General features: G+C 42.0%; 4 protein-coding genes across 4 annotated transcripts in view; 3 read left to right on the plus strand and 1 right to left on the minus strand.

The window, feature by feature from the left end:
• The first annotated feature begins 4107 nt into the window (after positions 1–4107).
• On the plus strand, positions 4108–12080 carry LOC134448620 (desmin-like). Its single transcript, XM_063198292.1, has 11 exons — positions 4108–4410; positions 5058–5214; positions 5929–6078; positions 8832–8951; positions 9161–9256; positions 9386–9520; positions 9625–9735; positions 9864–9974; positions 10412–10536; positions 10728–11411; positions 11844–12080. The coding sequence occupies exons 1-11, from the start codon at positions 4169–4171 to the stop codon at positions 11920–11922; spliced, it is 2010 nt and encodes a 669-aa protein (XP_063054362.1). The 5' UTR covers positions 4108–4168; the 3' UTR covers positions 11923–12080.
• Positions 12081–17869: 5789 nt separating this feature from the next.
• On the plus strand, positions 17870–23109 carry LOC134448621 (desmin-like). Its single transcript, XM_063198293.1, has 11 exons — positions 17870–18120; positions 18400–18556; positions 18974–19123; positions 20417–20536; positions 20735–20830; positions 20970–21104; positions 21209–21319; positions 21448–21558; positions 21689–21813; positions 21993–22703; positions 22985–23109. Exons 1-11 carry the CDS (start codon positions 17870–17872, stop codon positions 23061–23063), a joined length of 2046 nt encoding a protein of 681 aa, XP_063054363.1. The 3' UTR covers positions 23064–23109.
• A 12610-nt stretch (positions 23110–35719) lies between these two features.
• On the plus strand, positions 35720–44301 carry LOC134449823 (desmin-like). The gene is made up of 11 exons (XM_063199931.1): positions 35720–36250; positions 36544–36700; positions 37122–37271; positions 38523–38642; positions 38848–38943; positions 39682–39816; positions 42145–42255; positions 42394–42504; positions 42609–42733; positions 42903–43847; positions 44039–44301. The coding sequence occupies exons 1-11, from the start codon at positions 35994–35996 to the stop codon at positions 44121–44123; spliced, it is 2292 nt and encodes a 763-aa protein (XP_063056001.1). The 5' UTR covers positions 35720–35993; the 3' UTR covers positions 44124–44301.
• Positions 44302–63900: 19599 nt separating this feature from the next.
• Positions 63901–72089, minus strand: part of LOC134448622 (desmin-like) — a 9691-nt gene continuing 1502 nt past the window's right edge. Inside the window, exons 3-11 of the mRNA XM_063198294.1 lie at positions 70477–70626; positions 69397–69516; positions 68612–68707; positions 66117–66251; positions 65896–66006; positions 65647–65757; positions 65397–65521; positions 64424–65224; positions 63901–64144 (exon numbers count right to left, since the gene is read on the minus strand). Coding sequence (XP_063054364.1) covers positions 64060–64144; positions 64424–65224; positions 65397–65521; positions 65647–65757; positions 65896–66006; positions 66117–66251; positions 68612–68707; positions 69397–69516; positions 70477–70626 — 1734 coding nt within the window. The 3' untranslated portion in view covers positions 63901–64059. The remainder of the gene's footprint in view (positions 64145–64423; positions 65225–65396; positions 65522–65646; positions 65758–65895; positions 66007–66116; positions 66252–68611; positions 68708–69396; positions 69517–70476; positions 70627–72089) is intronic.

The following is a 72089-nucleotide window of genomic DNA, read 5'->3' on the forward strand; positions in this document are numbered from 1 at the left end:
ACGCTTTTGAAAAGTTGCCGCCATCGTCGTTTTCTCCAGAAACACTCTCATGGAACTGTGCAGTCTTTCTTACGATCCTACAGAATTTTAACAGTAGATTATTATCCATGATATTGGATAATGTCAGCATTATGAGATGGTGTCACTGCATAGGACAATGTTTGATAAATCCCTACACTTTTCAAACAATATTTAGAGTTAATTATGCCAGGGATGCTCAAACAAATGGCTGAGGTTTGATTGATATGGAGAAATGGAAGCTAATATAATATAATAAGGCGTTAAGTTCTACCAGGAAGATGAGACGGTATCTAGATCAATTACTCACTTGCATTAACCAACAATCACTGCTCTAGTTCTCGATTATACCAGCTTTCTCATATTATCATTCATTTACCTACAGCCAATAGGATTCCTGCACGCTCATTTAAAAACCTCTGTCTATCTCTGCTCTTCTGCTGACTAGAGTAGGCCGGTGTCAACAACCCCACCTCGTCCCCTTCAGCCTCCATTCCCTGTTGATCCCTGCCCTGTGAGGAGGCGATGCGATTGGTCTCTTCCTCGGACGCAGTTAGGTATCTTCTCTTCAGCATTGACACCACAAGTAATGCTGAGCTTGTCTGCTCCAGTCATCGAGATCCTGGGTCAACGGTTCACTCTGTAGCCTGCTCTGGATGCTGCCACCTCTAGCCACCGTCACCAGTTGGTCCCTGTCCTGTGAAAGCGGGGTAGGCCCTCCCCCCCTGCCTCATCCATCGGCAGGATATGTTTCTGCTTCATCAGATTTATTAGAAGCAGGCTGGGGCCTGCATCAAAGAGAATCACTGCTGCATACTTCGGTGTTGTCAATAAATACCTTACATTTCATTTGGTCTATCGAGTCTTTCATGGTAGAACTAGATTTGGGACAGTCTCACCATAAGATAATTTTGTCATTTTAGCTCAAAACTGAGTCTATTTCTCTCTCTCTCACTCAATTTCATTTTCCATTTTGAAAACAGTCCTTCTGATGATGAAAAAAATAATGGAATGAGTTGAGGTTCTGTGGGGGTAAAATAAACTGAATAATCGAACAAAAAACAATAGAGCCACAGTAAAAGACGTAGTAAAAGACACTTGAGTCTCCCAGCTTCACAGATCCCCCCTGACCCAGAAGAGGTGCAGAGGATGAGCCCTGACCGTATGTGTGTATGTGTGTGTGTGTGTCTGTGTCTGTGTGTGTGTGTGTGTGTGTGTGTGTGTGTGTGTGTGTGTGTGTGTGTGTGTGTGTGTGTGTGTGTGTGTGTGGTTATGAACTTGTTATAACACTGTTGTGAGGACCACAACCTGAACTTTCACCTTTGCTGTGAGGACATTTGTAGTTGTGAGGACATTTTGGTCAGTCCTCAAAGCCATTAAATATGTTGTTTTGTCGTTGACGGAAAAACCAAAAGTGAAAATGTTTTTTTTTATTTTTTAATGACAGGTTAAGGTTAGGGATTGTTTTTGTCAGGGCAGTTTAGCATTCACTATTGCTAAAATGCTCTGGAGTCAATGGAAGGTCCTCACAAAGATAGTGATACAAGTGTGTGTGTGTGTGTTTGTGCGTGCGTGCGTGCGTGCGTGCGCGCGTGCGCGCGTGCGCGCGTGCGTGCGTGGTTTAGAATGAAATAAGAAGGCTTGGCAGGCTGTGGGTCTGTGGCAGAAGTGTACATATGGGACTGTGTGTACTTTATTCTCACCAAGCATTCCCTCCTTCTTTATTGTGACAACGGTCAGATCGCATCCCATGTTGTCCTCCTGCAAGGGCAGACAGAGCAGGAGAGGATTCCACTCCAGACGAGCCTCGGGCCTGTCTTGGCCCAAATACGGCCCAGGTACCACTAAGCCAAGCCGTACCAGGGTCATCTGTTATGAATAAACAACAGGATGAGACAGAAGAGAAGAAAGCAAATAGAGAAGAACAAAAGGAGAAGATAGAGTATAAAAGATAATTATGAATCTGTTTGAAAAGGGGCATAGCTCTCAGTGGCAGGAGGGAGACCATGGAAATACAACCCTTCCCTGATTTCTGTATGTAGAGATGTTCACTAGTTTCATCAGTTAATTATTTTGGAACTGGGACATTTTTCACCCTAGAGCCATAAAAGTTTTAACCTAGCCTGATTATCATCGATTTTCAAATCTCTTTGAGATTTGGTCTGACCAAGAGCATGAAAAATAACGTTTCCCAAACGGCCTCCCTTTATTTGCTAATGGTTGTTTGCTTCCCAACAAAGCGGGAGGAGTTCCTGATTTTCCGGGAGCTCAGAAAGTACTTGCATTGCTCTTGACCTGACTAGTAGCAAGGCTGAAGGTGTTGTATCACTAGGAGGGCACAGCCTGGCTAGTTTTAACTCCCTTTCGATGTGCTTCAGACCCATCCATCACTTGCCGGGCCTCTGGTTGGCAGAAGGAACAACATGTGGCTCTGTATGGGGCGGAGGCTCGACATTCCAAAGCTGCTGGAAGCAGACCACCACCTGACCTTTTTGATTGCTCCCATATCACTTCATGTGACGTGCTAATTTCATTTAATGGTGCCTTGTCATCGCATTACGTCAGCAGCACTAATATACATGCGTTCACCGTGTTTATAAACACGGGGATGTGAGGAGGGGCAAGACACTGGCAACCAACCACGTGAGCACATTTTTTGAGCGACAGCGGTTTCCAACAATCAGAGGTTGAGTTGTGCGCAGCTACAGTCGCGCAGCCAGGAGAAGACAAAAATGTAGAATCCATGTATATGGTACAAATCACACTGATTTAAACTGCTTTAACGTGATCTCAAATCACTGGCCCATTGTTTGGGTGCAGATTATATGATATTGTGCCACTTGACTTGAAAACCTGACCCAAAGATAAAATAAACTCAAGATTGGTTTCCTCTAACTCGGTTATTTTTAATGAAATGCCTTAATTTCATAGTTTGATAAAAATACATCCTCTTTGCAACACATGCATGCAAAAGCACATCCAGACAGGCATGGATTAACCCCTTAACACATGCCGTACCTCCAGTGGCAGGCTGTAATAGACGAATTGAAAAGTGAACTACCATAGTACTACAATACAATGACAGAAGGCATTTAGTGATGCACAATTTCTTGGTCATCGCTATTCTGGTAACTGCCAATGTATAACGCCGTGTCTTAACACAATAATGTCCAGCCGGTCACCAGTGACCGGATTTGATACTTCTCCAAAAACACATCTATAACTCTGTGAGTTTTGGTCATTCAAACATAGAAGTGACACCATTAAAAACCTTGAAACTTTTAGTTTCCAAATATATACTGACAATTATCACATGGAAAGTGACAGGAGGGTTGGGGCCATCAGAGTTGTCACAGGTCCATCTAATTAGTATTTAATTTGCATAGAAACTGGCTTGACTTACAATTACTCTTTCACACTTTGTAAGGAAACAACACAACATTTCTAAAGGCTGGTTAATGGAAGAACATTCCCATATGGGGCCTCACCAACGCAGTGGTATAGTGTAACCTCGTCAGGTATACAACAAATTACAGATAAATAAAATGAAACATAATATGCTATGGTCCAGGACAACTTCTCAGCCCAACTACCTTCATCTTTTGATGGGTGGCGGCAGGGAGAGCACTTTATTCCTTAATTTCTTAACCCATCCCTGTTTGCAGGAACTAGGTTGGGGCGTGGGGGCACTTGATACCACAATGTCTAAATCTATTTCTTGTTTTGAGAGGTGGGATTGAGGGAGGAGGCGGTAATTTATTCCTTTTTTCCGTAATCTTTTCCTGCTCCCAGGAGCCAGCACTGTACAGTATGGTGACGTGGAAAACTGAGATTGAACTCTGTGTTTATGTATAACTCTATGTTATGTATTTCATCTCCAGACTAATCCATCACCCTTCTGGCCCCTGGCAGAACGCTGACTGTGGCACTGTCTGGTGCGGAAGGTTTCACATTCCAAAGGCACTGGCTAATGTTTGGGGCTGGACTTGGGAGGTAGCAGCTCAGGGAGGTATAAGAAGGGACTTGAGACCACAGAGGAGCAGCACTTCTCAGCCCAGCGATCCAAACCATCGGCACCAGCTCCAACTCCAGACACCTTACGGAGATAGACCCACCCCAAGAAAGCACGAGCGAGTCCCTGACCGCCAGGATGAATCACAGCCCAGAGAGGATTTCCTCGTACCGCCGGTATTTTGAAGAATGCACCACTGCCGCCGCAGCCACCTCCAACTCTCTGCAGATGAGGGTGTCCAGCCCCTCTCCTGTCCGCAGGGCGGTCCAAAGCCAGCGTGGGGCCAGCTACTCTCGCTCCTCCGCTGCAGCTGCCGGAGTCATGGCCGTGGGACGCAGGGCTGCCTCTGCCTCCCGCTCCTCCGTTGCCCTGATGGTGAGGTAAGACTTGCTCTGCCTGCAGCCCTCTGCTCTCGACCTGGGGGAGAGAATACATCGATAGGCCCCTGAGGTCCTGTGGAAGTCATAGGTCTACCATGTTTACAGGGTGTGGTGTGTGTGTTTGTGTATGTGAGGGATATCCCCATGGCATTCACCCATAACAGAATGGCAGGCTTTGTAAAAACTGTTTTCATGCAATCAGGTAATTGTTTTGTTTTTAAACAGTGATGACCAAATAGACCTACGCACATGTAGCATTGAAGCGGCACAAGGTAGGATGACGTCGTGTGTCCGTGGCATGCCTGTCTCATAATCTACACGTTAATGAAACAATATTGTTCAAATAAATTAGCTGTGAGAATGTTTTTCATCACGGAATGCCAGCAGTTGATAAGAATCTGAAAACGGTATATAAAGCAATTTTTTATATGAAAAGTCCCACAACACTTCCTCAAACCGCTCTGTCAAAAAGTTGCATTTGGGGTTTTGTGACAGCCGACCGTGGAAGTGGCCGCGAGAGTCATCATTCACTTACGAACGATTCACATAACCATCGACTGACTCGGGACAGTGATTAATTAAACGTTTAATCCTACCTGGAGCCCTGTTAAGCATAAAATGTCCTGCTGTCATTTATCATTTCACAGTGGTGGAGCTGGTGCCATGGGTATGGCGATGGGCGGTGGACAGTCCGTGGATCTGGATGCCGTGGCCGCAGAGAACCAGGAGTTCCGGGGCACTCGTACTAGCCAGCGCAAGGAGATGATCGTGCTGAATGACAGGCTGGCTGCATACATCGAAAAGGCATGTGGATTACACATTTCCTCCTTCATATAACATGCTTTTTGCACATACTGTAGGCAAAAATACCTGTCCTCCCAAGCTTTCATGATGGGGGAATTTTGCCATTTTCTCTCTTTGCACTAGAGCCCTAGCCTGAATATCAGCGACGTTCAAATCTCTTCGAGACTTGATCTGACCAAGAGCATAACAATTAACATTTCCCAAACGACATGGTTGACCCGCCTCCCTTGGTTTGCTTATGGTTGTTTGCTTACCGACAAAGTGGGAAGAGTTCCCATATTTTCGGGAACTCAAAAAGTACTTGCATTGCTCTTGACCTGATAGTTGCAACGCTGAAAGTGTTGCGTCACTAGGAGGGCACGGCCTGGCTACTAGAACCCCACCAAACAAAGGGATGCATGTACACACACACACACACTTTACAGTAATGCGGTGACTAATTCATAATCTATTTGATCCCATATAATGTTGCTGTGTTCTGAAAGTTTTCCAGTTTCTGCCAGAAGTTGCCTGACTTATTGACATTGGAGTGTCACATCAGACTGCACAGACTGCCTGCCTAAATTTGTCTTCAGGCCGCAGAGATGGAGTGGAAAAGTACCTCCATATTCAAGCATTGCTGCACACAAAGACACACACAAACACACACACACACACACACACACACACACACACACACATACTTATTTGTGTGTCTCCTTCCTGTTTTAAAAGGTTCGGTCACTGGAGTCACAGAATAAGGTTCTGGAGACAGAAATCGAGGGCCTGTCAAACCGCTTCCTGAAGCCCACTGGCCTGCGCATGCTCTATGAAGAACAGCTGAGAGAACTGAGGAGCCTTGCAGAACAGATGAGGAGAGAACGGGTATGAAGCACGCTGAAATCATAACTATGTTATTAGGTTGGAAAGTGATCACCAAAATGCCCATAAAGACAGCAGTTAATACATACAGTGCAGTACATCTATGCTTACTAATAGGGTTTTCACACCAGGTCCCTTTCAGCCATTTAAAGAGGTATGCCACTATTTTGGGGCTTAATACAGTTAAAATCGTTGGCTGAGGTTTATAAAGGTGGTAAAGTGTCTTATTTTTCATGTTAAGCATTGTCTTGCTTTAAGACAAGTTAAAAGAGGGAGTATGTCGCTAAGCTAGTGAAAGTCAATGGATCCGTGTAGCATGTAGCAATGCTACACGGATCCATTGACTTTCACTAGCTTAGCGGCATGCTCCCTCTTTTAACTTGTCTTAAAGCAAGACAACCGCTTACATGAAAAATAAGACACTTTACCACCTTTATAAACCCCCAGCCAACGATTTTAACTGTATTAAGCCCCAAAATAGTGGCATACCCATTTAAGTGAACTCAGACCTTTGACTCAGCGTGAACCGTATTGAGAACCGTAGTAAGACCGTTATTGACATGGTCTCAACAGTTCGCTTATGAGTTCTGTCAAGTTACATTTGTGACTAGGTGTCATTACTTAAGGAGGGCTCTTGAGGACCGGGTGTGATCAAAAAGAGGACTGCCACACCATAAAAGCCTAAATAGAACCAGAAAGATCACTCACAATATGAACAAAAAAACAGAACTGAGTCCTTTTGCTATCGGTTCACTTTTTGGTCCACTTATAAAGGACCAGGTTTGGTTCACTTTGGTTCACTCACAAAGAGGACTAGGTGTGGAAAAACCCTAAGAAACCTTGCAGAGCTGTGATGAGCAGGGAATACCCTGTGAATCTCACAGTTACATACTGTAAACCACAACTATGCTATAGCTAACCTGTGGCCAGGGCCGCTGACACCTGCTGACTTTTCTGGGCTCAGGACAGGGTGATTTGAAAGGGCCTCCTAAACCCCCAAACAATGTAATGAGGACCCAATTGTGGTCCCGGCCCCCTCTTTCTCTGGGCCTGGGACGGCTGACACCTTTGAAGACCCCCCCCCTTGTCGGCTTCCCTGCTTGTGATATTCATAACGGTCATAAAGACAGCAGTCAAGCCATGCAGCACATTCATGATAATTCATCCTTCATACAAACTCACATACCAATTTGGTGACTACTAGCTGTGGTTTTAACACATACAAACCCCAACTCCGATGAAGTTGGGACGTTTGGTAAACAGTGAATAAAATCAAAATGCTATCATTTTCAAAACATTCAATCTATTCATTACATGGAGAATAGTGAAAAGATAACATATTAAGTGTTAATACCGAGAAAAAATATTGTTTTGGGGGACATATGTACTCATTTCTAATTTGATAAATCCAAGACGTCTCAAAAGAGTTGGGACGGGGACAATAAATGGCAGCAAATGTCGAGAAAGACTAAAAACAAAACAAAAGACAACACTTAACAGTTAAATACATTAACCGATGAGATGATTTTATATAAAAAACAGTGTTAATTCCTATCTTGGACATGATTTCGCCAGCGTATATGGTGGGTGTATTCCTTGTCATGTTTTGCAATGTTTTCCTTTCTGTAGTGCTTACAGTGTGACAGGTCTTGACCAAAAACCCACCATTTTATCACCTGCTGGTCCTTATGATGGAGCCAAACTGTTAAAACATAGTAGAGAATGCAATTTGACCTTACTATGTGGCAGTAATCGAAGATCTCCCTTCAAAATATAATGCATGAGTGGCTTTTCATGCTGTTTAAAACCCATTTATACCATTCAGCACTGTATTTAAGTCTACAGATGAGTGAGAACATCTTAACCAATGCACTACTGCATCCGCATGCCATCATGGAGGCTGACTTTTGAAGCTAGCACTAACACAAGTTGGATGGTCCATTTTCCCTGTAGCACAGGATGTGCAATGCTCTATTATTGTCAAAAAGAATGGACTTCTACAACTTCTGCTGACTTCTGTAAGCAAAGGACAGTTTCCCATGTCTTCTGGGTCTATTTCAAGTGAGCTCAGGTGCTTAGGAGAATCTCAAACCCCTGTATCATTTTCATGCATTAAGCATTCTTAATATGGTCAATTTTCAATAGCTCTAGCACTCCAGGAATTAGAGTGAGACTACAGCCAATATATATTTCATGATGTCATGAACCTATACAATGATTTTATTAACAAAAATATATCTTATATACACTCAATCGTGGTAAATCAAAGGGAATTCAAAAATGTATGTAATAACTATGGTAATTATTCCCTTTGCATCTTTAATTCTGAGTGACTCAGCCTCTCTGTGATGATCTTGTACCTGGACACCTATATTGTCCGTCAGTACAATTCATTTTGAAATGTTCTTCTTTGTTGTTTTATCTTATTTGGATGTTTACTAAATGTCACTGATCCCCGTCCCAACTCTTTTGAGACGTGTTGGATTTATCAAATTAGAAATGAGTACATATGTACCCCAAAACAATATTTTTCTCGGTTTTAACACTTAATATGTTGTCTTTTCACTATTCTCCATCTAATGAATAGATTGAATGTTTTGAAAATGATAGCATTTTGATTTCATTCACTGTTTACCAAACGTCCCAACTTCATCGGAGTTGGGGTTTGTACATGCATGAAATCGGTTAGTGTCAAAGATATGCGGTACAGAAAAATATTGTTCTTCAACGATTGCTTGTTTTTCTGCACTTTTAAGGACCTGGCTATTGCCGCCAAGGATGCCACCGCTAGCCAGCTTGAGCTGATGAAGGTGAAATATGAAGAAGCCATCGCACTGAGGAAGAAGGCTGAGATGGACATCGAGAATCTCCGCCCGGTCAGACATTTTGTATTTAGTTGATGGAAACAGACATGAGTAGCCTACTACTAAAGCCTACTGGAAAATTAGTCTAAACGAAGGAGTACTGTGCGTTGTCTGCCTCAGACCATTTAAAGTATGTGAGGTTTGTCAGTCAGTGCTGTTGGGCAATGTATTGGGTGGTTGTTTGAGGTGACAGTGACTGCATTTCAATTGTGTGTCTACAGGATGTTGATGCCGCCACTTCCTCCCGTATCGCCCTGGAGAAACAGCTGGAGAATCTCCAATTTGAACTTGAGTTCCTCAAGAGGATTCAAAGACAGGTCAGAGTCATGGCTTGGTCATTAGTGACCAGCCTGTATGGACCTATCTAGTGCTTGTGCATAACATTAAGATATTACCTACATGTGTTTTGTGTGTGTTTCTCAATATTACTACTAACATTTCTACAGGAAATTGAAGAACTGATGAAGCAGATCTATGCTGCCACTGCTCTCTCTAAAGATGCCTTTGGCCTCCCCGACCTCTCCAGTGCTCTGCAACAGATTCAGAGTGAATACGACACCATCGCCGCCAAAAATCTCCAGGTACCATAAAAAGCCACAAAACACAGCATCAATGATTCAGTAGATGGCATGTCTATTTGTTTAACATTCATTTACACTTGTTTATTAATTATTCTTCGCCTTAGGAAATGGATTCATGGTACAATGCTAAATTTGATGACTTGAACAGCAAATCCACAAGCAGCTTGGACAAGATGCGCGGTGCCAGGGAGCAACTTGCAACGGCCAAAATGGAGGTGCACTACCTTTTGGTTTCACTTTTCTATATTTCATATAAGCAGTGGAACTATTCCCAATATCGAATAATTAGAGGCAGAAGCCTCTTTCTGGAACACAGCAGTGAAGAGCATGTCTCTGTCCACAGATTCAAGGCAAGGAGAGGGACAGGGGACAACTGCAGACCAAACTCGATGGCCTGGAGGCTAGAATTGCTGAAGCACAAGCCAGGCATAAGAAAGAACTCCAAGCACTGCAGGTACATTTCTGTCTCATCATTAGATGCACACATGTAATACAATTGTTTTTTTCATAAACAATTAATAAACTGTAAACAAAATGTTATTAATGAAAAAACAAATGTGAACACTATGAATCTCAAAAGAAAGTGAATAAAGAAGCACTCATCAGATTTCTTATTTCATTTTTAATCGCCTCACATCATAGACGTTTCGGGCTTACACCCTTCTTCAGTGTGAAATGGCGAACTGAAGAACGGTGTAAGCCCGAAACGTCTGTGATGTGAGGCGATTAAAAATTAAAAAAGAAATCTGATGAGTGCTTCTTTATTCACTTTCTTTTGAGATTTGAGTTCATTCATTGACGAAGTTAAGCACCCAGTGTAAAGTATAAGGAGACAAGGTGTTGAGCGTGCTTCCTGATCTTTCTAACACTATGAATCTGCAAACCCCCTAGGCCAGGATTGAAGCACTCCAGCTGGAAATCAAATCCACCAAGGGCAAAATGGCAAAGATCCTCTTGGAGTATCAGGAACTGCTCAATGTCAAGATGAGCCTGGAGATTGAGATCACAACATACAGGTATGTGAGGAATTACGCACATTCATAATGGAATAAACTGGCATGAAATAAAATGCTAATAATTACATCCCAACCACAGTTAAACCTCATGTATAGACTGAGCACAAACCTTTTTCCTGATGTAGTTTTGTCCTTCAATATTTGACTGTATCCTCAAATGATGTTGTGTCTTTCTCCTACCTACTGTACAGGAAACTGATTGAGGGTGAGGACATTCGCATCGCTGGTATGGTGCAAAAAGGCATGAGCGCCATTGCTGGATCAAGCAGCATGATGTCCTCAACCACGTCAGTTGGAATGGCTAGTGGATTCGCAATGAGTTCTGGAATGTCTGTCAGTGCTGGAATGGCAGCAGGAATGGCAGGTGCTGCTTTTGGAATGGCATCTGGAATTGGTTGCGCTGGAGCTGGAATTAATGGATCTGTTGACGCTGAAGCTGGAGATGTTGCTGCTGCTGCCGGAACGGGAGGAAATGGGGAAGACCTGGCAGCTAGAGTAGCTGATGGAACTGGATCTGAAGCTGGAGTGGCTGATGGAACTGGATCTGAAGCTGGAGTAGCTGACGGAACTGAATCTGAAGCTGGAGCTGAAGCTGGTTCAGAAGCATGTGAAGGAATTGTTGAGGAAGCTGGATCAGTGGGAGAAGCAGCTGCGTATTCGTATGCTGAAAGTGAAGCCGGATCCCAAGTAGCAGCTGATGCTGACGCTGATGCCGCATCTGTAGCATCTTCAATGGCAATGGGAGTTGATGCTGCTGCTGTGGCTGCTTCAGCAGCTACATCTAGTGCTGTCAGTCGAGTGTCAGCCGCGCACGCACACACCACCACCATGGAGCAGGCTGTGGAGGTGACCGAGAGGAAGACCTTGCTCATCAGGTGAGGGCATCAAACATACACATACACTTACACTTACACTTACACTTACACACACACACACACACACACACACACACACACACACACACACACACACACACACACACACACACATACACAAACACACACACACACACACACACACATACACACACACACACACACACACACACACATACACACACACACACCAAGGTCAATTTAAAGTGAAACTGTGAATCAGTTTCAGTTACACACACTCTCTGTCACAAACACACACCTCAAGCCCAATTTAAATGTTATCCAAAAATGCAATTACTAATAATATTCAAAGAACACAAAGATGACAAGTAGTATTAAAACTGTATATAGAATTGGTTTAAAAAAACTATTGCATAAATGCAATCCATTTCTTGATTGACTTCTAATATTTGGATGTCTGGCTGCTTTCAGGACAGTGATGAACAACGATGAGGTCCTGGAGCATGACACACAGGAGCATAACTACATCATTGAGGGAGCCGCCGATTAGGAGTAATGATCCAGTCCACGAACGACCCCTGACCTTGACCCTTGGCTCTTGACCTTGGAACGATACCATGACGATGACAACATTTGAAATACACTTCTCCCTCTGAGTGTGTTTGTGTGTGTTCAAAACTGGCTGTGAGATTTTTACTGTTGGAAAACAACTGCATCCAAGCAAGGATTAAATAAAAGCTATGAACATTCATTTCTCTGGTCATTGGTTTCATTTTGGGGAATATGACAAATAGGCAGCAAAACATAAAATATGCACATGTACAGTATATGTACAGTACAGGCCAAAAGTTTGGACTCGGCTTCTCATTTTGGCATTCTCTTTATTTTCATGGAGTTTCATTGTGTTTTTTCATGGAGGGCATCAAAACTCTGCAGGAACACATGTCGAATTATGTGCCTACCAAAAATATCATTCTAACTGTTGTCCAACAGCAATGTCAGCTGTCTATCCACCTGACGTCAACACGGCCCAGCTGCACAATTCAACAAGCTTATTTTTGTCTATTTTCAAGTATCAATGCCCAGTCAGTCATGTATTCATGAATACATACAGTTGTGAATGGACAGCATGAATTCTGGAAATCACCTACTAAAAATATTACACAGTGCACCTTTCAGACAGACTGCTTAACTGTGCAATTCTCCTACCAAACTCTTTCACTCATCTGTCCCTGAAATCCCAAAGGGTAACTTCTGCCAATTTCAACATGCAGTTGTAATGCTCACACTACCCTGGACTTGTCAGTACCTGAGTGTTTTTTCCCTTCAGCCTTTTCTGAGATCCTGGTCATTGTAAATGGGGCAGGTTTTTGTTTATATTAAAAAAAAACATCTTGATTTATTCCCGATAACATCCGAAAGGTTATGCAACATCAGCAGACAACTACTAGCAAACAGCGATACCGTTTGGGATAATATTTGGAGTAAGCCTATGTTAAGAAAGTTTTTCATGTAAACAAAGTCTGCTCCCATTAGAATAGCTCAGATGTCGGAAAGGGCTGAGTCGAAAAATACAGCAGCACTGGGTACTGACATGTCAAGGGTAGCGGGAGCAATACAACAGCATATTGTTATTGGCAGAAGTTATCCTTTAATGTTGTATTTTTGTGACTTTAGAGTTCCCATTTGCAGCGTTCACTTTCGACGTTTCAGTCTATTGTCCTTCTTCAAGCAATTCAACCTATTTATCCTATTCATTAAGTATAGCTTCAAATGGTCAATAGACAAATAAGTAATTTGAATAAACTATATTTGAAGAGCTCTTTTCCAAAATGAGATATATCCATTTTATAGAATGTTGGGAAATTGACATTTTTGTATTGGTCATTCCATTAAAATGCTTTGCAAAATGCATTTTTTATAGAGGTTTTGAATTATGTTCTCAAAATATTTGAATGGCAAGAATTCACACATAGATGATAGGACATCTTAACAGTCAATTCCAATATTAAAATGCAAAAAGTCAAAAATGGTGGATATAGCGTTTTGGAAAAGAGCTCTTCATTTATCCAATCGAACAATATTAAAATGATCTATGACTACATGTTTTAAAAAAGGCAGTTCTTAAAGATGTAGTTCTTTGGCCTGTTTGTCCTCTGGTGTGCCACTCGACAGTGCCATACCAGTGGACATTTTACCATAACATCAAGTGACATTTCAGCCCTTGGAACGCTTGCTGCGCGCCAACTGCACATGCTTGCTTTAAAAGCAGTAGACCAACACACAAAATACTGCCGGTGTCATCCAGGGGGCAGAGAGAACAGCATTGTGATCCGGAAATTGGGAACACAGACTGTAAACAAAACATTAAGAAGGACTACCAGGCAAGTAGACGATACTGCTACTACTTCTACATTTGCACGCTCCTTCGCCAAAGTGTAACAGGGAGGGATGATCACAAATCGAATGTTTATAATTTCGGAAAAGCTTGAGACGCTCTTGAAAAGTTGTCGCCATCTGCGTTTTCTCCAGAAACACTCTCATGGAACTGTGCAGTCTTTCTTACGATCCTACAGAATTTTAACAGTAGATTATTATCCATGATATTGGATAATGTCAGCATTAGGACATGGTGTCACTGCATAGGACATTGTTTTTATAGACAATGTTTGATAAATCCCTACACTTTTCAAACAATATTTAGAGTTAATTATGCCAGAGATGTTCAAACAAATGGCTGAGGTTTGATTGATATGGAGAAATGAAAGCTAATATAAGGCGTTAAGTTCTACCAGGAAGATGAGACGGTATCTAGCTCAATTGCTCACTTGCATTAACCAACAATCACTGCTCTAGTTCTCGATTATACCAGCTTTCTCATATTATCATTCATTTACCTACAGCCAATAGGATTCCTGCACGCTCATTTAAAAACCTCTGTCTATCTCTGCTCTTCTAGAGTATGCCGGTGTCAACAACCCCACCTCCTCCCCTTCAGCCTCCATTCCCTGTTGATCCCTGCCCTGTGAGGAGGCGATGCGATTGGCCTCTTCCTCGGACGCAGTTAGTTAGCCACCGTCACCAGTTGGTCCCTGTCCTGTGAAAGCGGGGTAGGCCCTCCCCCCCTGCCTCATCCATCGGCAGGATATGTTCCTGCTTCATCAGATTTATTTGAAGCAGGCGGGGGCCTGCATCAAAGAGAATCACTACTGCATACTTCGGTGTTGTCAATAAATACCTTACATTTCATTTGGTCTATCGAGTCTTTCATGGTAGAACTAGATTTGGGATAGTCTCACCATAAGATAATTTTGTCATTTTAGCTCAAAACTGAGTCTATTTCTCTCTCTCTCACTCAATTTCATTTTCCATTTTGAAAACAGTCCTTCTGATGATGAAAAAAATAATGGAATGAGTTGAGGTTCTGTGGGGGTAAAATAAACTGAATAATCGAACAAAAAACAATAGAGCCACAGTAAAAGACGTAGTAAAAGACACTTGAGTCTCCCAGCTTCACAGATCCCCCCTGACCCAGAAGAGGTGCAGAGGATGAGCCCTGACCGTATGTGTGTATGTGTGTGTGTGTGTGTGTGTCTGTGTCTGTGTGTGTGTGTGTGTGTGTGTGTGTGTGTGTGTGGGTGTGTGTGTGTGTGTGTGTGTGTGTGTGTGTGTGTGGTTATGAACTTGTTATAACACTGTTGTGAGGACCACAACCTGAACTTTCACCTTTGCTGTGAGGACATTTGTAGTTGTGAGGACATTTTGGTCAGTCCTCAAAGCCATTAAATATGTTGTTTTGTCGTTGACGGAAAAACCAAAAGTGAAAATGTTTTTTTTTATTTTTTAATGACAGGTTAAGGTTAGGGATTGTTTTTGTCAGGGCAGTTTAGCATTCACTATTGCTAAAATGCTCTGGAGTCAATGGAAGGTCCTCACAAAGATAGTGATACAAGTGTGTGTGTGTGTGTGTGTGTGTGTGTGTGTGTGTGTGTGTGTGCGTGCGTGCGTGCGTGCGTGCGTGGTTTAGAACGAAATAAGAAGGCTTGGCAGGCTGTGGGTCTGTGGCAGAAGTGTACATATGGGACTGTGTGTATTTTTTTCTCACCAAGCATTCCCGCCATCTTTATTGTGACACCGGTCATGCCATGTTGTCCTCCTGCAAGGGCAGACAGAGCAGGAGAGGATTCCACTCCAGACGAGTCTCGGGCCTGTCTTGGCCCAAATACGGCCCAGGTACCACTAAGCCCAGCCGTACCAGGGTCATCTGTTATGAATAAACAACAGGATGAGACAGAAGAGAAGAAAGCAAATAGAGAAGAACAAAAGGAGAAGATAGAGTATAAAAGATAATTATGAATCTGTTTGAAAAGGGGCATAGCTCTCAGTGGCAGGAGGGAGACCATGGAAATACAACCCTTCCCTGATTTCTGTATGTAGAGATGTTCACTAGTTTCATCAGTTAATTATTTTGGAACTGGGACATTTTTCACCCTAGAGCCATAAAAGTTTTAACCTAGCCTGATTATCATCGATTTTCAAATCTCTTTGAGATTTGGTCTGACCAAGAGCATAAAAAATAACGTTTCCCAAACGGCCTCCCTTTATTTGCTAATGGTTGTTCGCTTCCCAACAAAGCTGGAGGAGTTCCTGATTTTTCGGGAGCTCAGAAAGTACTTGCATTGCTCTTGACCTGACTAGTAGCAAGGCTGAAGGTGTTGCATCACTAGGAGGGCACAGCCTGGCTAGTTTTAACCCCCCTTTCGATGTGCTTCAGACCCATCAATCACTTGCCGGGCCTCTGGTTGGCAGAAGGCAGCATGTGGCTCTGTATGGGGCGGAGGCTCGACATTCCAAAGCTGTTGGAAGCAGACCACCACCCGACCTTTTTTATTGCTCCCGTATCACTTCATGTGACGTGCTAATTTCATTTAATGGTGCCTTGTCATCGCATTAAGTCAGCAGCACTAATATACATGCGTTCACCGTGTTTATAAACATGGGGATGTGAGGAGGGGCAAGACACTGGCAACCAACCACGTGAGCACATTTTTTGAGCGACAGCGGTTTCCAACAATCAGAGGTTGAGTTGTGCGCAGCTACAGTCGCGCAGCCAGGAGAAGACAAAAATGTAGAACCCATGTATATGGTACAAATCACACTGATTTAAACTGCTTTAACGTGATCTCAAATCACTGGGCCATTGTTTGGGTGCAGATTATATGATATTGTGCCACTTGACTTGAAAACCTGACCCAAAGATAAAATAAACTCTAGATTGGTTTCCTCTAACTCGGTTATTTTCAATGAAATGCCTTAATTTCACAGTTCCATAAAAAGACATCCACTTTGCAACACATGCATGCAAAAGCACCTCCAGACAGGCATGGATTAACCCCTTAACACATGCCGTACCTCCAGTGGCAGGCTGTAATAGACGAATTGAAAAGTGAACTACCATAGTATTACAATACAATGACATAACAGAAGGCATTTAGTGATGCACAATGTCTTGGTCATTGCTATACTGGTAACTGCAAATGTATAACGCCGTGTCTTAACACCCTGAGGTCCAGTCGGTCACCAGTGACCGGATTTGATACTTCTCCAAAAACACATCTATAACTCTGTGAGTTTTGGTCATTCAAACATAGAAGTGACACCATTAAAAACCTTGAAACTTTTAGTTTCCAAATATATACTGACAATTATCACATGGAAAGTGACAGGGGGGTTGGGGCCATCAGATATGCATAGAAACTGGCTTGACTTACATTTACTCTTTCACACAACATTTCTAAAGGCTGGTTAATGGAAGAAATAATAGTGTAACCTTGTCAGGTATACAAAAAATTACAGTTAAATAAAATTAAACATAATATGCTATGGTCCAGGGCAAATTATCAGCCCAACTCCCTTCATCTTTTGATGGGTGGGGGCAGGGAGAGAACTTTATTCCTAAACACTTTATTCCTTAATTTCTTAATCAATCCCTGTTTGCAGGAACTAGGTTGGGGCGTGGGGGCACTTTATACCACAATGTCTAAATCTATTTCCCGTTTTGAGAGGTGGGATTGAGGGAGGAGGCGGCACTTTATTCCTTTATTCCGTAATCTTTTCCTGCTCCCAGGAGCCAGCACTGTACAGTATGGTGACATGGACAACTGAGATTGAACTCTGTGTTTATGTATAACTCTATGTTATGTATTTCATCTCCAGACTCATCCATCACCTGTCTAGCCACTGGCAGAATGCTGACTGTGGCACTGTGTTGTGTGGAAGGTTTCACATTCCAAAGGCAATGGCTAATGTCTGGGGCTGGGCTTGGGTGCCAGCAGCTCAGGGAGGTATAAGAAGGGAGTTGAGACCACAGAGGAGCAGCACTTCTCAGCCCAGCAATCCAAACCATCGCCACCATCACCAGCTCCAACTCCAACTCCGGAGGCCTTACGGAGATAGACCCACCCAGAGAGAGCACGAGCGAGACCCTGACTGTCAGGATGACTCACAGCCCAGAGAGGATTTCCTCGTACCGCCGGTATTTTGAAGAATGCAGCACCGGCGCCGCTGCTGCAGCCACCTCCCTGCAGATGAGGGTGTCCAGCCCCTCTCCTGTCCGCATGGCGGTCCGAAGCCAGCGTGGGGCCAGCTACACCCGTTCCTCCGCTGCAGCTGCCGGAGTCATGGCCGTGGGACGCAGGGCTGCCTCTGCCTCTCGCTCCTCCACTGCCTCCAAGTCCCTGATGGTGAGGTAAGACTTGCTCTGCCTGCAGCCCTCTGCTCTCGCCCTGAGGGAGAGAATACATGGATATGCCCCTGAGGTCCTGTGGAAGTCATAGGTCTGCCATGCTTACAGGGTGTGGTGTGTGCGTGCCTGTAAGTGCATGTGAGGGTTGTCCCGATGGGATTCACTCAAAACAGCACGTTTTGTGAGTCTTTTTTTGTTGTAATAATTTTTCAACAATGTAATGTCTTAAGCAGTTATGACCAAATAGATCTACTCACTCAATTAGTCATGGTTTTTGGACAGTGGTGGAGCTGGTGCCATGGGTATGGCGATGGGTGGTGGACAAGCCGTGGATCTGGATGCCGTGGCAGCAGAGAACCAGGAGTTCCGGGGCACTCGTACAAGCCAGCGCAAGGAGATGATCGTGCTGAATGACAGGCTGGCTGCATACATCGAAAAGGCATGTGGATTTCGTCCTTAATATAACATGCTTTCTATTAACATATACAGTAGGCAACAATACCTGTCCTGCCAAGCTGTCATGATGGTGGAATATTGAGATTTTCTGTCTTTGAATTTGAACCCCAGCAAGGCACACATTCACAGACACACACGTTTTATAGTATTTCGTTGACTAATTCGCAATCTACTGTATTTGACTGTAATGTTGCCGTGTTCTGAAAGTTTGCCATTTTTGACAGAATTTGTCGATATGTTTATGTTTATGTTTAGAGTGAGCTGCACAGACTACACAGACTGCCTGCCTATAAATGCTCCCTGTGATGACAGAAACGTAGTGGAACTGTTCTTCCATATTCAAGCACTGCTGCAAATACACACACATATTTATTTGTGAATCTCCTCCCTGTCTGAAAAGGTTCGGTCACTGGAGTCACAGAATAAGGTTCTGGAGACAGAAATCGAGGGCCTGACAAACCGCTTCCTGAAGCCCACTGGCCTGCGCATGCTCTATGAAGAACAGCTGAGAGACCTGAGGAGCCTTGCAGAACAGATGAGGAGAGAACGGGTATGAAGCACGCTGAAATCATAACTATGCCATTAGGTTGGAAAGTGATCACCAAAATGCCCATAAAGACAGCAGTCAATACATACAGTGCAGTACGTCTATGCTTACTAATAGGGTTTTCACACATGGTCCCTTTCAGCCATTTAAGTGAACACAGACCTGTGACTCAGCATGAACCGTACTGAGACCTTTATTGACGTGGTTTCAGTACAGTGCGCTTATGAGTTCTGACAACTTACATTTGTGACTAGGTATAATGACTTAAGGAGGGCTAGAGCAGTGTTTCTCAACAGGGGTGCCGGGGCACCCTGGGGTGCCGTGGGGCCCCCTCTGGGGTGCCGCGGAAACGTGGCTGATGAATAAATTAAGTAATATAATACATATTTGTCTGAATTGATAAGTTAATGCTAGTCAGTGGAATCTTTCATCTGGCATTTACGCGCAATAAAGTATATATAGGTCGCCTCAGTCAACTGCAACTTCGAACATAGGTTGTGTGACGTCTCCAATATGTTACTTTTCTAAGCTTGTGTGGTATCGGATGCGGTGCCATGTTACGGCTTGTTGGTTTGGGGTGCCTTGACATTTTTGATGAATTGAAAGGGTGCCTCGCCTAAAAAAAGGTTGAGAAACACTGGGCTAGAGGACCGGGTGTGATTAAAATGAAGACTGACACACCATAACAGCCTAAACAGGACCAGAAAGATCAGCCTGTTCTTTTTGTAATACACTCACAATATGAACAAAAACAGAACTGAGTCCTTTTGCTGTCGGTTCACTTTTTGGTCAGCTTAAAGAGGACCAGGTTTGGTTCACTTAAAGAGGACTAGGTGTGAAAAAGCCCTGAGAAACCTTGCAGAGCTGAGATGAGCAGGGAGCTGTGAATCTCACAGTTACATACTGTAAACCACAACTATGCTATAGCTTACCTGTGACCAGGGCCGCTGACAGCTTTTACCGGGCCCAGGACAGGGTGATTTGAAAGGGCAGCCTAACCCCCCAACAATGTAATGAGGACCCAATTGTGGGCCCGGCCCCCTCTTTCTCTGGGCCTGGGACAACTGACCCCTTTGCCCCCCACCCCCCACCCCCTGCCGACTTCCCTGCATGTCAGCAGTCAAGCCATGCAGCACATTCATGATAATTCATCCTTCATACAAACTCACATACCAATTTTGTGACTACTAGCTGTGGTTTTTAACACATGCATGCATGAAATCGGTTAGTGTCAAAGATATGTGGTACAGAAAAATATTGTTCTTCAACGATTGCTTGTTTTTCTGCACTTTAAAGGACCTGGCTATTGCCGCCAAGGATGCCACCGCTAGCCAGCTTGAGCTGATGAAGGTGAAATATGAAGAAGCCATCGCACTGAGGAAGAAGGCTGAGATGGACATCGAGAATCTCCGCCCGGTCAGACATTTTGTATTTAGTTGATAGAACAGACATGAGTAGACTACTACTGGAAAATTAGCCTAAACGAAGGAGTACTGTACATTGTCTGCCACAGACCATTTGAAAGTATGTGAGGTTTGTCTGTCTTTGCTTTTGGGCAATGTATTGGTGGCTGTTTGAGGTGACAGTGACTACATTTCAATTGTGTGTCTACAGGATGTTGACACAGCCACTTCCTCCCGTATCGCCCTGGAGAAACAGCTGGAGAATCTCCAATTTGAACTTGAGTTCCTCAAGAGGATTCAAAGACAGGTCAGAGTCATGCAGAGTCATGGCTTGGTCATCAGTGACCAGCCTGTATGGACCTGTCTAGTGCTTGTGCATAACCTAGATATTACGTACATGTATTTTGTGTGTGTGTTTTTTAATATTACTACTAACATTTCTACAGGAAATTGAAGAACTGATGAAGCAGATCTATGCTGCCACTGCTCTCTCTAAAGATGCCTTTGGCCTCCCCGACCTCTCCAGTGCTCTGCAACAGATTCAGAGTGAATACGACACCATCGCCGCCAAAAATCTCCAGGTACCATAAAAAAACACAAAACACAGCATCAATGATTCAGTAGATGGCATGTATATTTGTTTAACATTTATTTACACTTGTTTATGAATTATTCTTTGTCTTAGGAAATGGATTCATGGTACAATGCTAAATTTGATGACTTGAACAGCAAATCCACAAGCAGCTTGGACAAGATGCGCGGTGCCAGGGAGCAACTTGCAACGGCCAAAATGGAGGTGCACTACCTTTTGGTTTGACTTTTCTGTACTTCATATAAGCAGTGGAACTATTCACAATATCAAATAATTAGAGGCAGAAGCCTCTTTCTGGAACACAGCAGTGAAGAGCATGTCTCTGTCCACAGATTCAAGGCAAGGAGAGGGACAGGGGACAACTGCAGACCAAACTCGATGGCCTGGAGGCTAGAATTGCTGAAGCCCAAGCCAGGCATAAGAAAGAACTCCAGGCACTGCAGGTACATTTTTGTCTGATCATTAGATGCACACATTTAATACAATTGTTTTTTCATAAACAATTAATAAACTGTAAATAACATGTAATTAATAATAACAAATGTGAACACTATGAATCTAACAACCCTCTAGGCCAGGATTGAAGCACTCCAGCTGGAAATCAAATCCACCAAAGGAAAAATGGCAAAGATCCTCTTGGAGTATCAGGAACTGCTCAATGTCAAGATGAGCCTGGAGATTGAGATCACAACATACAGGTATGTGAGGAACTACGCACATTCATAATGGAATAAACTGGCATGAAATAAAATGCTAATAATAACATCCCAACCACAGTTAAACCACATGAATAGAATGAGCAAAATCCTTTTTTCCTGATGTCCTTAAATGTTTGACTATATCACCAAATGATGTTGTGTCATTCTCCTACCTACAGGAAGCTGATTGAGGGTGAGGACATTCGCATCGCTGGTATGGTGCAAAAAGGCATGAGCGCCATTGCTGGATCAAGCAGCATGATGTCCTCAACCATGGCAGTTGGAATGGCTAGTGGATTCGCAATGAGTTCTGGAATGTCGGTCAGTGCTGGAATGTCTGTCAGTTCTGGAATGGCAGCAGGAATGGCAGGTGCTGCTTCTGGAATGGCATCTGGAATCGGTTGCGCTGGAGCCGGAATTAATGGATCTGTTGCCGCTGAATCTGGAGATGTTGCTGCCGCCGGAGAGGGAGGAAATGGGGAAGACCTGGCAGCTGGAGTGGCTGATGGAGCTGGATCTGAAGCTGGAGTGGTTGATGGAACTGGATCTGAAGCTGGAGCTGAAGTTGGAGTAGCCGATGGAACTGGATCTGAAGCTGGAGCTGAAGTTGGTTCAGAAGCATATGAAGGAATTGTTGAGGAAGCTGAATCAGTGGGAGAAGCAGCTGCTTATTCTTATGCTGGAAGTGAAGCCGGATCCCAAGTAGCAGCTGATGCCAATGCTGATGCCGCATCTGTAGCATCTTCAATGGCAATGGGAGCTGATGCTGCTGCTGTGGCCACCGCAGCAGCTACATCTAGTGCTGTCAGCCGAGTGTCAGCTGCGCACGCACACACCACCACCATGGAGCAGGCTGTGGAGGTGACCGAGAGGAAGACCTTGCTCATCAGGTGAGGGCATCAAACACACACACACACACACACACAGCAAGGTGAATTTAAAGTGAAACTGTGAATCAGTTTCAGTTACACACACACTCTCCGTCACAAACACACACCTCAAGCTCAATTTAAATGTTATCCAAAAATGCAATTACGAATAATATTCAAAGGACAGAAAGATGACAAGTAGCATTAAAACTGTTAATAGAATTGGTTTAAAAAAAGCTATTGCATAAATGCAATCCATTTCTTGATTGACTTCTAATATTTGGATGTCTGGCTGCTTTCAGGACAGTGATGAACAACGATGAGGTCCTGGAGCATGACACACAGGAGCATAACTACATCATTGAGGGAGCCGCCGATTAGGAGTAATGATCCAATTCACTAACCACCCTGACCTTGACCCTTGGCTCTTGACCTTGGAACAATACCATGACGATGACAACATTTGAAAGACTCTTCTCCCCCTGTGCATGTTTGTGTGTGTGTGTGTGTGTGTGTGTGTGTGTGTGTGTGTGTGTGTGTGTGTGTGTGTGTGTGTGTGTGTGTGTGTGTGTGTGTGTGTGTGTGTGTGTGTGTGTGTGTGTGTTCAAAGCTGGCTGTGAGATTTTTACTGTTGGAAAACAACTGCTTCCCAGCAAGGATTAAATAAAAGCTATGAACATCTATTTCTCTGGTCATTGGTTTCATGTATATGACAAATAGGCAGCAAAACATAATTTATGATGCAAATATGCACATGTACAATATATGTACGTACGTAGTGTGGCAACTAATCTTTAAAGCAATCCAAGTGGTCACAATCTTGGTCTTTTTACATTTATAATACACTGGACTGTAAATATGTCCTTTGGTGTGATGGTAAAATATATATATATATACATTAAAGGTACAGTGCAGTTAGATTTTTAGTTGTTTACTTTCAGAATTCATGTTATCCATTCACTAATGTTACCTTTTTCATGAATACTTAACGCCACCATCAAATTCTAAGTACCGGTATTCATTATGACTGGGAAAATTGCACTTATCATAAATGAAAAAGGGGATCTTCTCCATGGTCCGCCATTTTGAATTTCCAGAAATAGACATTTTTAGCAGCAAAAATGACTTTACTTTGGCCATACTTATAAATATTAGTTTATTACTTTGTAAATATTCATGAAAAGATCACATTTGGGAATAAGCAGCACAGTTTCAATAAGCAGCATAGTTGCAGTCCCTACTCTGGCCACATCCTACACAGTGCACTTTTAAATAATGTAGAAATGGCTTGAGGCAGTTTTATCTACATTGTTACCCTCTTTATGTATATGGCTTTATTTTAGGGTTTTATTTCATATGGAATAACCATTAAGGGTATTTTTTTCCACTTAGAGGTGAGCTTGTTAGGAACTTTCCACGAAATGCAGGCATTATATGTTTTTTGAAGTTCGAATTTATACTGAATTTTCAGGGATGATAATTTTCTGTCCTTTAATCCAATATTCAGTGTTTACTGTATCAAACATTTAAAAAATGTCACACCATAGGACATTTATGTAACACTTAAGGACTGAAATGTAAGACTGAGCCACATGTTTATTTTGTCTTTTGAACATATCAAACGTTACAGTCAATATGACTCTATACCAGGGGTTCCCAACCTTTTTCAACTTGAGGCCCACTCGAAATTGTCAAAAATGTTCGGGGCCCACCTCTGACCCAATTAAGAATAAAACTCAAATAAATCAACAGCAACACACACCAAAATGTGATTATTATCTTTGGAAAATTATTTCAAGGCCCACTTGGAATACCTTCAGGGCCCAAAAGTGGGCCCCAGCCCATAGGTTGGGAACCACTGCTCTATACTATAGGCTTATAAGTCTACAACTCAGAGATTCTCAGCCTGTCCTAACATGATGGGTAGCCATGTGGTCAATAAGTAGAACCTGTAGAGCTTATAAGACTCATTCTCAAGCTTTTGTAAAGGTATGAGTGTGTTGCACTGCATTAATGTGGAATATTTCAGTTTGTTTTACTACATCACTCATCACACATTCCACCACTCTACAAGGATTGCCTCCCTTCTGTGTGAATTCACTCTTGTAATGGAGTCCCCATCATTAGGGTTGTGATTATCACACCAATACAGCCTGACCTTGCCATCCGTCATAAATAACAAATCAGCGAATGTGAGAGGAATGAGGGAGGGGGTGAACAGACACTTGTTACACATGAACCATCCCCACCCTCGCTACAAATGTCTGACGGAGAGTGGGCTGCTGTGAGGCCATCAGAGGTTCATCCACTGTGTGACCCACAAGGGACCAAAATTATAGTTTGACCCTGGGATGAGGGACCAAAGTGATGGGTGAAGCCTATATTTCAAGCCACTTGAAATGGTGGAAGAATGGTGGAAGTTACATGAGGTGACACCCTTAGCGTTTGAAATGTACAGAAAAGCGAGGGCTGTGCTCTGAATGTTATCCCAGCAAGGGTCAACTCAAGGAAAACAAATTCTTAATTGGTCTCTGAAGTGGGATGGCTTGCCATAATGCCATTTTGGGTGCACCCAATCATGCACCTGATACTGTGAGTCATATGAGGTACCCACAGTATACTATCCAGTGATGGATGAACCATAGGTCGTGGGCCATCCTGGATGGGACAAGTAGGGTGGGCGTTAAAATACTCTAAGGGACGATGAAAGGGGCGATGATGTGTGAAGTGAGAGGGTCCGCTCCGTGAGAAGGGAAGGCAAATGGGATGGCGTGGCCATCACTAGTATTGTGCGCATGCTCTGATTGTACCATGGAGCCTTGTTTATCTGTGTAGTCAGAGCCTCCGTTTGTTATCTTACGTAAAGGTGCATGGTGTTGGATGGTGACCTGAGGAGATATTGCAACTATGCTGTTCATTGAAACTGTGCTGCCTAATAGATATAAAGCCAAATTTGATCTTTTCGTGAATATTTACTAAATAATAAACTAATATTTACTAGTTTGACCAAAGTACAGTAAGTCTTGCAGCTAAAAATGTTTCTGGAAATTCAAAAGTGGCAGACAATGGAGAAGATCCCCCTTTCCATGTATAAGAAGTGCAAGTTTCCCAGTCATAATGAATATTTAGAATTTGATGGTGGAGGTAATTATTCATGATGAAGATAACATTCGTGAATAGGCAGCATGAATTCTGGAAATCAACTTCTAAAAATATTACACAGTGCACCTTTAGGACGGACTGGGCAACTGTGCAATTCTCCTACCAAACTCTTTCACTCATACAGTGCCCTCCATAATTATTGGCACCCCTGGTTGAGATGTGTTTTTTAGCTTCCAATTATTTTATTTTTTTTCTAAATAATATGGGACCTTAATGGAAAAAAAGAGAAAAATCCAACCTTCAATACAAGTGCATTTATTCAGTGGGGAAAAAATCCCACATAAAGAAATAATTATTTGACATCAAATAATGTGTGTCACAACTATTAGCACCCCTGGTGTTAATATTTTGTACAACCCCCTTTTGCCAACAAAACAGCACCTAATCTTCTCCTATAATGTTTCACAAGATGGGAAAAGACAGAAAGAGGGATCTTCAGCCATTCCTCTTTGCAGAATCTCTCTAAATCATCCAGAGACCTGGGTCCTCTCCTCTGTACTCTCCTCTTCAGCTCACCCCACAGGTTCTCAATGGGGTTGAGGTCAGGGGACTGAGATGGCCATGGGAGGAGCTTGATTTTGTGTGTGGTGAACCATTTCTGTGTAGATTTGGCCATATGTTTAGGGTCATTGTCTTGCTGAAAGACCCAGTGACGACCCAGCTTCAGCTTTCGGGCAGAGGGCAACAGATTTTGATTTAAAATGTCCTGGTATTTCAAAGCATTCATGATGCCATGCACCCTAACAAGGTTCCCAGGGCCTTTGAAAGCGAAACAGCCCCACAGTATCACTGACCCACCCCCATACTTCACAGTGGGTATGAGGTGCTTTTCAGCATGCGCATCTTTCGTGGTACGCCAGACCCACTTAGAGTGTTTGTTGCCAAAAAGCTCAATCTTGGTCTCATCTGACCAAAGCACACGGTCCCAGTTGAAGCCCCAATACCGCTTGGCGAACTCCAGACGCTTGCGTTTATGTTTGTGAGTGAGGAAAGGTTTTCTCCGTGCATGCCTCCCAAACAGCTTGTTGGCGTGTAGACAGCGCCTGATGGTTGATTTGGAGACTTTGTGACCCCAGGATGCTACCATTTGTTGTAATTCTGTAACAGTGAGCTTTGGAGATCTTTTGATTTCTCTTACCATCCTCCTCACTGTGCGTGGTGGCAAAATAAACTTGGGTCCTCGTCCAGGCTTGTTTACCACTGTTCCAGTTGTTTTGAACTTCTTAATTATTCCTCTCACAGTGGATATGGGCAGCTGCAGTTGAGTGGCAATCTTCTTGTAGCCTCTGCCTGACCTGTGAAGGTCGACGCACATCTGCCTCACTTGTATGCTGTGTTCCTTTGTCTTTCCCATGTTTAAGAGTGGATAAGAGAAATGGCCTTGGTGTCACGTCATATTTATACCCCAGGGAAACAGGAAGTGATGAATTACTAATTAAATGTTCCTACATACTCTGGTAAACTTTGTAAACTACTGTAGAAATGACAGAAATGCTTCAATTATATTTATTTCCTGGGAATTGTTAAGGGTGCCAATAATTGTGGAACAGGTGATTTAATGAAAAATAATTATTTTTCAGTCAGGGATTTTTTTATTTTCTTACAATTCATTTGAGTTGAAGGCTACATTTTCCTACAATTTTCAGTGTGACAGTATTCTTCTGCAATAAACACTGAATTTATTTTAAGGCTTTTAACACATCTCAACCAGGGGTGCCAATAATTATGGAGGGCACTGTATGTGCCTTAATAATCTTAATGTTATATTTTTGTGACTTTAGAGATAAGAAAGTTCCCGCATTCGGTTCCCATTTGCAGCGTTCACTTGTGACATTTCAGTCTATTGACCTTCTTCAAGCAATTCAACCTATTCATCCTATTCAAGTATAACTTCAAATGGCCAACGGAGAAATAAGTAATTTGAATAAACTATATTTATCCAATTTAACTATATTAAAATAATCTATGACTAAATGTTTTAAAAGTCACTTCTTAAAGATGTAGTCCTTTGGTGTGGTGTCCTGTTTGTCCTCGGCTGTGCCACTCGAAACTCTGAGGGAAAAATGTAAATGCACACTTGTCATCGGCTTCTTTAGGGTCTAAAGTCACAATAAATGTGAAGTTGGAGTTTCAACAGTAGATATATCCATGATATAACCAAAGTCAGCATAATGACATGGTATCACAGCATATGACATTGTTTTTAGAGATAATGTTTGATAAATCCCTACACTTTTCAAACAACATTTAGAGTAAATTATGCCAGGGATGTTCAAACAAATGGCTGAGTTTTGATTGATATGGAGAAATGAAAGCTAATATAAGGCGTTAAGTTCTACCAGGAAGATGAGACGGTATCTAGCTCAATTACTCACTTGCATTAGCCAACCAATCACTGCTCTAGGTCTCGAGTATACCAGCTGTCTCACATTATCATTCATTTACCTACAGCCAATAAGATGCCTGCACACTCATTTAAAAACCTCTATCTCTACTTTTCTGCTGAATAGAGTACGCCGGTGTCAACGACCCCACCTCCTCCCCTTCAGCCTCCATTGCCTGTTGATCCCTGCCCCGTGAGGAGGCTATGCGATGGATCTCTGCTTCAGACGCAGTTCGGCATCTTCTCTCCAGCCTTGACACCACCAGGTCCTGGGTCGATGGTTCACTCTGTAGCCTGCTGTGGATGCCGCCACCTCTAGCCACCGTCACCAGTTGGTCCCTGTCCTGTGAAAGGGGGGTAGGCTCTCGCCCTCTGCCTCATCCATCGGCAGGATATGCGCACACTTCATCAGAATTATTTGAAGCAGGCGGGGGCCTGCGCCAAAGGGAATCACTACTGCATACTTCGGTGTTGTCAATAAATACCTTATATTTCATTTTGTCTATTGAGTCTTTCATGTAGAATTAGATTTAGGACAGTCTCACCACTTGTCATTTTAGCTAAAAATTGAGTGTATTTCTGTGTGTGTGTGTGTGTGTGTGTGTGTCTCCCTCACTCAATTTCTTTTTCCATTTCGAAGACAGTCCTTCTAATGAAGAAACAAATAATGGAATGAGTTGAGGTTCTGTGAGGGTAAAATAAACTGAATAAGCGAACAAAAAGCCATAAAGCCACAGTAAAAGACACATCCCAGAGTCTCCCAGCTTCACACATCCCCCCTGACCCAGAAGAGGAGCAGAGGATGAGCCCTGACCGTGTGTGTGTGTGTGTGTGTGTGTGCGTGTGCGTGTGCGTGTGCGTGCGTGCGTGCGTGCGTGCGTGCGTGCGTGCGTGCGTGCGTGCGTGCGTGCGTGCGTGCGTGCGTGCGTGGTTTAGAATGAAATAAGGAGGCTTGGGAGGCAGGGGGTCTGTGGCGGGAGTGTACATATGGGACTGTGTGTACTTTATTCTCACCAAGCATTCCCGCCATCTTTATTGTGACAGCGGTCAGGCCGCATCCCATGTTGTCCTTCTGCAAGGGCAGACAGAACAGTATAGGATCACACTCCAGATGAGCCTCAGGCCTTACTTGGCCCAAATACAGCCCAGGTTCCACTAAACCTAGCGGTACCAGGGTTATCTGTTATGAATAAACAGGATGAGACAGAAGAGAAGAAAGCAAGAACAAAAAGAGAAGATAGAGTATAGAAGATAGAAGTTTTAACCTAGCCTGATCATCATCGACTTTCAGATCTCTTCGAGAAAGTGTTACGTCACTAGGAGGGCACAGCCTGGCTAGTTTTAACCAAAGAAACTGAACAGAAGAACAATCTCTCGGGGGGAAATACATTGGCCACGGTGTAGTATGGAGGCGTTGCCTGAGGACACGTGTGGATGGAAAATTAACTCCCTTGCGCATGGTCATTGGTCAGTGGGTGCGATGGATAAAATGTCAGTACTCCCTTGCACATGGTCAGTGGGGGCGACACCATGATGGATAATTTGTGGCCAAATTAACGGCAGCTGTTGGTCAGCAGTAATTGCTGGGGGTGATTAAGGACAGCTGACAAACATTCACGCTGTCCTATGACCTGTTCCACACTCCGACCTCCGGCATTGCATGCTTCCCTGATGCTTCCAATACTGACCGTAGAAGAAGAATAACATTTCCGTACTCCCCTCGCCATCATTTCGTACTACGCTGTTATGACGTGAGTAAGCCCCCTTGTCTCAAGCCTCTTTGGTTTTAACTCCCTTTCGATGTGCTTCAGACCCATCCATCACTTGCCGGGCCTCTGGTTGGCAGAAGGCAGCATGTGGCTCTGTATGGGGCGGAGGCTTGACATTCCAAAGCTGCTGGAAGCAGACCACCACCTGACCTTTTTGATTGCTCCCATATCACTTCATGCGACGTGCTAATTTCATTTAATGGTGCCTTGTCATCGCATTACGTCAGTTGCACTAATATACGGCACGACTGCTTTAATGTGATCTCAAATAAATGGGCCATTCCTTGGCTGCTAATTACATGATATACAGCCGTTGCAAAACGTTTTGTCGCCTATACATGTGTTTGGAACAACAGCTACCTGAATTTTAAATAATCATTTGGTTTCAGTATGTACTCATATGACAGCTACAACCCTCCAAAATAAGGTTTTACAGTTTTTCTCGATTGCTTACACACAATTTTCGGAATCAGTTCTCGAATTCTCAAAACTCTACACACAAATCTCCAAACCTCACACACAACGGGCGAAACTCCACACTACCTCTGAAAAATGCACGTCTTGTCTCAAAACAGTGTACTCTCTTCTAAAAAGGTATTCGTTCTCAAATGACACACACAAGCAGTCATTTTAATACACTCTTATGTGAACCATTGAACACTAATATGCACAAGGTAAAACTCTATACTCAACTTGACACACATTAGAAACTTATTTTCTTCAGTGTTCTACTTACTAAAGAGGGTAATTTTCTGTAATAAAATACTGAAATATTGTTTTCAGAATCAGAGTACACAGATGTGTGGCAAAAAATTATATTTTACATTGGCACTGCCCTCACGATCCGATTCGATCACGATTCGGGAGGTAGCGATTCGATTCGATTCTATGCGATTCGATCGGATCCGATTCAATTCTACAATGCATTGCAATGCATTAAATTTTTACTGAAAGCAAAGCAAACGTTTCATCAGTCATGATGTGTCAATACAAGTAGTCAGATACTGAGCAACAATTTATTGGCTGTTTTCTGTATCAGGCTGGATCAGTCTGTATCAGTCTTGCAATGCTTTGAAGTACTCTTATTTAATTTAGCATTAATTTGCTCCCGAAATATCCACGGAAGTAATTGAAATTTAAAAAAATTGCCGCATCGATTCTGGAACTTGCCGCATTGAATTGGATTGTCCATGACCCGCATTGGATTGGATCGCCGAATCGATCATTGTTGACACCACTGCATTTAATGAACATGGAAAGGGCAGATTTTGGCAAGACAAAATTGTTGTCGCCTCCAGATAATAATGTGATGAATCACACCAATATTTTGCAGAACATCAGGAAATGAAGCACTGGTGCTGTAAGATCCAAATTAATATCTCGTATGACTTATTTTAGCTTGAAGGACTGTATCCATGTGTTTCAGCAAAGACTCATACAATTTGTTGATGAAGTAATTTGGAATTGCAAAAAAACAGCCTTGAATGCCTCCAGGAGTGTATACAGATGTTTTTATTATATTTTCCATGCTTCATCTTTCATCCTCCGCCAGACATAGCCAATGATGTTCATGTCTGGTGACTGGGCTGGCCAATCTTGTACCCAAGTGACAAGACTTGATGCAAGACTGTTGTGTGTAGTGGAAGAAAGTGGATTTTGTTAGGTGAGCATGGTTATAGGAAGTTGGGTAACACTTTACAATAAGGTTACGTGAGTAATGACGGAATAATGTCTAAAGTAATGATTGATTAATAGTGAATAAACATATGATTCATATATGCAGTAATGTCTACTCCATTAGTAGTCATGAATTATTCTTTGTTGGAGTAATAATGATTCACTATGAAGTAAACGTGGTACGTCAAGGGTTAATTAATAGTGTGAGTTCCAAATGTTAATAAATCTTGTGTTAACATTGCAGAAAAAGATCTTACTGTATCTTTCTGATCATATATGAATCAGACGGTGCATGAATAATAATGGAATGATATGGTCAGTAATTCCGATTCATGGTCTGTATTCATGGTGAAATAAATAATTAATTATTTTTGCATTTTTAAGTAAATGTTGTTCATCGTTAATTAATTAATTGCAGGATTTTACAAATTCAGTATTACCACTGCGGAATACCCATGGAACCATGTCCTCATATACAAAGGCCTCCAGAGATGGCTGTTTGCATCCAAACGTGAGACACATCTCACACATAAGCCAACCAGCAGACCCTGATCTGGAGAATCACACAATTTCTCTCCGAGTTCGCCTTCCTCTTGGGTGCCCTCTCACTCTTTCCATGGTCTGATTCAGGTATGACTGTCACTGGATCGATATGGCATGCCTTTTTTCCACAGTGGCAATACTGGATTAATAAAATCTTGCAATTAATTATCAACGATGAACCACATTTACTTAAAACTGTAAAAATAACTTATTATTTATTTCACCATAAATACAGACCATGGATCAGAATTACTGACCATCATTCCATTATTACTCATGCACCGTTAACTAAGGTCTGATTCATATATGATCAGAAAGATATAGTATGATCTTTTTAACACATGATTTATTAACATTTGGAACTCACACTCTTAACTCATTGGCTGCCAGCCATTTTCATAAAAGAGTAACCCAGAGTGCCAGAGATTTTTCAGCATTTTGGGTGTTTTTTGGAGGCTCACAGAAAATTGAGTTCTGTGTCTATGTCAACACCATACCTATCAAAACACAGATTAGACGCTCATCTGTCATCAGAAAAAAACGGTGTCTCTCTACCCCTTTCCGTTCTTTCATAATCATCTGTTGAAAATAAGTGGAATTCGCCAAAATGCTGTTTTCTAGCCAAAAAGCTGAGAAAACGCCATTTGAAGTTGACCTATAATTGCAAGTGTTTTTGCTCATAATGACACCGTCCTAACAACTCCAAACCTATCAGATGCTATTACAGAGTCTCCTGTCATCTGTAGCCAGAACAAAAGATCGTTTGTATGGTCTTTTCAACCTAATAATGTACTGAAATATAACGGGGTGGACTTGAAAACAAGAGTGTTTTGGTTTGTTGCTGGCGCGCACAATGGATCATGACAGCAGGTGCATGTAACTCATGTGAAATACTAAACTCACAGAAATACTGTCTCATAGTCCCTCTGTTTAGCCTGTAGTCCTCTCGTTGGGGAACAAACCACAGCTGATTTGTTTCCTCCTGTACCATGTGAACTGAGAGGCAGGCAGGCAGGCAGCACAACTTAGCTTACTGCTGCTTCTTTGGCAGAGCGGACAATTTGCAGATTGATGATTACAGTCATCATGTTTCTGCTATAGTGATCTTGTCATATATTGTTCAATGAATTTTCTTTTGATAAAGTACTGATCACATATCCAACATTTCACAAGCCGATTGGAGTGAGGAAGGCTAGCTGGTCTGAGGCTAAGTGCAATGTTTTCTCAATGTGAGCTGAATGTATCTGACCAGACACAAAGGCTAGCCTACTCTGTTCCAAGAATCTGCAACCCCCCTGTCTTTTTGATGATACAGTAAGCTGATCATACTATACAGATCCACAACTGCAACTGTAGAATGAGTAAAAATAGTTGACTTACCAAGGCTCCTTTATTTAGGCTTAGTTGTAAGTTGTTAGCGATTTCGTGCTAGCTAGCTAGCGTAGCAAACAAACATTCCCAACCGAGGTGACCACAAGTCCCGTGCATTTTCCTGTTAGATGATCTTTTGTACACATCATCCTGATGTTGTGTAGGCTGATCACATTATCCAAAATGAAACAGTTGCCACACAGATCATCTCTGGTTGAACATGGTGTATTTTGGGCAAGCTAGTTACAATGCCTACTAGCTAGATGGCAACAAGGGGGTGTATTTTGATCATGAGAGGAAGTTTTTTTTTTTTGTCAGGCTCTGACACTAAAATCAGTAGAATACCTGTGTTAAAATCAGAGGGCAAGAAAGTAGACTACTGTCACAGGTGCTTTACTTTCAAAAATGATTTTGCTATGCTACTTTTGAGATTATAATAGTAAAAAGGGATGTTTTTGTCTTGACATTTCCTCTTGATGTGAGCTAATGCCCTGCCCTGACTGTTCCTAAGGACACTTCTGCCACCTACAGGAACAGTTAGAACATGACTAGAGGCGTGAAATTAATACACAACATAGGTCAGACCGTCCTCAAGGCGTGGCTGTAAAAAAACGCAATTATCGGCGAAGGACGTCGAAGGCAGGGGGCGTCACTATTCGAAATGACGTCACTCGACGGCTAAGGCAGCCAATGAGTTAATTAACCCTTGACGTACCACGTTTACTTCATAGTGAATCATTATTACTCCAACAAAGAATAATTCATGACAACTAATGAAGTAGACATTACTGCATACATGAATGATATGTTTATTCACTATTTATCAATCATTACTTCAGACATTATTCTGTCATCACGTAACCTTATTGTAAAGTGTTATCGGAAGTTCTTATTTAAGTTCACCACAGATATTTAAGGAAGTAGAAATGTAAACTGGGGTGATTTTTTCCCATGACACAAAACGCAGCACATGGAGAGGAATGGCATATGTGGGTGTTATCCACCAATTAAGCCTCTTCCACTGTCCTGCCACAACATAAGCCTGCAAAGATTTTGCCGAGCCTAACTTTGACAAAAAGAAGGCTAATGGGACTCATACTCTGACATCATGATCCCAAGATCAATAATTTTGGAACTGATAGCATCAAATTTGTATGGTGTTGGAGATGAATATGAAAGAAATACATGGCACCTAAAGTGAACCATGGTAGAGATACAGCTCTTATGTGGGGTTGCATGCCTACCGCTGGTGTTTGAGGGCTTTTATCGTTGATTAAATAATGAATTATCAATGTATTGCTCTACCAATAGCGAGTGTTACCATTACTCATTGATTCATTGTTTTTCATTGTGTAGCTTTCCATGATTACAATGACCCTAAACATATACCTAAGGCCAAAGTTACTTTTCTGAAGAGGTGAGAGTGATTCTGTGATTGAGTATGACACCTGATCTGTGTACTGTATATGAAGTGTTTTGAAGTGACTTATCTGCTCATGTTCTATAGGTGACAAAACTTTATGCGTCCATTAAATGGTTAATCTTATGGTGCAGGAACTTTACATATTTTTGTTCATAAAACTTTATTTGGGAGGGTTGTAGCTTTCATATGAGTGACCTCTGAAGCCAAGCGATTAATTGAAAGTCAGGTTATTAGCTGTTGTTCCAAAAACATGGATAGGCGACAAAACTTTCTGCAAGTAGTGTAGTGCCACTTGACTTGAAAACCTGACCTGACCCAAAGATACTGTAATATACACTCAAGATTGGTTTCCTCTAACTCAGTTATTTTTTATGAAATGCCTTAATTTCATAGTTCCATATAAAGACATCCACTTCGCAACACATGCATGCAAAGCACCTCCAGACAGGAATGGATTAATGGAAGAACATTCCTATATGGGGCCTCACCAATGCAGTGACATAGTGTATTTCATTAAACTCTACTGATACAGTATGCTGACATGCAAAACTGAGATTGAACTGAGATTGAACCTACATTTATGTATTTCATTAAAGTCTACTTTTATTCTCTCTTTATTTCATTTAGCTGCTGTGGATTACATTAAACATAGACACTTGTTTATGTGGCAGCAACCAGAAATAAAGACTAATTTTTTCATTAGCTTTCATCTCATCTTCAGACTAATCCATCTCCTGGCAGGCTCCTGGCAGAACGCTGACTGTGGCACTGTCTGGTGTGGAAGGTTTCACATTCCAAAGGCACTAGATAATGTTTGGGGCTGGGCTTTGGTGGTAGCAAGGGTATAAGAATGGAGTTGAGGCCACAGAGGAGCAGCACTTCTCAGCCCATCGAGCCAAACCATCACAACCAGCTCCGACTCCGGAGGCCTTACGGATATAGACCCACTCAGAGAGAGCACGAGCAAGACCCTGACCGCCAGGATGAGTCGCAGCCCAGAGAGGATTTCCTCGTACCGCCGGTATTTTGAAGAATGCACCACCGCCGGTGCAGCCACCTCCACCTCCCTGCAGATGAGGGTGTCCAGCCCCTCTCCTGTCCGCAGGGAGGTCCGAAGCCAGCGTGGGGCCAGCTACTCCCGCTCCTCAGCTGCAGCTGCCGGGGTCATGGCCGTGGGACGGAGGGCTGCCTCTGCCTCTGCCTCTCGCTCCTCCACTGCCTCCAAGTCCCTGATGGTGAGGTAAGACTTGATCTGCCTGCACCCCTCTGCTCTCGCCCTGGGGGAGAGAATACATGGATATCCCCCTGAGGTTCTGTGAAAATCATAGGTCTGCCATGCTTACAGGGTGTGGTGTGTGTGCCTGTAAGTGCATGTGAGGGTTGTTCCCATGGGATTAACTCAAAACAGAATGGCACGTTTTGGGACATTTTTTTCTTGTTGTAATAATTTTTCAATCATTTAATATATTTAGTCTTAATCAGTGATGACCAAATACAGTAGATCTCACCAAATTAGTCATGGTTTTTGGACAGTGGTGGTGCCGGTGCCGTGGGTATGGCGATGTGCGGTGGACAGTCCGTGGATCTGGATGCCGTGGCCGCAGAGAACCAGGAGTTCCGGGGCACTCGTACTAGCCAGCGCAAGGAGATGATCGTGCTGAATGACAGGCTGGCTGCATACATCGAGAAGGCATGTGGATTGCATACATTTCCTCCTTCATATAACATGCTTTCTATTAACACATACAGTAGACAACAATAGCTGTCCTCCCAAGCTGTCATGATGGTGGAATATTGACATTTTCTGTATTTGAACTTGAACTCCAACAAGGCACACATTCACAGACACACACGTTGTACAGCATTTCGGTGACTAATTCGCAATCTACTGTATTTGACTGTAATGTTGCTGTGTTCTGAAAGTTTGCCATTTTTGACAGAATTTGTCAGATATGTTTATGTTTAGAGTGAGCTGCACAGACTACACAGACTGCCTGCCTATAAATGCTCCTTGTGATGACAGAAACGTAGTGGAACTGGTCTTCCATATTCAAGCACTGCTGCAAATACACACACATATTTATTTGTGAATCTCCTCCCTGTCTGAAAAGGTTCGGTCACTGGAGTCACAGAATAAGGTTCTGGAGACAGAAATCGAGGGCCTGACAAACCGCTTCCTGAAGCCCACTGGCCTGCGCATGCTCTATGAAGAACAGCTGAGAGAACTGAGGAACCTTGCAGAACAGATGAGGAGAGAACGGGTATGAAGCACGCTGAAATCATAACTATACTATGGTTGGAAAGTTATCACCAAAATGCCCATTAAGGTGCTGTTTCCACGTAGCAGGATATTTTTTTAGCAGGGTATTTTTTTCTCCTGCGAGGTGTAAACGCAACATGTGGATAAAAAAAATCCCCCTAAAGACCCCTAAACAGGATATTTTTTTCTCCTGCTATTTTTTTCTCCTGCACCTGGATTTTTAAATATCTGCTACGTGGAAACGGAAGGCCAAAACCAATGCAAAACCAATACAAGCAGGAGAAAAAAATATCCACATATAAAAATATCCAGCTACGTGGAAACGGCACCTAAGACTAACCTGGGCAAAGCTGGCTGTGGACTCCGTCAAACAGTCTGGCGAAAGCTAAGAGGAATCCGTCCCCATGGAGGGTAGGAGATGGTCTGATCTTACTCTGCCATTTAAATTCATTGGATTTCCGAATTCAAATTAAAAACCCATATTGTGCTTTATTAGCATGACTGTTACGATATAGCGTTGCAAAAGCATACAAATAACAAAACAAAAGTGTGAATAGCATTACCTTAACCAATCAGCAACAGATTTTGCCGTTGACTTCTGCGTCACCACTCTGAATTAGTTAAAACAGTGAGCGAACTGAGCTTGGAGGCTGAGCTTGGCAAACAGAGCGTTGCCAGATGATGTGCGGACTCTAAATCTTTGGGTGGAGTGCATAGGATGGTGTCGCCAGGCTACATAAAGACAACTGTCAAAAACACAGTCCAGTATATTTAAGATTACTAAGAAATCTTACAGAGCTGAGATGAGCAGGGAGCTGTGAATCTCACAGTTACATACCGTAAACCGCAACTATGCTATAGCTAACCTTTGACCAGGGCCACAGACAGCTTTTACCGGGCCCACGACAGGGTGATTTGAACGGGCCCCCCCACCCCACAACAATGTAATGAGGACCCAATTGTGGGCCTGGCCTCCACTTTCTCTGGGCCTGGGACAACTGACCCCTTTGTTCCCTCTCCTTGTCGGCTTCCCTGCCTGTTACATTCATAATGGTCATGAAGACAGCAGCCAAGTCATGCAGCACATTCATGATAATTCATCCTTCATACAAACGCACATACCAATTTGGTGACTACAGTACTAGTAGTGGCCTTTAACACATGCATGAAATTGGTTAGTGTCAAAGATTACAGAAGACATTACAGAAAAATATGGTTCTTCAACTATTGCTTGTTTTTCTACACTTTTAAGGACCTAGCTCTTGCCGCCAAGGACGCCACTGCTGCAGAGCTTGAGATGATTAAGGTGAAATATGAAGAAGCCATCGAACTGAGGAAGAAGGCTGAGATGGACATCGAGAACTTCCGCCCGGTCAGACATTTTGTTTTGTTGACATTTTGATGGGAACAGACATGCGTAGGCTACAAGTTGAAAATTAGCCTAAACGAAGGAGTACTGTACTTTCCCTGCCTCAGGTCATTTTTAAGTATGTGAGGTCTGTCAGTCAGTGCTTTCTGACAATGTTGTCGATGGTGTTTGAGGTGACAGCGAATACATTTAAATTGTGTGTCTACAGGATGTTGATGCCGCCACTTCCTCCCGTATCGCCCTGGAGAAACAGCTGGAAAATCTCCAATTTGAACTTGAGTTCCTCAAGAGGATTCAAAGAGAGGTCAGAGTCATGACTTGGTCATCAGCAGTGTTGGGCGGTAAAGCATTACAAAAGTAATTAATTATTGTAATGCATTACTTTTTGCTGTAATCCAGTAATGTAAGGCATTACAGGGCAAATATCTGTAACATTTACTTAGTTACAATGCTAAATAACTGAAGTTACAAATGCATTACAATGACCTGGATTTTAATGGTAGTCAGTGTGGTGGGTCAGAAAGAAGCTATTCCTGAACCTGGTAGTTTTTAGTCTGCATGCTGCCAAAACACCTCCTGGATTGGAGGTGAAAAAGTCATGACTCATGAACTTGATTTACACTGTAAGAAATTGCCAGATCCATACAATTCCTACAGGCCTACAGTTATTTTGGCCAAAGTAACTAAAGTAATGCAACACATTTTAAATATAGTAACATTGTAGTGTAGGGGATTATTTTGAAAAGACAGTAACATGTAATCAGTAATGCATTACAGTTTTTGAGTAACGTGCCCAACACTGGTCATGAGTGACAAGCCTGTATGGACTAGTCTAGTGCTTGTACATAACATCAATATATTATTTTGTGTGTGTGTTTTTTTAAAATATTACTACTGTGTAAAATTGAAAGAAAAATGTCTGCACACTTAAATCCCCTTTGTGTTCTTTTTAATAATAGGCCAAACTTTCGGTCTCAGGTCGTTAATATTACTACTAACATTTTTTTCTCTGTCTTTAATATTACTACAAAATTTTTTACAGGAAATTGAGGAACTGATGAAGCAGATCTATGCTGCCACCGCTGTCTCTAAAGATGGCTTCGGCCTCCCCGACCTTTCCAGTGCTCTTCAACAGATTCAGAGTGAATACGACACCATCGCCGCCAAGAATCTTCAGGTACCATAAAAAGGCACAAAACACAGCATCAATGATTCAGTAGATTAAATGTATATTTAACATTCAAGTCAAGTCAACTTTATTTATATTTCATACACATGTGCAACTCAATGTGCTTTACAAATACAAAGAGCCTTTAAAAGTATTTAAAAGCCAAAGAAGATTTCAAACATTAAGATAAAACATATGGTAAAAAGAAGATGGAAATAAAAACATATAATTTAAGCTAAGGTGAAATTAAATAATAATAATTTAAAAAAAACGCTGCGATAAAACATATGGTAGAATAAAACTTTCAACAGAGGGTGCATTTTTTATGTCATCTGGAAGATGGTTCCAAAGCTTTGCAGCATAGAAGCTAAAAGCTGCCTCCCCACACTTTGTTTTGACTCTTGGCATCACCAGCAAATTCTTCTCCGTTGACCTTAGTGACCTATATGGTGCATAAAGCTGAAACATATCCAGTAGATAGGTGGGTCCCATTCCATTTAATAATTTGAACACGAGAAGCAGTGCCTTAAAATCAATTCTGTAGCTTACTGGGAGCCAATGCAGTGATCTCAAGATTGGAGTAATGTGGTCAAACTTCCTTGTTTTAGTAACTACCCTTGCTGCTGCATTCTGGATTAATTGAAGCTGTTTGATGGTCTTTTTGGGGAGGCCTGAAAAAATACTATTGCAATAGTCAAGCTTACTAAAAATGAAGGCATGTATTAGCTTCTCCAAATCATGCTTTAACATTAGGTTTCTAAATTTAGAAACATTTTTACGTGGTAAAATGCAGACTTACTAATGGTTTTAATGTGACTGATGAAGCTTAGGTCACTGTCAATAAGGACTCCAAGGTTTTTAACCGTATCCTTTGTTTTCAGCCCCTTAGTTTCCAGGACAGTAGCAATCTTTTGTCTCTCCTCCTTTTTCCCAAATATAATAACTTCAGTTTTGTCTGTGTTTAGCTGGAGGAAATTGTGGGACATCCAATTGTTGATTTGGTCAACGCAATGATAGAGTGATTCAAGGGGGGTGTAGTCATTGGGGGACATGGATAAATAGAGTTGGGTATCATCTGCATAGCAATGGTAATGTATTGAGTTATTCATGATAATGTGTCCCAGTGGGAGCATATATAGATTGAACAATAGTGGTCCCAAAATGGAACCCTGGGGGACCCCACAGTTCATCTGAGATGAGATGTGGCTACCAATGGCGACAAAGAAACTTCTTTGTTGTAGGTAGGATTTTAACCAGTTGATCACTATGCCAGTAAAGCCAACCCAGTGTTCGAGTCTATGTAATAGTATAGCGTGATCAACTGTATCAAATGCTGCGCTTAAGTCTAAAAGCACCAGAACAGACATTTTGCCAGCATCAGAGTTCAGTCGTATGTCATTCATAACTTTAATAAGGGCGGTTTCAGTGCTGTGGTTGGCACGGAAACCTGAGCAGCTATTGGACGTTAGGAAGGCAGTTAATTGATTAAAACTATTTTTTCTATTATTTTACCCATGAATGGTAAATTAGATATGGGCCTATAGTTATTTAGTACCAATGGATCCAGGTTGTTCTTTTTTTAAGTAATGATTTTACAACAGCTTCTTTGAGACAGCCTGGGAATATGCCAGTTTGTAGTGAGGTGTTGATGATCTGAAGCAGGTCACGTGATATCAGGTGTAAGACGGATTTGAAGAAGGCTGTTCGTAGCATATCTAAGTCGGATGTAGAGGAGCTGAGACTTTGCACAGTTCTGCTAAGACTGTCCAAATCTAGCCTGATAAACCAGACTAAATGTGGATGTCTAATTTAGTCTGGCCTCGATGCATAATACATCCGAAGATTGTTGATGAGAACAACCTTCCCTCAAAACCCTGCCCACTTTGATTCAAAACACATCTCTGCATTGTAATTGGTTTGCCAGATTCATGGCATTCTGGCTTCATTGAATCATTATGCGAGGCCAGACCCACCCGTAGACAAAACATTTTGCCGTCCAGCGGGTGGCGCTGGTTCACCAGGCTAGTCCAAATCAACTAAATGAAAAGTTCTCATGGAGTTTAGAGACAACTTCACTGTATCAAAGTGGTCCACGTCATGGGCCAGTTGCACCTGTGTGCGGATGTTTGTACGTATTTTTTTCAATCTTTCCGTTAAAAAAGGATGCAAACTCATTGCATTTGCTCACTGAGAGGAACTCAGAGGGCATTTGATTTGGAGGATTTGCTAACTTCTCAACAGTGTCAAATAGGACGCGTGCATTATTCATATTTCTATTAATTATGTCAGAGAAAAAAGATTCATGTACATTTGTTTATGAATTATTCTTCCTCTTAGGAAATGGATTCATGGTACAATGCTAAATATGACGACTTGAACAGCAAATCCACAAGCAGCTTGGACAAGATGCGCGGAGCCAGGGAGCAACTTGCAACGGCCAAAATGGAGGTGCACTACTTTTTAGTTTCACTTTTCTATACTTCATATGCAGTAAGCAGTGAAACTATTCCCAATGTAGAATAATTAGAGACAGAGAGAAAACCTCTTTTTGGAACACAGCAGTGAAGAGCATGTCACTGTCCACAGATTCAAGGCAAGGAGAGGGACAGGGGACAACTGCAGACCAAACTCGATGGCCTGGAGGCTAAAATTGCTGAAGCCCAAGCCAGAAATAAGAAAGAACTCGAGGCACTGCAGGTACATTTCTGTCTGATCATTAGATACACACAGTTTAATAAATTGTGTATAACATGTAATTAATAATAACAAATGTGAACACTATGAATCTAACAACCCTGTAGGCCAGGATTGAAGCACTCCAGCTGGAAATCAAATCCACCAAGGGCAAAATGGCAAAGATCCTCTTGGAGTATCAGGAACTGCTCAATGTCAAGATGAGCCTGGAGATTGAGATCACAACATACAGGTATGTGAGGAGCTACGCGCATTCATAATGGAATACACTGGCATGAAATAAAATGCTAATAACAACATCCCAACCACAATTAATAGAATCAGCGCAAATCTTTTTCCTTACGCAGTTTTGTCTCTTGTTTGACTATATAGTCAAATGACACTGTGTCTTTCTCCTACAGGAAACTGATTGAAGGTGAGGACATTCGCATCGCTGGTGTGGTTCAAAAGGGCATGAGCGCCATTGCTGGATCAAGCAGCATGATGTCCTCAACCATGGCAGTTGGAATGGCTAGTGGATTCGCAATGAGTTCTGGAATGTCTGTCAGTGCTGGAATGTCATCAGGAATGGCAGGTGCTGCTTCTGCAATGGCATCTGGAATCAGTTTTGCTGGAGCTGGAATTAATGGATCTGCTGCAGTTGCAGCTGGAGCTGAAGCTGGAGATGTAGCTGCTGCTGTTGCCGGAGAAGGAGGACATGGGGAAGACCTGGCAGCTGGAGTAGCTGATGGAACTGGATCTGAAGCTGGAGTGGCTGACAGAACTGGATCTGAAGCTGGAATAGCTGACGGAACTGGATCTGAAGCTGGAATAGCTGACGGAACTGTGTCTGAAGCTGGAGTGGCTGATGGAACTGTGTCTGAGGCTGGAGTAGCTGATGGAACTGTGTCTGAGGCTGGAGTAGCTGATGGAACTGGATCTGAAGCTGGAGTGGCTGATGGAACTGGATCTGAAGCTGGAGTGGCTGATGGAACTGTGTCTGAGGCTGGAGTAGCTGATGGAACTGTGTCTGAGGCTGGAGTAGCTGATGGAACTGGATCTGAAACTGGAACTGGTTCAGAAGCATGTGAAGGAATTGTTGAGGAAGCTGAATCAGTGGGAGAACCAGCTGCGTATTCTTATGCTGGAAGTGAAGCCGGATCCCAAGTAGCAGCTGATGCCGATGCTGATGCCGCATCTGTAGCATCTTCAATGGCAATGGGAGCTGATGCTGCTGCTGTGGCTGCTGCAACAGCTACATCTAGTGCTGTCAGCCGAGTGTCAGCTGGGCAGAAGGCAGCGCAGGGACACACCTCCACCGTGGAGCAGGCTGTGGAGGTGATCGAGAGGAAGACCTTGCTCATCAGGTGAGACGCATCAACCACACACACACACACACACACACACATACAAAGGTCAGTTTCAACAGCAACTGTAAATCAGCATCAGTTACACACACCGCAGAGATGACAAATAGTACTACAACTGTTTTTTTTTTTTTAAAGGATTATTGGAAATGCAATCCATTTCTTGATTGGCTTGTAATATCTTCTTTTAGGACGGTGATGAACAACAATGAAGTTCTGGAACATGACACACAGGAGCATAACTACCTCATTAAAGGTGCCGCCAATGAGGAGTAACGATCCAATCCACTAATGACCCCTGACCTTGACGCTTGGATCTTGACCTTGGAACAATACCATGACGATGACAACATTTGAAAGATTCTTCTCCCTCTGTGTGTGGCTGTGAGAAGTTTTCTTTGTTGGAAAATAACTGCTTCCCAGCAAGGATTAAAATTAAAGCTCTCAACATTCATTTTTCTGTTCATGGGGTTTCATTTTTACTACTGTGTAGTTTGTCTGTGATCTATCAAGGGTTATTGTACCATGGTTTTTTTGGTCACTGGGAGAAATAACAGAAAAGAGTGTGACTATTTCAATGCATAATTGTGCTAGCAAAAAAAGCGAGGCAAGTTTTTTTATGTAGTACATTTATACATGTATTAAGTGAATGAATAAAGAAAACAGTTAACAGAAAATATTAAATATATAGAATCAAAGGAAATTAGAACATAACATAAAATATTAAATAATTAGAATCAAAGAAAATTAAAAACATTATAAAATCAAAAGTTGATCTTGTAGAGTAGCTAAGGGAAGGCATGTGAGAACAGCTTGGTCTTGAGTCTGGATTTAAAATTATGAACAGTGGGAGCATTTTTACATCATCTTGAAGCTGGTTCCAAAGCTTTGCAACATAGCAGCTTAAGGCTAGTCTGGTTCTCAGCAGACCTCTGTATGTGAGTGTGTAGCTCTGGAACCCTCTGGAGCTACACACACACAGTCCGGGACACACACACACGTGGTCTGCAGGCATGCTACATCTCCTGCCAGAAAATTGATGGAACATTTATTGCTTCAAAATCAATGGCAGCTCGCATTGAGGAGCAGTGCTGGGAAAGTTACTTTGAAAAAGTAACTACTTACAAGTACCAGTTACTTCCCCAAAAAGTAATTGCGTTAGTAACTGCGTTACTTCACTATAAAAGTAACTAGTTACCAGGAAACGTATTTTTGCGTTACTTTTTTTGTTTGTGCTTAAAATGTCAAATAAACTAAAGCACAGTTAAATGGGGGTTTCATCCTTGTTCTGTGATGTTATTTTGGCTGTGATGTTATTTTTGCTTGAGATACTATCAAATATTTTTATCAATGGTGAATCCAGTTCTTTAATCCACTAACGTTTTTAGTGATGTGCTCATTTCTCTTTCACGAGATGGATTTCTTTTTTTGCAGCAAGAGCCCTTAACAACTCCGACCCCACCGTGGATAGGGGAAACATGTTTTCAACCACATAGGCTACCTAGCGTTTTTTTGTTGAGCTCACTCGTGTCCTGAAAAATCAGGGTTGGCTTGCCTGTTGCCTCTGTCTCCCTCTTCGATACAGCTGAAACTAGCTGCACGGCCCGGGGCTTGGAAGTATGCCACCATGCGATGTTGAGAGGTACTTAAATTAGAGTCGCGTTACGGACATAACTTTGTTTCCAAAGGCACAGTACACTTTGGATATAAACATTATTGCATTTGACTGCAACTAGCATGAAAGGATTCCGATATTTACCGTTGGAACATGCAACCTCGCGGCTTTACAGTTGTTGTCTCTTCTATTCTTTATGCGCTCCCCTGACTTCTGTTTACGTGCGTGGGAGGAAGATAGCCGACACTCCGCCCACTTAACACTTTTAGCATATCACGTTCAGCTATGTTGCTCTCATGCATGCAAAGGGTGAATGTGAGCATATTAAAAGCCAGCTTGGTACAAATGTATTATGCGTTGCCATTTGCTCTTTGATTTTGTCAGCAGACAGAACACACTGGCGCTGCAATTCATAAAATTGTACCGCGTCACGTTACCTCCCGAGTAACGGGAACGGCGTCACAGTTATGGATAAAGTAATTAAGTAATTATTCCGTTACTCAAAATGAGGCTCCGTTCGTAACGGCGTTCTTTACTCCCAGCACTGTTGAGGAGTCAGAGGATATATTATAGACTATATTGACTTGTTAGAGATGAACAGAACATGTTTTTGAAGGAATTTGGTGGTGGTAAGGATGGGCAGAATGATTGATAAATCCATGCCTTTCTGAAGGCGGAGCCAACGCGTGCTCTCCCAGACCTAGCAGTGGAGCTCACGAAGCTGTGCAGAACTGCACAGGTCATTCAAGTGCCAGGCAAGCTGATGGCTGCCTCTGCACACTTTGGTATTGCCAGCAAGTTCTTCTCCATTGATCTCAGTGACCGAGTTGGTGCATGCAGCTGAAAAATATCCAGTAGGTAGCTAGGTCCCATCCGATTTAATTATTTTAAACACAAGAAGTTTGGTAATGTCTTACAGGAACAAACTACCGTACAAAGTGCACAAGACATAAGCAGTACAATAATATCTAAAAAGTCAATATAGTCTAGTATAACACTGATTCTTGAGAAAGTGGCTAAAACAGGTTGTAATATTGACAGAAAAAAACAAAGTGAATTATAAAAATTATATGGTATACACTGTTGGGAAAGTTACTCAAAAACTGTAATGCACTACTTATTACATGTTACTGTCATTTAAAAGTAATGCCTTACATTACAACATTACTTTTTTTTAAAGTAAGGCATTACACTACTTTTGCATTACTTTTAGTTACTATAGCCAAAATGACTGGAAAAAAGGATTTGGCCATCTACAGTGCAAATCTATGAGGTGGCATGACATGACTTTCACCTGCCATCCACAAGTCGTTTTGGAAGCCTGCAGACTGAAAACCAACATTTTCAGGAATTGCATCTTACCCACATACAATATTGATTCACCAATACAATGATTAATCCTTTCTCTTCTTACCACACCTTACCATGCACACCAGCGCCGTTTAAAAAACAAAATCTATTACGGACGCATGCAGCACAGGCTCCGTTGCACTTGGCTGAAACATAAAGCCACCTCACTGCACTACGAGTTTGAAAATTATTATTGATAAAAGAGCAGATGCATGCATTGCTACAGTAGGCCCATTTTGAATATTAATTATATAGCCTACAGCACACCGGGGAAAATGTATCAATGAACGAAATTATAGGCGAAAAAATGATTGCGAGGATACCAGCCAGTCAGTTTGCAAGCTCGTGGCTCGCCTGAATCATGTGACTTTGTGCGGCGATCAGTTTGTCACTCACTCAACTCTAGAACTATTATTCTTTACGCGCACTCAGTCAGCATCGCGGCCAGCATATTCTGTGACTTTGCGCAAACAGCTAGTTCTATTCATGCAACTATTGCGCTGGAATTTACTGTGATAGGCTACAGAGTGATGCAACGACAGCAAGCATTTTCAATTTCACTACTTAGACAGGCGAACGTATAATATTTCATTTCAAATGGATTTATTTCAATTTTAGTGATGTTTAGTTGAACAAAAGTGAGGGGGGTGCAACGTAGGCCCTACTCATCCCCCCGTCGGATACCCTGCCGTGTCCCTGTCTCGTGAGAATGGGATGCATCCCCTCCTTTCTTGACTAATTTGGTGGTGCTATGGCACCTCTTCAAATCGTCAAATTGATTGTAGGCTACTGTTTTTCGACGTGGAACGCGGTTTGGGTTTCAAGTAGGCCTACAGTGTCAATGAAGTCAAAGTAGTGGGCATATACCTATCTTGAAAACGAGCAAGCTGGATCTTCTGGATCGGTCATCCTTTGTCAGCCTGCCATTTCGAGAGACGAAGCGTGAACGAGGAAGCAATGTTCTGCGTGGAACTTTAAAATCTCTGCGCGGACGTAGGCCTACTATCAGATGCAATAGCTGATCTCGCGGTGATCCGCGAACATTGTATAAAGAAAACAAAATACCCACACAAAATGTAGGTGAAAAAAATGCGTTGTAATGTGCAAGTTACTTGCATTGTAACGAGGACATATTACCGATTTTTTCCCCTGTAATCAGTTACATTACTGAGTTACTCAAAAATGTAATGCATTACAGTAATTGGTTACTTTTGTAACTCGTTACTCCCAACACTGATGGTATATCCTCGTAGACTAAGGTCTTGGCTTTTCAGAAATGCACAAGGCCAATCTCCCCATTTTGTATTTTTTTCAGAAATCAGGCTTTTCTCCGACCATACCTTGTTTTTTGTCAACACCGTCAGACACAATTAAAAGTAATTAAAATTGTATTGATTTGGTTGCATATGTATCTGGAGTTGTTAAGTGATTATGTGTATTTTTTGGATCACACATATGCCTATAAATGTCGAAAATTCACTTTTGTTCTATTTTAATACTGTTTCATGTGTTCTAATTTTAAAATATGTACCGTCATACGATGCTTACTTAATGCCTAAATAGAACAAACAATTTTTTGTAATTTCACAAATATTCGTGTAGGCTTAAATTGGCTATTACTTTGATAATTCAACAACTCCTAAGGAAAATGTTGTAAGCACGTTCATTTAAAATGTCCAAAACTCCTTCTTACGGTGGTGACTTAAGAACTGACGGTGGTGACAGTAATCTGAGAGTGCTGAAAGTGGTCTAATTAGTACCTGCATTTAGCAAAATAAATAGCCCTCTCAAGTCAATGGCATCTTGCATAAACACTTTATTTTTGTGTGTGCACAAATTGTTTGTGCATGTGTTTTTTCTTCATTAGTTAGATTCTCTAGGAAGTAGGCCACTGGTTCTTGAAAATGTGGCAAAAACAGGTTTTAAGTTGTTCAAATCCAAAATTTAGAGGTGTATTATTAGAGATGTAGGTCTTGGCTGTGCAGTGAATGTATTGGCCAAGCTCCCCATGTTTAACATTTTTCATAAAATGGGCTCTTTCTTGTTTTGTCAACAGCGGCAGACAGAATTAGAAGTAAAAACATATGTTTACTGTATTAAAGTGAATTACTTTAACAATTCAACATAACTGTAGATACTTATTGTATGTATATTCTTAAAACATGTCAAAAACACGTAAAACATGTGTTTTTTGGTGAACTCCATCAGATGTCACCACCGTCAGGTTTTCTGACAAAAAAACCTCTAAATGCACCTCAGTGGTGGCTAGAGTATCATTTTGGATCACAATTATTACTAACATGCCTAGTAATGTTTCATTAACCAGCACAATTTTGTAAAATACGGAACAAGATGATGAGCGGAACAAAATCTGACGGTGGTGACATCTGACGGTGTGAGACAAAAAAACACTCTTTTACATATTATGCATTGTTTGTTCACATTAGCCATTTCATTTTCGCTCTGTTTCTTGGGTGCTTCATACCTTTTCTGAGAAAGTATATATTAATTAATATTAATGTAATATAATACCATTAAAAACCCCGACGGTGTTGACAGTTTATGGTTGGGACAGTACCAGTGTCCAAACAAATTAACAAATTGAGGACAAAATAGCAAACTTACAGGAGCTTCAGTGATGGTGAAGTATGCAGTAGAGCTAAAGGTTTGAAAAGGGGTCCTCAGTAATGAAAATGACCTTGTGCATACCTGATTTTATTGTCTTTTAGAAAAAAATCTGACGGTGGTGACCAATATACTGGACACATTTTGAGTAATCAGAAAATAATAGTAAATATTGTTTTACATGCACTATGTGCACATCAGTAGAACCACTTTAATATGGTCTTCCACATCATGGTGATATTGTTCAATTCTGTCAGTGATTTTTGTATTTTAAGTCAATTGAAATGATGATGCCAATCCTTGGGACAGGCGTTTTTACAGGGTGTGGACAGGTTTATAGCCATGAAAAGTAATAAAATTACACTTAAATATTTCAAACAACTCTGTTTTTGTGTAACAGACCCCTTGGTCATTACCTGGATTCATTTTGTTCGGGACAATTTTGTTGATTTTCAACAGAATTAGCATTTTACTGCTGGGACATGTTTTTGCCAAACTTTCAAGAATCAGTGACAATATATCCTCTGACTCCTCAATGCGAGCTGCCATTGATTTTGAAGCAATAAGTGCTCCATCAATTTTCTGGCAGGAGATGTAGCATGCCTGCAGACCATGGGCGTAGATTTGGGTAGGGACGGTCACGACCAATATTCAAGGGATATAAAATAGTCCCGACCAATTTTTGCCATATTAATTGAAAAAAAAGAAGAAATAACTGAACGAAAATCTACATTGATTAGTTGAATATTTCGATATACTATACAGTGGTAGCATTTTTTTTTTTTAAATAACTTTTTTAATTAACTAGTTAGTGAGCTATGATGACCCATGCCGCAATTGGCTGTAACAGGCGGCCAGGCGGAAGCAGTGGTCCACACTGGTGGTGCTGAAAAGTGAACGCATCTGTTAGGCGAGTACATTTAGGGTTTAACCCCAAAAATATTGATACAAAAGTTTTTTTCATGGATTCTATTACTATTGGACCTCCTAAATGACATACTAAAAATCTAGTAAAATCTGAAATTGGGACATTAGTTTTCAACATGGCTGCTATAGGCTTATTATAAGAGCCGAGAGACACTCCAGGTGAATAGGCCAAAAAATGTAGCTTGCCGATATCACCATGAAACTTAACCCTGTGATTACTCACATAAATGTGAGAAAAAAATGTATTGCAAGTTTTCTGAAATGTTATGTTTTAATATGGTAATTAGACTATGTCTAATTAAATATGCATTACATTTCAAAATGCAAAAACTCAAAATCTGAAAAAGCCAGGCTCAAAATTACTCTTTTATTTTGTTTATAGTAAGCCAAAAGATATCTTCAGAAGAGAGTATGGACATCTCGTTTTGTTTTGTAGTAAATCTAAAGATCTTTGTGCACACCAGCTAGCAATTTTTTTCAAAACATGTTTTTTAAACACATCTCTTAGATTAAAATAATTGAGTTTTATATTTCTGAAGTTCTTCCAGATATTCTATGACTCTGGTAATATCATTCTTAGCATGTATCATGGCAAGGTCAGCTGTCCTCAACTCATAGCCTCTCCACAGGGGTGTCCTAAGGGCTGGTACTGGGGCTCCTATTTGCCATGTACACCACATCACTGGGTCATGTCATCTGTTCTCACAGATTCTCATACTACTGTTACACTGATGAAGCACAGTCATATCTGTAATTTGTGACATATGACTCCATGGTCTACGCACACCTTACGGCTTGCCTCTCTGAACCAAGTATGATGTAATGTCAAGAATGATGGAATGCAGTTGAGCCTCGCTAAAACAGCACTGCTGGTGATCCCAGGCAAAGATTCAAGCTGCCATGATATCAAACTCAATATGGACTCTGCTGTTGCTTCAAAGGAGGCCATAAGAAACCTAGGTGTCATTATTGATGACCATCTATCATCCTCTGACCACATAGCCTCAGTTTCCCAGTCATGTCGCTTCTCAGTAACTTACATACAATCAGACTGTGCCTGACCTAAATGACTCCTCTTCTGGTAGGCCTACTGTCCATCTGACCTCAACTACTGCAACTCTCTCCTGACTGGTCTTCCAGCTTGTGCAATAATACCTTTGCAAATGTCACTGCATGTCACTCCTCTTTTTCATGCCCAAATTGAATACAAGGCCCTGACCCTTGCCTACAAAGCTACAACAGGCCCTACTCTGGCGTATCTGAAAGCTATGCTAAAGCCCCATGTTCCTTCCAGGACATTGTCTTCCTCCAGTACCAACCATTTCATCTTGCCCTCTACTTACACAAGTAGCGGCTTCTGTCTGTTAAGTTCAGCTGCTGAAAGACCCAAAACACCCAGTGACACCATGATTCATCACTGATGATGTGCCCTGACCAACAGCATATGGATATTACCATAGCAGTAGTGTCTTTATCCACAGCACCAACAGCACTCCAACCAAACAGATCCTGAAAACATATTAATTCATGCAAATAGCATGACATAGCCTAGTGAAGTTGAGCAATATAAGGAAGTTAGCATCTGGCAATTTTGAGAAGTATATATTGCTGACAAAAACATTTAATTTAATTTTCACAAATACAATATTTCTGGGTTTCCAATATAAAATAAATTGGTCTTTTGAAGTTAGCTAATAATGTAATTATCATGTAATACTGTAACCTTTATTTTTAAAAACTTAGATCTTGAAAATGACACCTTTCCTGAAGTTAGATTTTCCTAGATTTTCAGTATGTTAGTAAGAACACCTGGATGTATTAAAATCAGTTGAAACACCTTTTGTATCATTTTTTGGGGGGTTTGGTGTATTAAGGCCATAGATGTACTCACCTATGTCTCGTAATGGAATTAAACTCAAACGGCATAGCCTACGTGTTTCCTTCTGAATTTGACATTTATTATGAGCCTCAGAGATACCAAAAAAGAAAAGGACGACTGGCATAAGAAGTTATGCTACCTCAACAGTAAGCCTACAGCCCCATAAGTTAGATTTCATCACGCATGTGTTGCATCGTTCGGTGTTTAGGTAAGATAAGTGTTATCCTCCTACCCTCCCTTGTCTTTTCCGAGTGCAAGTTTTAACAGTCTCGTTGTAGACATCAATTAAGCCCTGGCAGATGCAAATAAACATGGGAATGAATGAATGAGAAAGTCATGGGAAGATGCTGGAGATGCTCCCGTTTGAATTTGTTGCTGTAGCCTGGTGGCTATCCACACACCTCAAACAATGCATGCCATAATTGCAAAACATTCGGACTGTCAAACTACTCGATAGCTTAAAGGATAGCTCCGGCGTAAAATGAAAGTTTCACCATCAATTTCCCATGCCCCAAAATGTATCTAATGATGAGCCATTCCGAGAAATGCAGCGCCGTTATGGAGTTAGCTTATTTTAAGTTTTTTGGCGAATAATGCAGCCAATGCATCACGGCAGTGCCAATTTGTAAATATTTTCTGATGTTTCCCCGCTATAAACAACCTCAAAACGCTACACACTTCATCACAAAGGTCTCGTCAATCAAACCGAGGCACAGAGAAGATCATCGGACCACACAGTCTTTCACTGGCCAGTGTTTTCAGAGGTGTCTCACTGTTGCAACTCTCTATAGCTGGGTCTCTTACCGTCCAAAAAGGGCCTAATCGTTACGCGCTGGATAGAAGCACCAAAATCGGTGTAGACCTTCCTTAGGGTGTTCTCCATCATTTCAGAAGGGGTGCCCCAAATTTCAATGTCATTAAGGTCATTTTTATGGGGTAAATCCAAGATGGCTGCCCAAAACCAGCCAATAGTAGTAAAATGCTGTACTGCCTGGACATAATGGTGTTATGGGCCAATCCACCTATTTGTGTGTGATGTATACAAACTGAACTTTGAAAATATGTGCAAAATGTACCATAAAAACAATGTTATATATGTCTTATTTAGTTTCAGAAACAGAAAAATCATAAAAAACATGGTCAGAATGAGATCACTCTACAATTGAGTGCTCATTTCTGGGCAATTAGCTATTGAACCAACATTCATTAAGAGTTTTAAAAATTTGCAGTTGGTCATATCTATAACATCCAAAAAGAAAATTGTGGTTAGAAAATTTAGGGGAGAAGAGATAAACCCTTGAACTGGGCCACACATAACTGTCCCAATGTTAGCATGCTAGCATTAGCAGGTTCAGACACTCAGTCTGCTCTTCAGATAAAGATGGCAAACAATAATTTTAATCCCACTTACACATGCGCACACACACACAAACTACTACTACTTCCTTAGGACCCCCTCAATGATTTAACCCTAGGAGTCCAACTGAAATATATTCATATCAATCAAGTCAATAATACATGTACATATCAAGTGTCAGTGACAGCTGTCAAATGACAAATGTATGCTGATTAATGTTCAGATATGTATATCGCAGTCCTAAGTGTACAATGGAGTGATAAGGGCATTTATGCTTAGGAAATTATGAATAATCAATATGCAATACACCATACATACAGTATATTGACAGATACTTTGTTTTAAAAGAGCAAAATGGTAACATGTCTGTTTTTCCATCTACTTTTGGCTTTAATCTAGATGACATGTTGGCTACCTAACCACTTAATTTATTGTTTGCTCGTTATTTTTTATTTGTGGGTGTGGTCCTTTGTTTAAAACATGTCTGCCTGCCTTCCCTCTCTCACATAGGCTACTAAAATAGTCTTTCAAAAACTTAAAACAACAGCATGTGGAAATCCTATTGGCTTTGGAGGGCTAACGTCTATAAGACTATGACTGTACTGTACTCTACTATACTGTACTGTACTGTACTGTAATGTGATATACCGTACTGTACTCTACTGCACCGTGCAGTATGCTACTGCACTGTACTGTACTGTACTGTACTGTACTGTACTGTACTAGACTGCACCGTACTGTATGCTACTGTACTGTACTTAACTAGACTCCACCGTACTTTATGCTACTGTACTGTACTGTACTTTACTTTACTGTACTGCACCGTACTGTATGCTACTGTACTGTACTGCACCGTACTGTATGCTACTGTACTGTACTGTACTATACTGCACCGTACTGTATGCTACTGTACTGTACTGCACCGTACTGTATGCTACTGTACTGTACTGTACTATACTCTACTGTACTTTATTATACTGCATCATTCTGTATGCTACTGCACTCCACTGCACTGCACTGTACTGTACAGTACAACTATAGAACTGAAACATGTAGAGCGGTGGTGCTCAAACTGTGGTACACGTACCACTGGTGGTACTTGAGACATCTCTGGTGGTACTTGGAATGCCATTATGAACCTCTCCTGAACTGACTGGCAAAAGTGAATATGGAAGGCCTTTACTGCGATATTCTAATGTTGGTTGTCAAGGTGGTACTCGGAGAGCTCAATATTTTCTCAGGGGGTACTTCACACAAAAGGTTTGAGAACCACTGATGTAGAGCATTCTGAGGACATGTACAATATTATGCAAAAATGTGTAGTGGGAATGAGTTATGTTACTGTTACCACTCAAAATCTTGAAGGTTAAAAAAAGTCTTGTGGCATTTTGTTTGGGGGGGGCGGGGTATGATCGACTATTCTTCCGCCCAGACTATTTGTGTGCCTTGCATATCAAGAAAATGAGTCCAGGTAATGATTTACTTTCATAGTATATACCATATGAGAAGTGTTGTTCTATATAGATATTTCTCCTATGGGTAAGGGTGGCAAAAGACCTACAGTACATGTTGTCCATCAGCTGTCAGTTTTGATAGCAGTTTAAGTACTCAATGATTACTGAGCTAACTAATACAACTTTTGACACAAGTACTAGTTGAGGACTTGTCTGCAAATAAACATTTTTTTTTTTATCTCTGTCTTCTTACTCAACATACACTAAGAAATCATTCCCATTTAATTTGAACTGAAGCCATACTGTGGCCTACATGTAGGCCTATATTGAGTAATCTGTAATGCCATTCTAAATATGACTGAAATGCTCTCACAATATGCACTTGTAAAAATATAGAATTAGGTGATCTTATGGGGTTCTTCATACATATGGAAAGGTCCTGTCCTTTACCCTATCTCATACAAATAAAATATGTATATCTGTTATGGAAATTAGAGGATGGAGAACCTGCTACCTAGGGCATCTTGCACTGACACTATCCCATTCAAATCGAGCATTAGCAGCAGTCTATTCTCACCATAGTTTTAGTGTTGGCAATGCTCATTTTAATTCAGACCAAGAATCTTCTCAAATCGTTCACAATGTTACATGCTGTCAAGCACGTAAGCACAGACTCACCCATACTTTCACACTATGTACATTTTGTAGTTTTATCAATCTGGTCTAGCAGGCTACCCTTGCTTCATCTCTTCTGAGGACTATATTAACATTGTCAGCTAAGTATAATGTCATGTAATAACAATGTAATGCGTTACCAACATGACATATTGTATATGACATGGTAGACATTTTTTTTTCAAGGGGCATCCCTTCTAGGATGTCTTCAAATCAGTCAAGGAACACGTATCCAGCGCGTAACGATTTCTCGGCTTAGAGCCCCTACTACTAGTCTAACCCGGATGCAGGCTACTCCATCAGGTGGCTAGGTAAACATGGTCCGCGTTTGTGTTTATCCCGGCTGCGGCCATAAAATGAAAAGCTGGAACTCCGACAGTTTTCACCGACTGCCACTTTCTAAACCAGCCATATTACGGGAATGGCTAATAGCATTAGAAGTGGACGAAACTGACATAAAAACCCTGAGGGATCGCGACTACTGTGTATGCAGGCAGCATTTCGAGGATGATGACTACAAGAAGAGTGAGGGACATGGATCACCTAAACGAAACCGTCTAAAGAGGAATGCTGTGCCAAAAAGGCGCATGGCTTTGGAGGTATGTTTGAAGAGAGAGAAACATGTATAAAGTTTGGCTCATGAATTTTGACTGTCTGTGAAACTGGTCGCAACACCGTGCGTCTTTGCCAGCAAGCACTCTGTTTTGGGAAGGCATACAGACAGTGGTGCAGTAAATGTATCCCACTACAGGAGATAAATAAACTGTCAAAACTAACTAGCACGGGATGGCAAGTGAAATTGTGAGCGACCTGAGGCATTCGAGGTGGTTGTAGACTCTACGTCTAATTGACGAGGGCGCACGAGGTCAGATGGCGGACAAATACCGGTCAGACACCTCTGAAAACACTGGCCAGTGAAAGACCGATGATCGTCTCTGTGCCTCGGTTTGATTGACGAGACCTTTGTGATGAAGTGTGTAGCGTTTTTGAGGTTGTTTACAGCGAGGAAACATCAGAAAATAATATTTACAAATTGGCCCCGCCGTGATGCATTGGCTGCGTTATTCGCCAAAAAGCTTAAAATAAGATAACTCTCTAACGGCGTGGCATTTCTCGGAATGGCTCATCATTAGATACATTTTGGGGCATGGGAAATTGATGGTGAAACTTTCATTTTACGCCGGAGTTATCATTTAATACGATTTATGCTTGCTGATGTCGGTTGCCCCGTGCCGCGTGTTGTAAAAAGTTTGCCAAAAGGAATTAATTTCAAGTTGTGATTCCTCTGACATTCTGGGGATAAAGGTCAGGTTTTAGATATTTTCAGGCAAAAAAGGGTCATTTATTCTCCCAGGACAAAGGGGCTCGGTCTTGATGGAGCTTGACTGCGTTTACAGTAGGGCTGTGCAAATGAATCGTCATGACGATGCATCGCAATTCTTGTTTTCGCGATAGACTGCATCGATTCATGTAGCCAAAAATCGATTCTTTAATAATAACAAGAAAGTATGCACAGTGTTTGAAAAGGTCCATGAGCGTCTACTACCATAAATACCATCTCCGGTGCTTATAAACACGCGGTTAGCGTTAGCGATTGCTAAGCACTTTTATTTGTAACTTTAACTTACAGTTGGAATAGTATCATGCTGTACTGTATGCAGATTGCATTAGTGACATTATTTTTGATTGCTTTGTGAATCCATCCTGTAAAATTGCGTCTTTGGCTGTAGCAAGTTAGCTAAACATGCTAGGTTACGAGACAACTAGCTCACTTATACGGAGGGAGACAGAGAGAAGAGGGGGCTTTTGATCTTGCTGCTGCGTGTGTGGGAGTGAGTGGGTGGGTGGGTGAGAGAGAGAGAGAGAGAGGCGCTTCTGATTGGATCAGCACGAGTTTCAGATTAACCCCTGAAGTGCTGGGGAACAGCACGTATTGGCTCCTGTAATATTGAGTTGGGGTTTTGGTTAAAATGTACCATGCAGTGAAAACAAGCAAATGGGCGAGAAATAATTCACTGCACATTCACTAACAGTCCATATCACATTTGAATTAAGTGCAACTTACTATGATATGATGTGTGTTATCCAAATAAATATCCACTCATGTTCTTGTATTTTGTGTCATTTTAACAAAATGATTTGGATGGGATTATTAAAAAAATGCTACTGTTTCAGTGCAGAGTAGACTATTGTGGCGGTGTTATATTGAGATTGGTGTGATTAGTACCGGGAGCTGGAAAAATATTGCATTACAGGACATAGAAAGGTTTTTTTTATGAATTCTACAAAGCAACTGACAAGTAAGCTGTAGCATATCTTTACGTATTTACTGAAGTTAATAAGTTTATATTTACTGAAGCAATGATGCAGGTATCGTGATGCATCGTGATATAATCGAATCGTGGCATGTGAATCGTGAATCGCATCGCATGGCGACCCCCTTGCCAATACCCACCCCTAGTTTACAGAAAGGAGCCAAAGAGTAGCCTAGCCTACGTCTTTAAAGGAGCCGCTGCCCTTTTAAAGTCAGTGACTCTCTCTCTCTCTCTCTCCATTGATATGTTGTGCTGGCCCATTAGAAATGCTTAGTTGTTGAAGCAATTTTGTTTAAATAAATGTTTAATAGAATTATCTGTGTTTAACATGTACCACTTACTGTATACCACTGTTCATTTTGGGAAAAGGATATGAGCCTTGGTCTAATGTGCCAGCTGGTTTAAGAAATAGGCGCTAGTTATTATGTCGGTAGGGCGCATAGGCCTATATTGAATGAGCCTAGATTAATTTCATAATACCAGTCAGATTAATCTAGATAAAGAATCTATGTAATTGTTTTAATTATTTATTTATTTTTTGGTTGAAGTTGTCCCTACCAAAGCTCAACCCTACCAGGCTAGCCTTAAGCTGCTATGCTGCAACGCCTTGGAACCAGCTTCAAAATTATGTAAAAATGCATTGCTCCCACTGTTCATAGTTTTAAATCCAGACTCAAGACCAAGCTGTTCTCATATGCCTTCCCTTAGCAACTCTACATGACCAACTTTTGATTTTAATGTTTTTAATTTTCTTTGATTCTAATTATTTAATATTGTTTGTTATGTTTTAATTTTCTTTGATTCTATATATTTAATATTTTCTCCGTGTAACGCTTTGCAGTGCTTTGATCCATTTTCGGAATTCACATGAAAAAGATTTAAATTGTCAATTTTCCAGACAACTCAGAAAACAGAAAATTGACGTTGTTTGTTCATTTCATTGTACTTTGTCGGTGGCCTTTGAAAGAGAAAATATGTGAATTTGATACCAAAGTACAATGAGTCAATATTTCAATTTTCAATTCTGCGTGGTGGTTGGATTGATTCGCGCGGGGATCGGGGGATGTATTGACTCAAGTAGCGCGAGATGTGTTTTGCGTAATGCCTACGAAATGGATGGCAAGTTGGCTTGAGACGTACTGTAGGCTACAGATCTGACAGAACAACTGGCTTTAGGCCAACCTGAAAACTTTCACCTTCCCTGACAAGCGTTGGGACGAAAGTGATTTCATGGACAGGGGGAGAAAATTACCCGCATAGTTTGCATATGCCTGCCTGCCTAGGCTACTCTGATTAATGTGCACCACAGACCCATTGACTCCACGCTGACTACTCTTAATATGACACTGTTTAAATTTACATCGGCTATTAAGGCATAAACGTTGCACATTATTTATTTTACGCGTGGATATTTCCCAGCCAATGTGATCTCACTTTTCAGTTGGCACCACACCTAAACACCTAAATGCCATCTGCATCTGCAAGACTTATTTTAGCCTATTTGTAACATTATCTTGACATGTCACAAAAATAAGACAGGCTTGAAATGTATACGGGTGTAACAAAGCAAGCAAAATTAACTTGCAGTGTCTTATTGCTCAAGCGCGTCATTTCAGTTCAGTGGAAAGTTAACGGCAATGTAGCCCACAGTCTGCTGTCAAGTGCAGCAACGTTTTTTCTATAGGCCTGGGTTCTCAGTGTTTATAAACATGATGTTATGAGGAGGGGCACTGCAGCCAACCACGTGAGCTAGTTTTTTGACCGACAGCAGTTTACAACAATCAGAGGTTGAGTTGTGCACAGCTAGGTTTGCGCGGTCAGGTTATAAACAAAATTTAGAACCCATGTGTAACAGGTTGGACTGTTCGGGGTGGGTGCAATGACTGGGCCGGGACCATAGGGGAGCTGTGGCGCTGAGGGATAGGAAGTGCCCGGTCAGAAATGATGGCTTCCTTTAAAAACAGGAAGTTGGAGGTGCCGGGCCTCTTTGGTCTCCATTGTGAAGGGGGTAAGGTTGGTGGCGTGCAGCTTTATTTTCTTTTGAGTGCCTGTGTTGTGTGAAAGATATTGAGTGTGTTTATGTGTTGAGACTGTGTAACTTACCTGGTTAACTTACCTTGGTGACTCACCTGACTCTCCTGTAGCTGGGTTCCGTTGGTGTTGTGTGAGTGCATGAGTGCAGTCTTAATGTGTGATTGAAGGTTTGTGTGTGTGTGTGTTTGATTCATTCTGTTTTGTTTGTCTCAGACAGGGTGGCCAACCTGTGCTGGGACACTGTGCGCCACCAATTACTCTAGCCAGCGGCCCAGTGAGATAGTTGTTATTGGTAATGTGTGTGTTGATTTTATGCTTTTAGATATTATGTGTTAAACTTTAATAAAGATAATTATATTTAAAACATAGTCTATTTAATTAGTTGGGTTTTAAGCTTGTGCATCGTGGGCCACTGGCTGGAGTGAGGGGTTAGCTGCTCACCACAGTCTTATTTATTTAATGTTTGTTGGGGTTTTACTCTTAACAGTTTGCAGTGCCTTTAACCCTTTGCATGCTGTCTTTAGTCATAGGATTTGTAGTGGTTATAGTATTGTAGTGTTTCCTGTTTGCATTGATACCCCTGTAGGTGAGCAGCTATTCCTCCGATCCTCCCATTTGTCTTCTGTGTCCCTTGTTTCAATAAACCCCCATATACATTTGATTTGTGTCTTTGGTCTTCTGTGGTGTCCACGACTTACTGGTGTCTGAACTTGTTACATCTTTGGCGTAGTCGGCAGGATCAGTAATTTTTCAAAGTCGTACACCATTGAAGATGTCTCAAAATGAAAATGAGGGAGTTGGGAGACCAAGAGCTTTGTCTATGCCATCTTTCTTTCCATACATGATGCCTTGTTCTAGATTCTCAGGGGGGAGAGGGGCAAATGACATTTCTTTTAAACAATGGAAAAGTGATTTGGAAATGTGGTTTCGAATGTGTGCTGTACCTGAAGAAAACCAAACTGACTGGGTTATTAACTGCTTAGATGGGGAAGCAAAGCGGGAGATAGCCATTTTACCTGACACTGACAAAGACACAGTAGCTAAAGTTTTCAAAAAGCTTAAAGATTTGTATGCTAGCCCTGCCTCTGCCTCAGTCACTCGCTCGCTCTTTTTCAATTGTAGGCAACACTCTGAAGAGGGTGTGAGAGGCTTTGCGCTCCGCCTACAGGAGTGTTGGCAAAAAATGATGGTGAAGGACGCTGCCAATATCCTGAACCCAGAGGTGCTGATGCGAGACCAGTTCATCTCTGGACTTTCGGATGAAGGGCTGAAGAGGGACCTGAGGCTAAAGGTAACATTGAATAATGACCTTAAATTTTCAGACGTGAAGACTGAGGCAGTGCTGCGTGCCGGGTTGGAGGAAGAGGGCCATGCCTATTGTGGAGCAGTGAGGAATGCCACACAAAAGCAACCTTGGGAGGACGATCTTAAGAAACTGAAAGTGGAACTGAAAGCAGAGCTGTCAAAGGAAGTCGAAGTCCAAGTGAACAATCTCTCCCAGACCCTCCTGCAGGGTATTAGAGAAGAGTTCCAGAAATCAAGACAGCAGGGGAGTTCCCAGAGCAATGGCTCGCTGCAGGCCCCCCAAAGGTCACGGAGCTATTAATTCCCCAGCCCCGAGACACCAACGGGCAGGTCGACAGCCAAGGCCCCGTGAGTATGATGAACAAGGGCGCCCCATATGCTTTAACTGTGGAGCCCCTGGTCACATCGCCCGCAATTGCCCTAAGCAGAACCCACAGCCCACTTTAAACTAGTGTCCCCTGCTGTTGAGGATCAAACGGTAGGCCCACTTGTAAATGATCCACTACATGCACCTCCTAGGTCACAGGAAAAGTCATGCCCCACCCCTCACCAAGTAATGTCTGCAGTAAACCCTACACATCTCAAACCAGTCTCTCATTCTGCTGTCACCCCTCCACCAACAAACCAGTCCCCCTTGACACTGTCCATGCCAAAACCCCTGTTCCCACCAACCTGGTTCCTACCACCACTGACGACCTGCACTCCCGCTGCACGTCCGTCCACAGAGGACGGGGCTGCCTCTGACGCTGAGGGGCCACGTCGGTCACTCCGTGCCACCAAAGGTGTCCCGCCAGAACGATACCGGGATGCTTGAGGTCAGCCCGAGGACGGGCTGCGTGAAAGCGGAGGGGGGTGTAACAGGTTGGACTGTTCGGGGTGGGTGCAATGACTGGGCCGGGACCATAGGGGAGCTGTGGCGCTGAGGGATAGGAAGTGCCCGGTCAGAAATGATGGCTTCCTTTAAAAACAGGAAGTTGGAGGTGCCGGGCCTCTTTGGTCTCCATTGTGAAGGGGGTAAGGTTGGTGGCGTGCAGCTTTATTTTCTTTTGAGTGCCTGTGTTGTGTGAAAGATATTGAGTGTGTTTATGTGTTGAGACTGTGTAACTTACCTGGTTAACTTACCTTGGTGACTCACCTGACTCTCCTGTAGCTGGGTTCCGTTGGTGTTGTGTGAGTGCATGAGTGCAGTCTTAATGTGTGATTGAAGGTTTGTGTGTGTGTTGTGTTTGATTCATTCTGTTTTGTTGGTCTCAGACAGGGTGGCCAACCTGTGCTGGGACACTGTGCGCCACCAATTACTCTAGCCAGCGGCCCAGTGAGAGAGTTGTTATTGGTAATGTGTGTGTTGATTTTATGCTTTTAGATATTATGTGTTAAACTTTAATAAAGATAATTATATTTAAAACATAGTCTATTTAATTAGTTGGGTTTTAAGCTTGTGCATCGTGGGCCACTGGCTGGGGTGAGGGGTTAGCTGCTCACCACAGTCTTATTTATTTAATGTTTGTTGGGGTTTTACTCTTAACAGTTTGCAGTGCCTTTAACCCTTTGCATGCTGTCTTTAGTCATAGGATTTGTAGTGGTTATAGTATTGTAGTGTTTCCTGTTTGCATTGATACCCCTGTAGGTGAGCAGCTATTCCTCCGATCCTCCCATTTGTCTTCTGTGTCCCTTGTTTCAATAAACCCCCATATACATTTGATTTGTGTCTTTGGTCTTCTGTGGTGTCCGACTTACTGGTGTCTGAACTTGTTACACATGTATAGGCCTAATCTGATTGTCTGAATTCTTAGGGTAGTTGGCCCATATGCAAACGGAGTTGCTGACCACTGATCTACAGTAGGGTAGGCCTATGCGTGCCCAACGGGCTGCACTCTGAGTTCGGAGTTGGGCTCTGAGTTAGTCTCTGGCGTGATTTGACAGGGGAGGTGACAGCGGGTTATTGAAAGGTTTGCAGGTTGGCTACGACTACATCTGAGCCAGTCATTCTGTCAGATCCATAGGCCTATGTCTCAAACTGACTTGCCATCCATGTCATTTGTAGGCAAAACACATCTGCTGCTACTTGAGCCAATATCATCCCCTGTCCCCGCGCGAATGGTTCAGTCCAACCACCACGCAGAAAATTGAAATATTGATTCATTTTACTTTGGTTTCAAATTCACCTGTTTTCTCTTTCAAAAACGTCAATTTTCTGTTTTCTGAACCATTTTTCATCTTTTTCATGTGAATTCCGAAATTGGATCAAAGCACTACAAAGCGTTACATGGACTCTTCTCTCTCTATCCCTTTATTCATTAACTTAATAAATGTACAAATGTACTATATAAAAAAAACTTGCCTTGCCTTGCCTTATTTGCTAGCACAAATATGCATTAACTAGGCAAACTCTTTTCTGTTATCTCTCCCAGTGACCAAAGAAACCATGGTACAATAACCCTTGATAGATCACAGACAAACTACACAGTAGTAAAAATGAAACCCCATGAACAGAAAAATGAATGTTGACAGCTTTTATTTTAATCCTTGCTGGGAAGCAGTTATTTTCCAACAAAGTAAAATCCTTACAGCCACACACAGAGGGAGAAGAGTCTTTCAAATGTTGTCATCGTCATGGTATCGTTCCAAGGTCAAGAGCCAAGGGTCAAGGTCAGGGGTCGTTAGTGGATTGGATCGTTACTCCTCATTGGCGGCACCTTTAATGAGGTAGTTATGCTCCTGTGTGTCATGTTCCAGAACTTCATTGTTGTTCATCACCGTCCTGAAAGCAGATATTACAGGCCAATCAAGAAATGGACTGCATTTCCAATAATCCTTTTTAAAAATAAAAGTTGTAGTACTATTTGTCATCTCCGTTGTTTTAATTCCTTTGAGTACAGTTTGCTAGATGATATTTCAACTGAGCTTGCGGTGTGTGTGACTGATGCTGATTTACAGTTGCTGTTGAAACTGACCTTTGTGTGTGTGTGTGTGTGTGTGTGTGTGTGTGTGTGTGTGTGTGTGTGTGTGTGTGTGTGTGTGTGTGGTTGATGCGTCTCACCTGATGAGCAAGGTCTTCCTCTCGATCACCTCCACAGCCTGCTCCACGGTAGAGGTGTGTCCCTGCACGGCCTTCTGCCCAGCTGACACTCGGCTGACAGCACTAGATGTAGCTGTTGCAGCAGCCACAGCAGCAGCATCAGCTCCCATTGCCATTGAACATGCTATAGATGCGGCATCAGCATCGGCATCAGCTGCTACTTGGGATCCGGCTTCACTTCCAGCTTCAGCATCGGCAGCTGCTTCTCCAACTGATTCAGCTCCCTTAACAATTCCTTCACATGCTTCTGAACCAGCTTCAGATCCAGTTCCATCAGCTACTCCAGCTTCAAACCCAGTTCTGTCAGCCACTCCAGCTTCAGATCCAGTTCCATCAGCCACTCCAACTTCAGATACAGTTCCATCAGCTGCTTTAGCTTCAGCTCCAATTTCAGATCCAGCTCCATCAGTCACTCCAGCTTCAGATCCAGTTCCATCAGCTACTCCAGCTGCCATGTCTTCCCCATTTCCTCCTTCTCCGGTAACAGCAGCAGCTACATCTCCAGCTTCAGCTTCAGCTCCAGCTGCAGCAGATCCATTAATTCCAACTCCAGCACAACTGATTCCAGATGCCATTGCAGAAGCAGCACCTGCCATTCCTGATGCCATTCCAGCACTGACAGACATTCCAGAACTCATTGCGAATCCACTAGCCATTCCAACTGCCATGGTTGAGGACATCATGCTGCTTGATCCAGCAATGGCACTCATGCCCTTTTGAACCACACCAGCGATGCGAATGTCCTCACCTTCAATCAGTTTCCTGTAGGAGAAAGACACAGAATCATTTGATTATATAGTCAAATATTGGAGGACAACACTGCATAAGGAAAAAGGTTTGTGCTCATTTTATTAACTGTGGTTGGGATGTAATTATTAGCATTTTATTTCATGTCAGTTTATTCCATTATGAATGCGCGTAGCTCCTCACATACCTGTATGTTGTGATCTCAATCTCCAGGCTCATCTTGACATTGAGCAGGTCCTGATACTCCAAGAGGATCTTTGCCATTTTTCCTTTGGTGGATTTGATTTCCAGCTGGAGTGCGTCAATCCTGGCCTAGAGGGTTGTCAGATTCATAGTGTTCACATTTATTTTATATTAATTACATATTATTTACAGTTTATTAATTGTTTATTAAAAAATATTAAATGTGTGCATCTAATGATCTGACAGAAATGTACCTGCAGTGCCTGGAGTTCTTTCTTATGTCTGGCTTGGGCTTCAGCAATTTTAGCCTCCAGGCCATCGAGTTTGGTCTGCATCTCTCCCCTGTCCCTCTCCTTGCCTTGAATCTGTGGACAGTGACATGCTCTTCACTGCTGTGTTCCAGAAAGAGGCTTTCTCTGTGTCTCTAATTATTCTATATTGGGAATATTTTTACTGCTTGCTGCATATGAAGTATTGAAAAGTGAAACCAAAAACTAGTGCACCTCCATTTTGGCCGTTGCAAGTTGCTCCCTGGCACCGCGCATCTTGTCCAAGCTGTTTGTGGATTTGCTATTCAAGTCGTCAAATTTAGCATTGTACCATGAATCCATTTCCTAAGAGGAAGAATAATTCATAAACAAGTGTAAATACATGTTCAACAAATATGCATCATCTACTGACTTATTGAATCATTTAGGTTGTGTTTCATGGCTTTTCATGGTACCTGGAGGTTCTTGGCGGCGATAGTGTCGTATTCACTCTGAATCTGTTGCAGAGCACTGGAGAGGTCGGGGAGGCCGAAGCCATCTTTAGAGAGAGCGGTGGCAGCATAGATCTGCTTCATCAGTTCCTCAATTTCCTGTAAAAATGTTAGCAGTAATATTAAAAAAACACACACACAAAATAATATATTGATGTTATGTACAAGCACTAGACTGGTCCATACAGGCTTGTCACTGATGACCAGTGTTGGGCACGTTACTCAAAAACTGTAATGCATTACTGACTACATGTTATTGTCTTTTGAAAATAATCCCTTACACTGCAATATTACTATTTATATTTATAAATATCTATATATTTAAAATGTTTAGCATTACTTTAGTTACTTTCGCCAAAAGAACTGTAGGTCTAAATATGAATCTGGCAATTTCTTACAGTGTAAATCAAGCTCATGAGTCATGACTTTTCACCTCCAATCCAGGAGGTGTTTTGGCAGCATGCAGACTAAAAACTACCAGGTTCAGGAATAGCTTCTTTCTGACCCACCACGCTGAATACATTAAAATCCAGGTCATTGTAATGCACTTGTACCGTCAGTTATTTAGCATTGTAACTAAGTAAATGTTACAGATTTTTGCCCTGCAATGCCTTACATTACTGGATTACAGCAAAAAGTAATGCATTATAGTTAGTGTGACCAGATTTGGGTTTATGAAAAGGAGGACACTTTTTGGGGGGGCGGGGTCATCGCTGTATCTGTGTATCTACAGGTATGAAAATATGGGTCTGAAGCATGATAGTAGGCATATAAAGTATCAACGCATCCAAAATGGTCATTTGATTAAAAGCTACTAGAACGTTTTGGCATGCACATTAATTTGTTTACTATAAATGATAACTAAAATATCTTCAGTTAGGCCTATAGAACTTAGCCTGGCGACGCCATCCATGTACTCCACCCAAAGATTTTGGCTCCGCACATCGTCTGGCAAAAGCCTCGAGCTCGGTTCTCTCAGTGTTTCGCCAATCAGCAAACAGTTTAGAGTGGTGACGTAGAACTCACCTACGAGCTCTGTTACTGATTGGTTAAGGTAACTATATTCACACTTTCGTTTTGTTATTTGTATGCTTTTGCGACGCGATAACGTAACAGGCATGCTAATAAAGCACAATATGGGTTTTAATTTGAGTTTGGAACTTCAATTAATTTAAATGATAGAGTAAGATCAGACCATCTCCCATCGTCCACGGAGACAGATTCCTCATGGCTTTTGCCAGACTGATTGACGGAGTCAACAGTCGGCTATTCGCCCAGGCTATATAGAACTATCACACAGGCCTAATTTGTGTGATCATATGATGCAGAGTGTGCCTTTGTTACAATCCTAGATAGTAGGCCTAACACCTATGTAGCTTAACAACATAGCAATGTAGCTCAATTTCATATTCCAATTCATTGTGTATTCCAATTTCTGCATTAGGTTTTTAAAAATAGATTCACCATCATGTAGGCCCATCTCAGCCATTCCCCACAAAGATGAAGAGCATGATATTAGGCTACATAACATTTGAAACTAAATAAAAAACACAACATTTGTAATTTTCAACTGAATTGATAATGAAGTGCTATTAGGCTACATTCTAGGCTTATATGTTTATAAGACACCTTACAATTTACCCCACCACTGTCATCCATTAGGCCTACTTAGCTCAGAGATTAGCAATGGGCACTGCAACCATTAAGAGAGGAACTGGAGTTTTACCTACCATTAATATAACCCATACAACGCTATCAATCACTGCAAAGGCAATAGACAGAAGAAGGAGTTGATGAAGAAGAAGCTCAATTTCTTAACTCAGGAATGAGTCCTTCTAGCTCCGAGAAATTGCTTTTGCATATAACTTGGAAATGTCCATGAGAGATCATGAAATCATTTTTAGGCTAAGTCTTGTGACAAGGTGTAACAAAACTTGTACCTCCCTAAATGGTGGATTTGGTGGTGTTAGCCTACTAGGCTCCTGTGTTAGGTTACTTTCATACCTGGCTTCACACACAGGTTTTTTTTTTTCCTCAACTCCACCGCAAACGTGTGTTTGCGTTTCTATCGGTATTGCCGTCCGTAGAACTGGCGGACAGATGCGCTTTCGCTTGTAAACATGGGGCGCACTGGATTGTCCCCTACTTCTTTCCGACACACGGTGCGAAGTGGCTATTTTGATGACAAGGGCGTGATTAATTTGCGAACGATAGAGAGAAACCTGGAGCGGAGTCAAATGGAACGGAGTGACAATTACAATGCCGATGAATTAGGTCTATATTTTAGTCAGTCCAACAAAATCCCGGACATTTATGAAATTCCCCCCGGACATTTTTTTAGGTCTCAAAAGTAGGACATGTCTGGGAAAAAGAGGTCTGGTCACCCTAATTATAGTAATTCATTACTTTTGTAATGCATTACCACCCAACACTGCTGATGACCAAGCCATGACTCTGACCTCTCTTTGAATCCTCTTGAGGAACTCAAGTTCAAATTGGAGATTTTCCAGCTGTTTCTCCAGGGCGATACGGGAGGAAGTGGCGGCATCAACATCCTGTAGACACACAATTGAAATGTAGCAAAGAAGGTGGAGCTAACAAGGAGCGACACTCAATACAATGTCCATTGCAACATTCGGCCCCATGAATTTCGTCCGCGGCCGCCATTCTGGAATGAATAACGGACAAATTACATTGGAATGCATTGGGAATGTGTACAGGATTTCTACATAATACGGTAAAACTACATCGATAACTATCGGAAATTCTTCAGTTATGAATGCTTATACCATCTCATGTGTTTTTTCAGCACAATCAGTGCAGAACTTAATTATCTATAAGGCTAAAGTTGCCAAAGTAGCTAGCCATATTGTGCTAAATTTAGCATTAGATCCGCTGTCTTTCCTATGGCCAAAGAACGTTGCTATGGCTACTGGTCATAACAGAGTGGCGTACGTGACTACCTGTTCATTCCAGAATGGCGGATTTGACTCAAAACTGATTCAAAACACCCCCTATTGACTGTTTCCCATAAAGGACCTGAGTGTCGCCACTTGTTTGAGATGTATATTCTTTGAATGTAGTCACTGTCACCTCAAACACCATGGACAACATTGCCCAAAAGCACTGACTGACAAACCTCATGGTCTGAGGCAGATAAAGTAAAGTACTCCTTTGTTTAGGCTAATTTTCAACTTGTAGCCTACGCATGTCATCAAAATGTCAACAAAACAAAATGTCTGACCGGGCGGAAGTTCTCGATGTCCATCTCAGCCTTCTTCCTCAGTTCGATGGCTTCTTCATATTTCACCTTAATCATCTCAAGCTCCGCAGCAGTGGCATCCTTGGCAGCAAGAGCCAGGTCCTTAAAAGTGTAAAAAAAACGACCAGTCATTGAAGAACCATATTTTTCTGTAATGTCAAAATCTTTGACACTAACCAATTTCATGCATGCATTGGTACTAGTACTGTAGTCATCAAATTGGTATGTGTGTTTGTATGAAGGATGAACTATCATAGATGTGCTGCATGACTTGACTGCTGTCTTCATGACTGTTATGACACAGGCAGGGGAGCCGACTAGGGGGAGCAAAGGGGTCAGTTGTCCCAGGCCCAGAGAAAGAGAGGGCCGGGCCCACAATTGGGTCCTCATTACATTGTTTGGGGGATTGGGGGGCCCTTTCAAATCACCCTGTTCTGGGCCCGGTAAAAGCTGTCAGCGGCCCTGGTCACAGGTTAGCTATAGCATAGTTGTGGTTTACAGTGTGTAACTGTGAGATTCACAGCTCCCTGCTCATCTCAGCTCTGCAAGGTTTCTCATTAATCTTAGATGTACTGCATTGTATGTCTTGACAGCTGTCTTTATGTATCCTGGCGATACCATCCTATGCACTCCACCCAAAGATTTTGGCTCCGCACATCGTCTGGCAAAAGCCTCCAAGCTCGGTTCGCTCACTGTGTAGCCAATCAGCAAACAGTTGAGAGTGGTGACGCAGAAGTCACCCGCAAAATCCGTTGCTGATTGGTTAAGGTAACGCTGTTCACACTTTTGTTTTGTTATTTGTATGCTTTTGTGACGCTATATCTTAACAGTCATGCTAATAAAGCACAATGTGAGTTTTAATTTTAATTCGGAACTCCAATGATCTAAATGGCAGAGTAAGATCAGACCATCTCCCACATTCCATGGAGACTGATTCCTCTTAGCTTTTCGCCAGACTGTTTGACGGAGGCAACAGTCAGCTTTGTCCAGGCTAGTCTTCATGGGCATTTTGGTGATCACTTTCCAACCATAGCATAGTTATGATTTCAGTGTGCTACATACCCGTTCTCTCCTCATCTGTTCTGCAAGGCTCCTCAGTTCTCTCAGCTGTTCTTCATAGAGCATGCGCAGGCCAGTGGGCTTCAGGAAGCGGTTTGTCAGGCCCTCAATTTCTGTTTCCAGAACCTTATTCTGTGACTCCAGTGACCGAACCTTTTAAAATAGGCAGGGGATTCACAAATAAATATGTGTGCAAAAATCATATAAGAGAGAAAGATATGTCAAACCCCGCCCATCCCATTCAAAGGAGTGTGCTCAAAGTTCGGTCTCCTAAGGGGGTGTTGCCCCCATTCTTCTTCACGTTTGTGGTGTTTGCACATGACGTGTGCTGCCGCCATCTACAGCGCTAAGGGGACTCTCAACCTCAAGACTACAAAGGTCTCCTAATGTAAGGTCTCCTAAAGGGGCGTTCACCCGATATCACACGGATACCGGAAAAGAACCACCCTGATTTATCTCTCTCTCATATACGATTCTCTGATGTGTGTGTGTTTGCAGCAATGCTTGAATATGGAAGAACAGTTCTACCAGGTCTCTGTCATCAGAAGGAGCATTTACAGTGAGTCAAATAAGTATTTGGTCCCTTGCTCATTTTTTTTGCCTACTGACAAAGACATGATCAGTCAATAAATGTAATGATAATATGGAGAGACAGAATATCAAAAAGAAAATCCTTGTAATAATTGTAGAGAATATATATTAATTTATTTCTATTTCATTGAGCAAAATGAGTATTTGATCCCCTGCCAAATGATAACAGTTCCGGTCCCACAGATCAGGTAGGCACTTCCCATCAATAGTCATCTGAATTAAAGACACCTTTACATACTAAGATGCACAAAGGACACATTGAATCAGCAGAATCAGTCCATAGTATGAGTACAATCAATAAGACTCCAACCTTACCAACATGGTAAAGACCAAAGAGCAGTCAAAGGATATCAGGGACGAGATTTTAGACCTGAACAAAGAGGAAATGGGCTACCAAGCCACAAGAAAGAGATTGGGTATTAAGGACCCAGCTGTTGATGCATTTCTTCTAAAATGTAAGGAATACAAAATTACCATCCATCAGCCTGTCTGGAGTTCTATACAAGATTTTACTTTTTGTAGGGATTTGATAATCATGAGAACAGAAAGAAAGAACCCCAGACCAGTACAGGATGAACCAGGCAATGATATAAAATCTTCTGGGACCAAAATCACTGAGAAAAACTATTGGTAGCACTTAATGCCACAGAGGATTAAAATCCTGTAGTGCACACATGGTAACCCTGCTTCAGAAGGAACCTGTGCAGTCCCACCTTTGCCAACGAACATCAGACTGGTTTAGGATATGATGTGGTAAGATGAAACCAAAATCAAGCTGTTCGGCATTAACACAATTCAATGTGTTTTGAGAAAGAGAACTGCTGCCTATGATCCCAAGAACACCCTCCACACCACCATGCATGAAAGTGGTATCATCATGGTTTGAGGGTGTTTGTCTGGCCAAAGCACAGGACAACTTCACATCATCAACGAATGGATGGAGGGAGACATGTAACATGCAATCCCGAGTGCCAATGTCCTTCTCTCCACCACTAGACAGAAGGTGGGCCATTTTTGAATCTTCC

Source organism: Engraulis encrasicolus, chromosome 5 (genome assembly GCF_034702125.1).
Source record: "Engraulis encrasicolus isolate BLACKSEA-1 chromosome 5, IST_EnEncr_1.0, whole genome shotgun sequence".
NCBI classification, from domain to species: Eukaryota; Metazoa; Chordata; class Actinopteri; order Clupeiformes; family Engraulidae; genus Engraulis; species Engraulis encrasicolus.

Excerpts from the sequence above, each read along its gene's own strand:
- LOC134448620 (XM_063198292.1), top strand. The coding sequence starts at position 4,169 with ATGAATCACAGCCCAGAGAGGATTTCCTCGTACCGCCGGTATTTTGAA. Across the intron at positions 4,411-5,057 it reads TCCGTTGCCCTGATGGTGAG|TGGTGGAGCTGGTGCCATGG; the intron begins GTAAGACTTGCT and ends ATCATTTCACAG. Across the intron at positions 11,412-11,843 it reads AGGAAGACCTTGCTCATCAG|GACAGTGATGAACAACGATG; the intron begins GTGAGGGCATCA and ends GGCTGCTTTCAG.
- LOC134448621 (XM_063198293.1), top strand. The coding sequence starts at position 17,870 with ATGACTCACAGCCCAGAGAGGATTTCCTCGTACCGCCGGTATTTTGAA. Across the intron at positions 19,124-20,416 it reads AACAGATGAGGAGAGAACGG|GACCTGGCTATTGCCGCCAA; the intron begins GTATGAAGCACG and ends TGCACTTTAAAG. Across the intron at positions 21,320-21,447 it reads TTGCAACGGCCAAAATGGAG|ATTCAAGGCAAGGAGAGGGA; the intron begins GTGCACTACCTT and ends CTCTGTCCACAG.
- LOC134449823 (XM_063199931.1), top strand. The coding sequence starts at position 35,994 with ATGAGTCGCAGCCCAGAGAGGATTTCCTCGTACCGCCGGTATTTTGAA. Across the intron at positions 37,272-38,522 it reads AACAGATGAGGAGAGAACGG|GACCTAGCTCTTGCCGCCAA; the intron begins GTATGAAGCACG and ends TACACTTTTAAG. Across the intron at positions 42,505-42,608 it reads AAGAACTCGAGGCACTGCAG|GCCAGGATTGAAGCACTCCA; the intron begins GTACATTTCTGT and ends ACAACCCTGTAG.